Below are 70,015 nucleotides of genomic sequence, written 5' to 3'. Positions count from 1 at the left end.
GACCCAAGGAGGTAGGAGGGAGACTGACCACCTTTGGGGCCTTTCCCCTTAACCCTGGTCCTCTTTGGTAATGATTTACAAGAATCTGAGCCCCTTCCCAACTCACTCCCGGGAGAGGAGCCAGAACTGGGATTTCGCCAGAGCTCAGGCTATAAACACCCCAATCCCTTGGCTACACAGGGATCTGGAGAACGATAAGCCAGAGCCTTTGGGGTAGTGACGGCGGCCCCCACAGGCTGTTCCTGGTGGCATCTGGGACCATGGGTCGTGCAGGTCCTCTCCACTTGGAGCCAGGCTCTAGACCACGAGGAACATGCCCGCCGGGATGCCCCAGCCCAGACGGCAGGAAGACCCAGGGCAACCCCGCCGACTTTGCTGGGCAGCCAAGGTGGTGAATCCCGCAGGGCACTGAGCCCAGGTATGACATGAGGGAGCAGGCACAGAGGGGAAGACTCCGTGTCAGGGTCCTTGGCTTTGCGGCTCTGCGAACAGCCAGTCTGGCCCAGGTTCATGGAATTCCACATAATGAGTCTCTATCTATGTGGATGGAGAAAAGGGAGTTGGCACCAACCTGAGCCTCTACCCACTCAGGATTCAGGACAGCACATAGTGAAAGGGGGAAAAAATCTGCAGCCACTGTGGCCGAACATGCCCGATTCTGGGTCTTTGGGCTTCTGCCCCCTGCCATTCTTTTACCCACAAAAGGGCCTGCCCTGTCTCCCAAGCCTGAGACCTGCAAGCTTCTTTTGGTGTCAGGTAGGTGGTGAAGGGCCATTTTCTGGTTTTCTCTCCAGCCTGGTGAGTCCAGAGAGTTTGGCACCATATCTGCCCACAGGGTAAGACGCTGTTCTCTAGCTCTATAACCATATGTGCCTGGGAGGGGCACGTCTCCAAGGCCACCAATACCTATTTCATGCAGCTTCCAAAGGCCCAGTGGATCATAACCTGGACAGAACCACCAGGAACGCTGATGGAGAGTCTTGGAAAGTTTAGAGGAGGAAATGAGAGATGGGGAATTTTCCAGGCGCTTTCTCAAGCTCAGTTTTTCTCGAGCAAAGACAGACTCAGGAGGGCAGCACGCTGGCTTCATTTGCACACAAGGACAAAATCGGAGAGTTGAGGATGAGACTTCTGAGGCCACTGGGTACAACCTAGGGGGTGAGCTGGGAGGGAGGGAGTGGGGCCCACCAGCGTTGTCCATCCTGCCCGGCTGCCATCTGAGAAGGATGCTGAATGAGCAACGGGCAGGTGGTAGGTCTTCGCAGGGATGTGCCTCTTCTCCTCTCTGCCTCAGTCACTGGGGTGGGGGGGGGGTTTGGAAGTGGAAGGACATCCAACCTTCCAAGTTTATTCATCCTCAGCTCAAAACATGCAAGCGGTTTCTAAAGTGCTCGTCAGAGCGTTAGATAGAAAATAGGAGACTAATTATCATGGAACTCATACTGGCGATAGTGATTACTGCCACAGCCAGAATGAATGATTATGACGGCGACAGGTCCTGTCGGTGCTGTGTGACTCTGGTGGGTGGGACTGTAACTCTGGGCCTCACTGGCTCCCTGGAATATATGGGGGTACCCAGGCCATCCCTGAGGAACAGTCCAAGAGGTGTGGCCTGTGAGGAGTGTAACCACTGGGAGCCCCTCATTAGAGTCTTGCGCTCCAGCCTGGCACTGGCAGGCTCCTGGTCTCCCCAGGATACTCCCATTTCTCCCCCCACTTCCCCAGCCAGGGATCTCCCTCACGGAGTAGTGCTGGTCTTGACCTTGGCGAGGACTTTCTTCTCCTTAACCCGGCGGTTCTGAAACCAGATGGTGATCTGGCGCTCTGAGAGGCTGGTGGCCGCAGAGATCTTGCGCCTCTTGTCCTTGGTAATGAACTTGTTAGTGGAATACTCGCGCTCCAGCTCCCGCAGCTGCCCCTTGCTGTACGGAATTCGCTTCTTTCGGCCACGTCGGAAGGCGCAGCCTTCTGGAGGGTGCTGCGCGTTTGAATCTGTGCCACGGCGGAAGGAGGGAGAGAAAGCCACGCTCAGACCTCTGCCCACAAGACCCCTGCGCAGACCCAGGCCCTAAAAGCTAAATAATCTTCCAGGAGCACCCAGATCGCCCTTCAGACACAAGTGAGATCCCGCTCCCCCAAAGCACAGCGGGACACCAGGACTTCCGGCTGGTTTCTAATCACTGCCCAGGCTTGGAAAGCCCAGGCTCCTGCAGATCGCCCTCACCTATCACAGACTTCACGCATGCTGGTCTGCAAACACACCCATCACGCACAGCCAGACCTTTGCCCAGGGTCACAGACATCCACCCTCACATGCATTTTCACACTCTTGGTCACTCGTAGATTCTATGGGCAAATTATGTACAGAAGGGAACACATTTCTGTCCCCTCTCCCAACACACATACACACCGTGCATGCACACACACACACACCCCTAAGTTATGACTGCAGGAAATCTACATTTTCCTGTGGGAGCTGAAAATTCATCGGAGAGAAAACAGAACATCCATTATCTCTGGTCCTACCCACCCCACCCCCCATACTCACTACATTGAGAATTAAACCTGGGATCTTCGAGGTAGGAGCAGCCTGGGCCCCATCAACAGCAAAAAGAACCGAACACTCTGACATATTGAGAATCTGGTCCTAAAGCCTGATGAAGCTGAGATGAAGGGGCCTGGTGGCCTTCAGGCTGCAGAAAGCGCACAGCTCAAGCCCCTCTCCCCCCCCCCCAACCCTTTTGGGGCTTCCATCCATGCTCTTCACCTGCCTAAAACCCTTTTTCCGGGTCCTAATGGCCGACAGAGGACCACAAGCTCCTCCTCACCAGCCCCAAGTCTCCCTTCACTTCCACACAAGTGCTGGCCGGGCCTACGACCCACACTCAGCACCAACGGGACCCGAAGTAGTGGGGCAAGTTACCTGCAAATGCTGCCTTCCAGAAGGGCCCTGGCGGGTTCTGTTCTCCCTGGCAACACATCTGGCTGTTCCAGCCCCCGGTGAGGGCCCAGGGCTGGTAACTGTCCACAGGCAGCAGGGAGTCGTGGCGAGGCTCCCCGGGGGCGCCCAGAGTCTGCACCACCGACACATCCAGGTAACTGGCCATAGGCTGGTAGGGTCCCGGGTACCCCGGATAGAAGGCAAACTCGGTGGGGCGGCTGGGGTACTCCTCCACGGCCGTGGCAGTCTCGGCGGGGTAGGCAGCCAGGGTGGCCGCCTGGGCACAGGGTTTCAGCGAGCTCCGGGACACCCGGCAGGAGTAGTACCCGCCTCCAAAGTAGCCGTAAGGCACCGGGGCGGGGGCCGCCCCCTGGGGCACCCCAGGGCAAGGATGGCACTGCTTTGGCGGTTCCGCAGAGCCCGGCAGGTCCAGGGGGGCATAGCTGGCGGCGGGCATGAGCGCAGGCGCCGCGGCTGGGTGGCTGGCCAGTGGGGAGTGGGCGACTAGATTCCGACTCCCTCCGGCACCGGGCAAGCCATCTAGGTCTTTGGCCCCGTCCAAGGTGGCATAACTGCCGGGCTCCATGGGGCCGAGGGTCGGCTCATGGGGTGCTAGGGGTGGGGGAGACAGGGGGCACCCAGCTCACTCTCCCCACCCAGGCCCCGGGAATCCAAAGCGTTTTAAATCGCTCCCAGCTCGCTCGGCGCCTGCATTCGCTCAGCCCGGCCGTCTTGACGCAGCAGACGCAGGTGCCAGGGCCCGCGCGCTGATTGGCTGCGGCCCGGGGGCGAGAAGCTAGTAAAATCTTCATGGCAGAAATTGCGAAAATACTTTACCCTTGCTTCTCTCTCTCTCCCTCTGCCTCTCTTCCTCCTCCTTTCTCTCCCCCCTCCTCCCTCTCCCCTTCTGCCCCTCCCCCCTCCCTAAGTCCCTCTCTCCCTTTTCCCCTCTCCCTCGCTTTTATTGCATTTGAAAACAAGAAAGAACAGAGAGGAAGTGTCCTTTCGCTGCTTTCCAGTTTGGAGCTACCCAGCTCTGGCGTCCAGGGGGAGGGGAGAAGTGGGAGGCGGAGGGAGAGAAGGCAAGGAGCCGGCCCCACCTCCGCAGCCTCGTCTCCCTCCCTGGCTCTGTCTCCGGTGCTTTGGCAGGTTTAACGAGAGAATAAAAAGCTTTCCCTATAAAGTGTGCATCTCATGGGGTGGGGGGGTGCGGTAAGCGGAAGGGGAGTCGGGGTTGGGGCCGGGAGGCCGCTCTGTGCCTGAAAGGGGAACCTGGGAATATGCCTGAACCAGAAGAGGCTGGGAAATGGTGATTAGAGGGTATTTCTGGGAGCCCCTAGCTTTAGGTCCTAGGTGCAAGCATCCCAGTTCACCCAGGTGCCCCTCCTATTCCGGATGCGCGTAATAGGCTGCCCGGGGAAGTGCCTGGGAAGCCCATTCCCCCCTCCTCCCCTCCCCCGGGATCCTGGCTACCGCCGCTCCCGCTCCCGGAGTGGGGTGGGGCGGGAGAGGAAGGGGGACAAGAGCTCGGAAGAAGACCGGAGATCTGGAGCCTGGGACGTGCCACGTTCAGATCTGAAGGGGAAATGGAGTTTCTAGCCTTAGCCTGTGAAAGGGGGTCCGGCTTTCCGTTTAATGGTGGGGAAAGAGATACGGAGAGAGGGCGCACATGACTTGTATATTCAGAAAGACGCAGAGACCGAGGGACACAGCATCAAGAGGGAAAGAGAGACTTTGATTTCAGAGTGGGAAGGCTCTTATAAAATCCCGAAGTAGCAGCCAGAAAAGAGGATCTCTTTCCCCGCTCTTTTCTGGGATCTAAGGCATTTCTGGGAAGCCAGATCTAACTGGCTAAGCACATTAGTTGCAGGGGTGCTGGGCCCCAAGAAAGAAGGAAGCTACCCTGTGCAAAGATGTCCAGGCTCTCTGCCCTGCGGATCTTCTCTTAATTCCTAAGAGGCCCAGGTAACTCACTGTGGCCCTGGCACGTTCCCACCCAAGCTGAGTGTCCAGAAAGCCCAGGACCCCTATCTGCTTCCTCCAGGATTTACATTTCCTTAGAAGGAAAGCTGGATGAAGAGAAAGCCCCAAACAGTACAAGAATTGCTGGAGACCCCTCCATTGGGATCTATTGTAGAGTACAATTCAGAAAACTCAACCCAATTTGTTTCACAATTCTTCAGAGGTTTTTCTGTTTCTTTCCCTACCCTTCCCAAATCAAATCCTTCTGTGTCCACTTTTTCTAGAACCCCCAGGTTTTCTGGAGAAGGCAGGAACTTTGCCATTCCACTCCAGGGTCATGGTGATTGTATAGAACAAACCGCCATAACTCTAAGTGGGCTCAGCCATGCCCAACCTTACCAACCTGAACCTGAACTTGAGCCTTGTCTCAGGAAAGCAATCATGCAAACTGGAATTTCCCCCAAGCCGAGGTGGGGCTGTAGTGGAGATTATAGCTCGCCCTGAACGGACAGTGCTAATAATAGAAGACATCAAGCACAAAATCCTCACTAGGTTTCATTTTGCTTGAAAACAACATGAGAGAAAAGGGAGGAGATATCTCTTTGGATGCTTTCCAGTTTCTTCTTGTAGCCTCTTGCTTGTGTGATAAAGAAAGGCAGAACTATCCGGATTTGTACCTAAAGACCAAAATTTTTTTCAGTGTTTTTTTAATGTATGTTCTACGCCCAACATGGGGCTTGAACTCACAACTTGAGATCAAGACTCATGCACTCCACTGACTAAGCCAGCCAGGCATCTCTTTTCACTGGTTTTTTACTGTAGGTGACAGTATAGGCATAAGATCCCTAAATTTAGAAATAGATAATTCTAGTCATACCTTGTGATCCAGCAATTCCATTCCTGAACATAGTCCCAACAGAAACGAACGTTTGTGGGTACCTGGGTGGCTCAGTTGGTTCAGCAGCTGACTTTGGCTCAGGTCATAATCTCATAGTTCCTGAGTTTGAGCCCCACATAGGGGTCTGTGCTGACAGCTTGGAGCCTGGAGCCTGCTTCAGATTCTGTGTCTCCCTCTTGCTCTGCTCCTCCCCAACTAACACTCTGTCTCTCTCTCTCTCTCTCTCAAAAAAAAATTGAAAAATTTAAAGAAAAAAGAAACGAACGTTTATGTCCATCAAAAACATGTACCGGGGCACCTGGGTGGCTTAGTCGGTTGAGTGTCCGGCTTAGGCTCAAGTCATGATCTCATGGTTCATGAGTTCGAGCCCCATATCCAGCTCTGTGCTGACAGCTCAGAGTCCAGAGTCTGCTTCAGATTCTGTGTCTCGTTCTCTCCCTGCTCCTCCCCGACTTGTGCTCTGCCTCTCCCTGTCTCTCAAAAATAAATAAATGTAAAAAATTAAAAAAATAGAATGGGTAAATAAATTATGCTATAATTAAATAATGGAGTACTACACAGCAATAAAAAAAACATACTGCTACAACAACATAGATGAATCACACAGATACGTGAATGAAAGTAACCAGACACAAGCGAGTGAATTTTGTATGATCCAATTTCTGTGCAGTTCAAGAACAGGCAGAATTAATCTACAGTGATAGAGGTCAGAAGAGACGACCCCATGGAGGGTGGTCTGAGAGGAGACATGAGGAAGCTTTCTCAGGTGCTGGAAATGTTCTCGATCTCAATCTGCTTGCTAGTTACATGGCTGTGTTCACTCTGAAGATTCAAGCTGTATCCTTGATAGTCTGCGTTTTACTGTATGTCAGTTTTATCTCTGTTTTGGGGAGGGAAAATAAATAAAAAAGAATTTAAAGATTCCTAGCAACACTGCCTGCCATTGTGATTTGGGGGTATGTCATGTTCTGGTTCCTGGCCATGGAAATGCACGTAGATCTGCATTTCTCTGGAATGCAGAGATTATTAACCCAAACCTTGCTGGGGAGCTCTCCAGCTGTGCTACAGAGCCCCATGTACAACAGATACATTTCAGTACAAATACTCTATAGGATTTTTGTTTCTGTTTTTGTTATACTCTGCAATTTATTTAGTATCTACTAGACCCCAGGGAATTCTTCTGGATGTCATACTTATTAGCACATAACATGTGTTCCCATTTCTCATATATGTATACGGACATGGATCTGTGACCCGTCATAGGCGTTACCTGACGTCAGATAAGGTATGACTAATTCCCTCATCTGTAAAAATTATCTGTGTCCTTATGGGGACAAGAATTCCTACTTCACAGAAATGCTGTGAAGATTCAATGGGACGTTGCACTTGAGAGCATTTTATAAACTGAATAAATATGAGTTCTGTTGGTATTTTCTGGGTATCTGGTATTTTCTTATTTGAAAAGGGAAGCACAGTTGTCCTAAAGACTGCCTGCCGCTCCTCACTTGCCTCTCTCAGCTCTGTGTACGCCTGAGATTCTCACAGAGAGAAACTGAGGCTCAGAGCCTCCAAACCGTCCCTAGAGCCCCATGTGAGCTGGGTTGGGGTCTCAGGACAACCCAGGCCTCCTGACCTCCCAGCCTGCCCAGGCTGAGCCAACCCTTCACCGCCCCCACCCCACAGACTCCTTTGTGTCCTGCTGGGAGCCTCCATGCAGACCCTCCAGGCCCCCCGAGCAGTCCCCCATCCCCCAGCTCCCTTTACGGACGCAGTCAAACACGCTGAAAGCCTCGGCTGCTTCTTTACATACCGCCCAGACACCTCCAGGAAGGTCAAGGCCAAGTTGAAAGTTAAGAGTCTGTTTACCTCCGGGAGCCCATTCAGCGCGGCCCCACGGACCGCCTATGACCTTTACAGCCCGGCCTTTGAGCGCGGCCGCCGCGCCCCCAGGGGTTCCGGCCACGGGGACTTGGAACCTCCGTGTCAGCTCCCGCCCCCGCCCGGCCCGACCGCCGGCGAGGGGGAGGGGGCGACAGGCGTCCCCTCGGCCCACTTGGGGCATTTGTTAAATTATGTATGATTTTTTGTAAAGCAAGGTGAGCGCCGGTGTCTCGGTTCCACCCCCTGGAACAATGTGTAGATTCACGACGACCGAAGGCCTCGGGTCGGCCGCGAAGAACAACGCGAATTTATCTGTGGTGGCGACAGTTCTTTTGGAAAGGTCAGGGCTCCGCTGCCGCTACCCTGCTTGGAGTCGCCACCTTTCTGAAAAGGGCCTAATGGGGTGTGCTCTTTTCTACCGTCTTTTCTAACGTCCTTTCTTTCTGTGTTCTCCTTCGTCTGTCTTTAGTGTCTTGGTATCTTTCTTTTCTTTTTGTCTTTTCCTTTCCGCCTTTCTTTCCTCCAATTTTAATCACCTTTCTTTTTGTGCTTTCTTTCTCACATTCTTTCTTTTTGTCTCTATTGCTTACCTCTACCTCCCTCCCCCTCCCTGTGTTCCTTTATTTATCCTTCGGTCCCTTTCTCCCGATCTGTCCCTTACCCTATTTTTTTCTTCATTTGCTTTTTCCTTCTTTCTTTTTTCTTTCTTTCGTTTTCTCTTGTTTCTTTCCTTCCTCCTTTTCTGTCCTTCCTTCTCATTTTTCTTTTTTTTTTTCAATTTCTTTCTCTCTCATCTCTGATTTACTTTTCTCTGTCCCCTCCCCCGCCCCCAACACGCACACTGCTTGTTTCGTTTTCAGTCCTCTCAATTTTCCATTGTTCTTCTCCGAAGTCTGGAAGGGACCTGGGGAGCCGCAGCTCTCGGGGGCCAGAGCCTGCCCTTGGCAAGATCAGTCTGCAGGGCGGCCTGGCGCGGGGTCGCCTGCTGAGGAGCCCTGCCAGAGGTTGGGGATGAGAGGGGTCCTAGACCCTTCTCTGTGAACTGAAGTTCGAGTGAGCCTTTCCTGACCTTAGAGGAAAGTCTTTTGGACAAATTGATGGTCTGGTCCAGGAGCTACAAGAATCAGAGACTGGAGGCACAGTTCTTAAGAAGGAGGTCACTATCCCCTCCCCACCCAGAGAAGCCTGGAGACATCCGGGGGATTAGGACCCTCTCAGGACAAACTCAAAGGCTTTAGAAGCGAAGGCGGTAGGACAGAGCGATGAAATGAGCCGATCATGGCCTCCAGCACGGAATACTGATCTGAGCAGCAATCTAAAGATGGTCTGCTAGGAGGAGCGGCCACTGACCTTGATGGTGCCTGGAAATTAGAGAAGCACCTAGTGAAGCCCAAGAACCGTGAGTGGGGTCTGGAGCAGGGGGAGGGAGGGAGAAAGTAAGGATGGGGGTGGGGGCAAAACTGAGGGTCAATGAAAAGAGACCAAGAGCCTCTAGTCCTTTGGTCCTGCAGCTGTGTGCCAGAAGCCTGCCACGCGTGCTGTGTGCCCAGTGAGAAGGCCTGCCGGCCCCAAAGTCCCCAGCCCCCTCTTCCCATCCTGGGCTTTACTGGGGAGAACGACCTCAGTCACCCAGCCCAGCACCCAACCCAGAAGAGCCCAGTGTGGGTCTGGCCCCAACCGCTAGGAATTTGGGGTCTAGAGGGCGGGACGGCAGGGCTCAGGTCTTAACCAAGGTTTGGGTGGGGCGAAGTCATTTCTCCTCTCTGAGCCTCTGTGTTCCCCTCGGCCTGTCTAAGGAGGGAAGGGCTGGACAAGCTCGCTAAGCCCACGTCAGCATTCAGGACCAGGGGAGACAGAATTCCTGGAGGTTGAGGGCGTTAGTGGGGAGGAAAACCCTGGAGAGGGCCACAGAGAGGCCACTGGGCTGGCCACTGATTATTCTGAGATATCTAGGGTGGGGCAAAGTTATTAGGTCCTTGAGGGAGCCCTGCCCTGAGACCTGGCTCTGTGGGTCAATTATCACGGGCTGACTTCCCTCCTTTTCCTCGCTGAGCCCAGCGGCCGTTCCAATGGTCCAGAACCTGACCTTCTTGTGGTCCTACCTTCTTTTTCTCTCCCCTCACCTCTATAGCAAAAGATTTTCCCTTTGCTTTCCACTAAGTTATCTGTTCCAAGAAACGAAGTTGGGAGAGGAGAAAATGAGGCACTTCATACACACACACACACACACACTCCATCTGGTTCTCTGAACCTCAGCTCCAGCCTGAAATGAAGGCCAGATGGCTCCTGGTTACTCCCTAAGTGCTCTGACCTGCAGAAAAGCCCATCTTAGGCCACTAAGGTCGTGGGCCGGCCATTTACCCCAGACACCAACATGTTATGAATCTGGAAGAATCTGGCTGATTGTCGGTCACCTGCCTACATTGACCCTAAATGTCCAGAGCTGATATTGGGCCACTCAGAGGGAACCCCCCCCCATTAACACGAATCCCATTAACGTGGGATTGGAGCAGAGCTCTGGGTGCTGGATTTCTGGCTTAAACTAGTACTTCTTCCCCTCTAGCTTCCTTTGAGGGTTTTCTAAAAGCTCTGAGAGGGTAGATGAAATGCCTTTCACTTTAAATTGAAAAGTCTCGTGCCAAAAACATTGTTTTGTATTTGGTCTCCACAGAGTCTATAGCTCTGTCTACAATGAGAGGAGACTGGTAACTGCTATTGGCCTTGGATGCCAGAAATCTTTCCCCAGAGACACGAAGAACTTTGCTCTCCTCTTAGTTGCTAATATGGCTGGGGTAGGGCTTCGGAGCAGATTTTGATCTTGGAAGCTACTGTGTAAAAACTAACACCAGGGGCAAAGGGTCTAGGAGCTTAAGAGGATAGAAAAGCCCCCTCCTGTGGAATCCTTCATTAGGGCCATCTCTAATTGGGGAATGTTGTGGGGCTCCCCTTTCTCTCTTTTCCCTTTGAAGAATAGGATGTCCCAAATTCTATAGTTACTCTAACAGGTTAGTGGGCATTTCAGGTTGGGAGGATTCTTAGAGATTATTCAGTTTGAGCCAGCTATGTGCTAGGGTGGCTGGGCGGCAGATGCCGAGAGAAAGAAGCTGATTTGCTCAAACCAGAAAAAATTGACCTCAGAATGAAGGGCCAGTTCTGTGGTTCCAGGCAGCTTTGAGCTGCCATGTTGGGAGCAGGAGGCGAGACGAAGAACACGGAAGGTAGACAGCTATGGAAGCCAGATGCATTGTGGGAACTTCCAGTGCCACCCTTGACTGTCCCTCTCATGCCTGCCCCGGGGGAGTCCCAGAAGCCAGGCTGACCGAGATATGATTATATAAAGCTCTGCAAGTTTGGCCCCACATCTATTGGGCCTAGAGGGCCAAAGCTTGGCCACAAAGGCACTTCCTCTCAGGCTGAGGGACTCCTAGTCTGGCTGTTCCAGTCCCGTTGAGCAAGACCAAGTTTTTAGTTTCCTATTCCTAAGGTTTAGCTTGGAAAATTTACCTTAGAACGGAGCTCAGCCCTAGAGGCCCAGATGGAGGCCTGGGGAAGAGCCATGGTAAGCAGACCCCCACCCCATCTCTCCATCCCTACCAAGTCCTCAACAACCCCTGCGATCTGGCAAGGTCCATCCAGCTCAGATCTCTGTTTACGTGTGTGCTGGCTGATGCAGTCAAGGATTGGGGGGGAGGGGTGCTTGCCCTCCAACCTTGGATTGGAATTCCCCTGTACCAGCCTACCTTCAGGTTCTGTGTCATTCATTGTACCCCGCTCGCCCGTCTGCATGGTGTTTCCAGCCTCAGGAATCACCGATCCCAGGGGTGCTGGCCAACGCTTGAACCAGGGCTGGCAAAGATGCAGGGTAGACCAACTCTTCCTCCGGGGGCCTTTTGTGGTCTCAGATCCGTGCCAGGGGGCTAGACGGCTCCCTCCAGAAAGGAAATTTCATAAGAACCGAAGGCTCCTAGGAGCAACTCTCCATCAAGAGGAGGGGTGGCCTAAAGATTTTCTCTCTTTCGTCCAAGACCATTCTTCCCTTACTTCCGTGCGTGTTAAACACCAGGTCAGGCAGATTTTTCAGTGCTGTGGTGGAACACACCGCGCCCAGCGAGATTTCCCCAGCCGCTCTTGGATGGCAAAGTGTCCCCGCGGATGGATCATCCTGACCTCAGAGAACACTGCTGAAGAGTGTGGGAGCCTCCTCCTAGAGACCCAGAGACCTCTGTGCCATTAGATGCCCCCTCCTAATAGGGAGCCATTACCCTGAGGCAGAGGCCCTACCTCTAGGCGAAAGTTCCCGCTGTACCAAAACCTGCTTAGTGCGTTGTCCCAAGCGGTGCGCTAGAGCGTGCGACCGGGCTTTGGAAGGGCGTTCCCTGGACCCCACTTTGGCCAGCCAGACCCCTACAGACCCCTACATCCCCGTCCCTGTGCCCCTCAGGCTTCTCCGGGGGCCGCTTCCGAATTCTTGTTAGGATCCTAACCCTTGGTGTCCTTTGCCGGGGACTGTAAGCGCCTTGTATGTCACTTTCATTTACTCCTCCCCACAACAGAACTGAATAGAGGGCAATTGTTACTACTGGGAGGTTGTTTGTTTGTTTGTTTTTGTTTTTGTTTTATTGTAGATAAGAAAACTAAGGTTTAGGAGATTAATTGGTCCCGTTTCTAGAGGCTAATGAATGATGAAGGCTGGACTTTGTGGCCCCAAATCCAGGCTCTGCCCTTTTCACTTTCTCTTCCCTGTTCAAACACCAATCTGTTTCCAGGCTTTGAAATGGAAATACATCTCATTAAAAAGTACAAACTCACACTGAAAGTCGACATAGGATATTTGAGAAGTCATCAAAGAGAAAAGGGAAAAATAAAGGGCTTGGGAAGAATAAAATATAGACCCCTGCCCCTCTTGATTTTTAAAACTACAAAGATGGGGACTGAATTCAACTCCCCTGCCTCCACCCTACTCCACCCTACCTCTCCCCATTCTGTCTCTCTTCAGAGCTGAGTCTATATGAGCAACAACAGAGCCACGCTGGGAAATTTTCATCTATTCCCCAATGTCTGGAGCCCACACTCCTTAATGCCTGAGAGCCGGGCTGCCCATACCCACAGCACTGCGGAGACTATGCTGTGGTTGATCTGCTAAATCATTTTCCAATTCTGTCCTGTCCTGGGGGGAAATAGGGGTCTGGTAAGCCTGAAGACTGTAAACCTGATTCCACGGGCTCACGCCTTGAAATTGGGGGTGAAAGTTGGTGCGTGCATGTGTTTCTTTGGGATATGGACCCCCACTTTACTGATTAGTTTAGTGGCAAGTTTCATGTATCAGAAAAGTAAATATTAAAAAAACAAAAAGAAGTAAAATTTACATATGCAGGAAAGAATATAATGCTTTCTTTATACTTCTCATTCAGCCTCAACAATTATCAACTCCTGGCCAGCCTTATTTCAGGGTTTTTTTTTCTTGAAGTATTTTAAAGCAAATCCTAGATATCATTTTATCCCAAATTACTTCTGTTTGGATGTTTAACAGATAAGGATTTCTTCTTTTCTTTTTTTTCCTTTAACAAAACTTCCATTGATTCTCATAGCAAAATCACCAATAATCCCTTATACTATCCATGTTTCAATGTTCTCATCTGTCTCAGAATTCTCTTTACGATTAGTTTTTCAAAGACTGACCTAAACAAAATCCACACGTGTGGTTGCTACATCTCTCAACTTGCTTATAACTAATAGTAGTTTCCTCCTCTCCTTTTTCTCGTGCCATTTATTCATTTAAAACCTGGGTCAACCCAATTCTCAAAAGTATTGATCATCCTCAGAAAAAAATTACCGCCCTAGGGGTGCCTGGGTCGCTTGGTGGGTTAAGCATCCGATTCTTGATTTCCACCCAGCTCATGATGTCAGGGTCGTGCGGTCGAGGCCCGAGTCGGGCTCCGTGCTGAGCGTGCAGCCTGCTTAAGATTCTCTCTTTCTTCCTCTGTCCCTCTCCGGGCTTATGTTCTCTCTCTCTCTGTCTCTAAAAAATAAAATAAAAAATTTTTTAAGAAGATCACTGCTCTATGTTGAACTAAACAACTTATTCTTATAGGTTCCTGTCCCACTGTCCATGGCAGCTGGCTGGGGACAGAAGAGCTACACAGTTCTCTCTGCTCCTTCTCAAAGGGACAGGAGCCTGCCCAGCAGACGCTCCCCCCCCCCCGCCAACTTCCTGATGTGTTTTGGTTCCCCTCTGGCTCTTGGAACCCCCTCTTCCCTCTCCCACCCTCACACAGCCGAGAATAGGATCCTCTGATGGAACGTTGGGTTATCCAACTTTCAGAGAGGGTCCAAGACTGAATACATAGTCCCAGACCTACAGGCAAAACTGTTGCCGCGGCGCGCTACTGTCCACTTCCTCCCAGGGAAATGCCCCCAGAGAGCTCCACGCTTCCCAAGGGAACCGGAGTGCGTGTGTTTCTGAGGCGGAGTAGCCAGGCTAGCTTTGGCACCCCTTACTCCTTTCTGCCCCCTGGGGCATCCCTGACCAGGCCGGCTTGAACCTCTGTCCCTGCTCTGTCACACGTTGCCAGCCGTGTGCCCTTGGGCTAGCCGTCTCCTCTCTCAGACCCTCAGTCTCCTCATCGGCAAAATGGAAGCGATTTTCTCTGCCCAACCGTGCAAGGCAGCTAGGAGACAAAGAGGAAGGAAGCGACGACTGAAAGTAGACTATACATATGTAAATAAGGGGTTGTTTCTCTCCCAGTTCCCGGTGTCTGAGAAGGTGAAGATTTCTACTGCGAGAAGAGGAACCGGGCTCCAGCCTTGCTCTGGCCTCACGCCTGTGGAGAAGCACCTCCCCCACACCCACACCACACCACCTCTCCAACCGGGAAGAGACCTGCGCTTGGTGGCGTCCAGTCCGAGTGGCTGTGACCGCTAGGCCTGGAGAGGAGTGTCAGGATGCCCACCCCCCACGTACCGAGGGACTGCCGAGGAGCCTGGATTTTGTCTCAACGCTGTGCCCCTCCCTGCAGCTCATGCCCCTTCCCTCTTTCCAAGGCTCCCACCTCTGCTGCCTCCACCAGCCCCAAACCCCAGCCAGTTTCCGAGAGAGGAGAGTTCCAGAAGACACAGGCTGGGGTCCTGGCTACAGAAACTGAAGGAGGTGGGGGTGAGGAGGGCCACCCAGCTGCTCCCCTCTACCCTTCCAGGCTGAAGTCCCTCCCACCTCCTCTGGGACCCGGCGAGAGGGAGTCCCCGTGAGAGCTGGTGCAAAATGGAGCGCAGACCTCATTGAAGAGCACTCACATTTTTCATTTCCAAACTACACCTAGCTCATAAAAAGCCTGCGACTGTAATAAATTCTCCCCTGCAGGACATGGTTTTAATTAATTATTGGGTTATTCAAGATGACTCATGTGTGAAACACAATTTGCCCTCGTAAACTGAATCTCACATAATCCATCCTGAGTCACGCGGCTTGTGATTCTGAGACACACACACAAAACTTGTATTTATCCTTTGAAAGTCCGGGGGGGGGATGGATAGAAGTGTGACTTTAGCTTAAAGAGAGCTTACTCATGCCAGCAGCAGTGACGCCGAGAGAGAGAGCGAGAGAGAGAGAGAGAGAGAGAGAGAGAGAGAGAGAGAGAGAGAGAGAGAGAATGCCTGAGCGAGGGAGAATGAGCTTACACAGCTGGCTAGGAGTATTAAGAGATTGTATTTTGTTTTCTTGACAGCTTATTTGATAGGATTTCTTTCTTAGAAAGTCTCAGGTCGTGATCTCGTGGTTCGTGGGTCCGAGCCCTGCGTCGGGCTCTGTGCTGATGGCTCAGAACCTGGAGCCTGCTTCGGAATCTGTGTCTCCCTCTCTCTCTGCCCCTCCCCTGCTGGCACTCTATCTCTCTCTCAAGAATAAATAAACATTTCAGGAAAAAAAAATCTGGTGTTTTATACACACACACACACACACACACACACACGTTTATACTCCTTATTCACTTGTTTGGCAGTATCTGCAAGGAACATGTGTAGCCATCTCACTGCAGAAAAGAAATTTGTGTTGAATTCTGCTTCTGCTGAGCTGCCAGCGGTACGGCCTCCTCCTGCTGGGGATTCTGGGTCCTTATCATCCAAGATTTACGTTTGCCTTACGTCCTGAGGTCCCTGCTGTGCAACGTGGAGTCTCCGCCTGGGATTTAAACTCCTTTCCAACAAACTTAAATGCCCTTCGGTCCTCCGGGCCCCCCATCTACAAAACAAGCTCCTGACACCAGGAGGGCAGGACCCCCTATAGAGCCATTAGCATTGCAGGGATGGTTCCCGGAATCAGGGAATCTACATTTTAAAAACTTTTTCTTGACTTGCTGGGGTTGGAGAGCTCAAGCTGCTTCTTTAAAGAGAACCTAGGGATACCTGGGTGGCTCAGTCGGTGGAGCACTCGGCTTCCTCAGGTCAGGATCTCAACGGTTCATGAGTTCGAGCCCTACATCAGGCTCCTTGCTGTCTGCGCAGAGCCTGCTCCGGATCCTGTCTCCCTCTTTCTCTGCCCCTCTCCCACTCTCTTTCTCTCAAAAATAAATAAATATTAAAGAAGACCAAAAAAAAAATCTGGAAATACGGTGATGGGGGGGGTGGGCAATATAGGGACTCTTGGCAGTGACGCCTGTTGGCCAGACTCCTTCCCCCTGACGAAGGCAGCGCAGAATGGGGTGGGAGCATAAGGGAGGGGCAGGGATTCAAGCCAGCCGCTCAAAGTTCCACCAGAGGGGGTGGGAGACTCTGGTCTTGTGTCTGGGGGTCCTGCCCCAGAGGAGTCTGGGTCTTTGAGGGGGAAAAGGAAGGAGAGACTAGAAGAGACTTTCTCTAAGTCTGTGGCTTCCAAGTGGAGTGTGGCAGGCCCTGCCAGGGACCCTGTACCGAGCCAGCTCTGAGCTAAGAAAGGCCTCCTCCTGGTTTTTCTTCCTGGTTCTCTTTGCCCTTTCACTTCCTTTAATTTCCTTCCTTGATTTGGATGCCAGAACTTATTTATTTTTTAGTAAAAGGGAGGCCGAAAACCCCTCAGCTCCCTCTGGCCCCCAGAACTCCATCCTAGCCGGCCCCTACAGTTCCCCACATCCTTCCAAATGGCGGCAGAAGTCCGCATCTCAGCCGGAGTCTTGGCCTGGACATTTTTTTTCCATTCACAGCCTGGCCAACGAGACTACGAACTGAAACAAAACGAAAATCTGCTTGCATCTCTGGCTCGCTCGAGTTTTTAGTTTTAGGAGAAAAGAAACGTTGAGGTCATTTCAAAGTGTGTGGGGATTTAATAAACAGAGGGGGTGGGGTGGGTCCCGAGGAAGACAGGCCCCACCCACAAGTACCCCCGCTCCCCCACCCCCACCTGTGAAAAGACAGACTGACAGGACCACAGACAGCAGCTGCGTCCTCACACACAGATGCCCCCACAGAGCATCTGAAGGAGCCAATTAACCAGTAATCAGTTAATTCCTTCACCAGCCCCCAAGGAACTGAATCCAGAGGACCCCCCACACACACACCCAGAGAAACGGATGCAGTCTGTGACAGAGAGAGAGGGTGACAGATAGGAACATATATGGGGGGTGGGATGGGATGAACAGTGAAGTTGAAGAAATTAGGGAATTTCAGTGCACCCTGAGCAAAGGAAAGTCCTAGCAAGCCAGAAGGGAGGGCAGCAGGGGCTGGGATCGTCCACACCCGGGTGGACACAGGAAAAATGACCCAGCTCACCCCCCGCTAGGCTGGCTTTCTAGGATGCCAAAATAGCCAGCCAGCGCAGCCAATGCTGGGAGAAATAAGCCAGAGCCATTGTTTAGCTTTTCTTTGGCCAAACAGGAATTGATGGGCTGGAATCTTCCCTTTACCTGAGTTGTTAACTCCTGCAAGTAGCTGGTCTGGCCCGCTTTGCCCTTAACCACCAGCAGACCCACCGCCCCCACCCCTGCCTCTATGGCAGGGCGGGCCGGGGCGGGGGGCAAAATCTTTCACCTTTATTGATTGAATATTAGAGAGAAAGTGTTCTGGTTTGTTGCCCATAAACCAAACAATCTAGACTGATCCTGAGGTTTTGTCAACTCTAATCGTACATCCAGAAGCAAGACCAGAGACGACCCCCCCCCACAATTTTAGTGTCTCCCAAAGTTAATGCAGTTTTGTTTTTCTTTTGAGTATTAGCCTTCTTGTTGGTCCTCTCCTCTTGTTTAGTGTGACACGGACACATTTACACAAAGAAATCTGGAGCATTTGGGCAAATACTCTGATTCCAAGCCTTCCCCGCCTCCCAGTTTTCGCCATCCCAGTCCAGCACGGAAAGGGGGAGATGGAGCGGGGGACAGGGGAAGAAGATGCCAAGGGCCCTGCTCAGCTGCCGCCAATCTTCCTTCAGTTAGCAGTTTCTTTGGAGGGAACTGACCTCGGGAGGCAGGCTCCCCAGTAAGGGAGAGAAAGGGGAAAAGGGAGGAAATTTCTGGTTTGAGGGTAAATCCAGTTGGTTTATAATTCCCGTAATGTTTGGATCATTTCTTCCTCTGGTTTTTGAAACGACACTAGGAGCAGGCGAGGTTGGCTTGGTGGCTCTCAAGTCAGAGTCCTCCTCCCCGGGGCTCCTTGCGGGGGCTCCTGGGGGTGGGGTCCCCTAGTCCTCCAGTCCCCCTCTGCTAGCCCAGATGTCCCTCACCCCCAACTTGGCCCACCCTTCCCTGTCTGTTCGCCTTCACACCATACATCTTCCAGGCTCGCCAAGGATCCCACTGACCCAGAAACCATCCCCAAGATCTCCTACCCCAATTTCAGCAAATCTCTTGCATCTTCTGTGCCTCAGTTTCCCTCTATTTTTAGTGAGGGAGATCGGGAAGATAGCCGAGGCGGCGGTCTAGGCAGGAAAGAGGATTTGGGCAAAGTCGTAGGGAGGGGATTCGCCCCCAGGCCCAAGCACCGGGTGTCGGAGTGGTCTCTGGTCGCTGCAGGGACATCGAGAGCAAGAAAGGGCCCAGAGACGCCCCAACGGAAAAGCGTGGGAGCAGCGTACTCACAGGCGCCCCGCTTTCGCCCCCTATTTTTTTCGGGAGGCGGGGGGTGCCCAGCTCAGCGCAGGGCAGCGTGAGAACCTCAGGTCCGCCGGCTCCCTCACCAAAGCCTTGGAAAACCCGAACCCGGGGCCGACCTCCTTTCGAGTAAGGCGCGCGGGAACCGGCCCAACCCGGTGAGATTGCCCGAAGCGGGCCGCGTCGGGGAACGAAGGGCCCGGGGTGCGGGTCCTCACCTCTCGCCTGGGGAGGGGGAACGGGGGAGGGCGCAGAGGGCCGCGGAGTGGGGGGTGCATTTCCCTAGAGAAGCATTTCTTGGCGTCAGGGGTGGGTGCACGCTCTCCTCCTGCCCCGTCTCCTTTCTCAGAAGTCCTGGGGCCCCGACCCCCGCGGCCCAGTGGCCCAGTGGCCCAGTGGCCTCGGCTCCCTGCGGCCGTGGAGGGGGACAGAGGGGCGGGGATCTGCAGATCTCCGGGGAAGTCGGGGAGCCCCCCAACAGACACACAAAGTGCCTAGGTTTCCACTTAAAAAGGAACGGTTAGACTTTGGCTTCATTTTTTTGGTCTGAATGGCGCAAATTCTTCATGGCGCAAAAATGGCCTTTTCCTTCTTCATTTGGAGGGTCTCTGCTGTGTAGACCTGGCCTGGGAACTCAGAGTTAGTTCCTCAACACCCTCCACCCCCACCGAATTCGTCTTTTCTCCCGGACTTCGTCTTTTCTCCCGGACTGCCGATGAAGTACCTGCTTTCGCATCGTTCTCCTTGCACTGGACTCTGCAAACCTGCTTCAGAAACAACTGGCTTTGTTTTTATATTTTGTCATGAATTAAGTCAACGACCTGATTTTTATTAGTTTCAATGATCTGAGAAAAGTCTACTCTAGTGATTTTCAAGGTTGTGCCCACGAGACCTTCCAAACAGAAATGCAATTTGTTAATTTTTTGATTTTCAATTTTTTTCATAATAAGCTTCTATTGCCCATATAACTAAAAAGGAACACTATTAAAATAATAATTTCCAGATTTTCATCTATTTTTTTTTAAATAGATAATGGTGGCTGAAGGAAAAATTCAAAAGTGCCTAAAGGCCATTCATTGAAAAGAAAAGTGGTTCTTTGTCCCGCTTCTTACCTCAGAAGCAAGTGTGGAGTTTTCTGTACCCTTACAAATAGAGCCTTTAACATATAAATGGAAGCATACTATACACAAGGTTTTGTCTTTTATTTTTCAAATCATGTTGATAATGGTTCAGTATCTTTACTAAATGCCTCTTTTTTAATGTACTAATGCCTCCGTTTTATCGTATGGTTGTCCCATAACTAATTAACCAGGCAACTATTGATAGATATTTACATTATTTCCGATTTTCTCTTCCCCCTTTTTCCTGCTACTATATGCAATTTACACGGCTCTGCGTACACGTACAAGTGTATCTGTATGCTATATTCTTAGAAATGGGCCGTATCAAAAGCCTTGTGCAGTTTTAATGTGCCCAGAGTTTGAACTTATTTTCACGGTGTTAAAAGAAATTCGTCTGTCCCTTTCTAGAGAACTGTCTTTTCCTGTCCCCCTCCCCCCATTTTCTGTTGCTTTTTGTTGACCTAGAGTCTTACCAATTTGTTTTTATGACACTTTATTACGATATAAGATTCCGGCTTTGTTCTGTTGGTAGGATTATAAATGTGACAGAGGATTTAAAGTTTCTCCATCTATAAGGTATTGGGGGGTTCCCGACCTTTTTTTCCTGGAGATTTAGCCCAGAATGGAGGGAATGGGGTGTAGATTTTGAACTATTGTCCATTTGGATTTCCTCTTGCAGAATTCCATCTGAATTGGAAAATGGAGGGAGATTTGGGTTTTTTTTCTTAACCATCTCTTCTTGGACTCTCCTTAAGTTTAGAAGACACAGGGGTGCCTGACTGGCTCCAGTCGATAGGGGATGCGACTCTTCTCTCGGGTTGTGAGTTTGAGTCCACGTTGGGCTTAGAGCTTACTTAAAAAAAAAATGAGAAGACCCAGAAAAGTCCCAAGCTGGACTGTGATAGAAGCTTCAGAGCTGCTGAACTGAGACCTCAAGCCCAGGGCACCCCCCTACCTGTCCCCAGTCTCTCACCCCACACTAGAACATTGGAGTGGGGTCTAAGATATGGCACCTGGCACCTGGCAGATAGGCTTCTGGAAATTCCAACCTTCCGTGAGGGGTCAGGGTGAAGCCTTCTCAGCCTTCAGTTTTCTGGGGAACTGAGAAAAAACAGCGAGTACACCTGGACGCTCCCTTCCATGACCCAGGGATCACCACAAGCTTATTATGTCCTCAGAGGACACGTGGGACAGCAAAGACTGGCTGGGGACAGGAGTGTCAGTGGAGCTGAAGTTGGGGGAGTTGAGGGAGGCAAGCGAGGAGGAGTTGGAGGGATTGGAGGGGCTGTAGAGCTCACTCTTTTCAGCTACGGGGTCCCTGCAGTGAGGCCAGCCCCCCCACGCCTTGCCCCCACACCACTCCAGGCGGGGTCTCCCCTGTCCCAGGCTCGGTGGCAAATTCAGCCTCTTTCAGCCTCACCGGATTTGCCGTCAGTGTGCCTTGGAGCTGTCGCCAGCACTTTGCTAGGGGTTACTGCTCAGCCTCCCCTTCTTGGCACTTTCAGGAATTCTTTGGAAGACAGAATGGTTTGCATCCATTTTATGTACCTGAGATACCAGTCAAGACACTGGGCAAAAAACCTAGCAGATCTTTAGAGGAAAGGTCAACAGAGAATTCAGACCCTGCAAAGTTCCGGGGATGGGAGCCAGGCCCCGTGCAGCGAGGAGGAGAAGATTTTGCAAACATTTACTGAGCACTTACTGCACGTCAGGAACCTGCTAACAACTTTGGGGGTGGGGGTGGGGCGTGAGGTCTTCAATCCGGTCAGATGTGTCAGCGCCGTGTTTAAGGATCGAAAATGAGATCTACTTTCCCCCAAGGTGTTGTTATTAAGTTTGATGCCCTCAGAATTGTTGAAAGTGACATATAGATTGGGTACGTTAAATGTTAAAGGTTTTTAAGACCATTATTCAGGTAATAACTTATTTTCTATTTCGTTTCTTTTCTTTCTCTCTCTTTCTTTCTTCTTTTCTTCCCTTTTTTCCTTTCTTCTTCTCCTTTTTTTTTGTCAGAAGACCTGTCTTTATTTCCAGAGAAGTCTAAGGGCTTTTATGACCTAATTTCTGATTGAACGACATTTTGATTTTTGGTCCTATGACTGCATTATTTTAAGTTAGAAAATGATGGGGCACCTGAGTGGGTCAGTCGGTTAAGCGTCCGACTTCGGCTCAGGTCATGATCTTTTCACCATTGGAGAGTCTGAGCCTCGCCCCGGGCTCTGTGCTGACAGCTCAGATCCTGGAGCCTGCTGAGGATGCTGTGTCTCCCTCTCTTTCTGCTCCTCCCTCGCTCATGCTCTGTCTCCCTCTGTCTCTCAAAAATAAAGAAACGTTAAAAACTTTAAGTTAGAAAATGTTCCAATGTATCCAAGTAATTGCTTGAATCGGTATAAACCGTGTGGTTGGACTTAAGACCTCAGTTTCTGTCAAGAAAGGAAGGTGGCCCCTCCAGGAAAGAAGAGCTCTCATCCCCACCCCTGTGCCCTCCCCCTCGGATGCCAGTTCCCCACCTCCCCGCCCCCCACCGCTGCACCCAGCCACTTTGGCCAGAGCCTGTCTTCCAGGGGTCTTTTCCGGGAGCCTTCTCTTTCTTGGGAAAAGGAGTGAGGAGAAGAGATGAAGGCAGAATCCATGTTGTCAGTGGGGAGTGATCAGCTTTCTAAGCGAGGCCCCCTCCACACTGACAGATGGTCTGCGACCCTGGGGCCATGATCCACACTTTGTCGCACACCAGAGGAAAACCACCATCCCGATGCTTCCCAGCAACGGGTTGTTTGGGTGTAGATCCTGACTCGGATCTGTCTAATATCTCCCTATCGTGTGTGTGAGCGAAGTTTTAACAGGCAGAGGGAAACAAGCAGCAGAACATTATCCGGTTGTGGGGTCCGGGAGGACAAATCCAACCCTTCTCCCCTCCCCCCATAGGCAGAGTTGAGCTGAGAGGGGTTCTAAGTTTCAGTTTCTGAAATAGTTGTTGACATTCTCCAACATCAACTCCCCCTTTTTCTCTTGATTTTTACGGTTTTCTGGAAGTCTTCTAAGACAGGGACCAGAGAGGCAAGATGAGCTGGGGCAAATTGGAGGGCGAGGGAACACTATTTTACACCAACCGAGTGTCACAGAAAGTTGGCGCATGCTTGGTCCCAAAGCACAAGAATGGGGAAGGGGATGTGCAGGGGAGGCCGAATGTGTGAGGTGTAGGATTCCTGGACGAAATACAGGCACACACCAGGCGACCCCTCAGCCCGAGGTCGGAGAAAGGACAGGCAGAGAAGTCTAGAAAGGCAAAGAAGTTAACGATGTTTGGCCGTCTGGGGGCTTATCAGTGCGTCGGGGTCAGGCGGGGGCCGGGGCGACGGCGGGGGCTGCGCAGGCGAGGAGGGGCCGCCCAATGGACCCCACCTGGGACCGCGTGGCGGCTCCACCCCTGGGACTTGACCTTTCCCACCCTCCAGGTGGAAGGAAGCGGGGAGCTGGTGAAATATTAACCCCTTCTGGGCTCTGAAGTGGGGATAATGGTAGAGAAAGGGGGGGGACGCTGCCTCCCCCCACCCTCCCGCCCCGCCTGGCATCCTGGATTCAAATACAAGGCTTTGAACCCCCAACTTTCGGCGGGTGAGAAGGCGCAAGTTCTTGGGTTTCCTCTGCCCCCAGGCTCCTCTTCCCCAAGAATGAAGAGTCTTTCAGCCCGGGTCGGGGTGGGGGGTTGCTGGGCAGAGATCTCTAGCCCTTCCGCAGGGGACGCCTCGGCTAGGGTCATCAAAGTCTTTTAGTGAATTGGAGGTGAGGTGGAGCGCGTTATGGACACTCTTTCTCCGCAGCCTTCGATCTCAATGGGGACTGGGACTGGAGGGTGAGGGGCGCCCCCGCCCCCCGCGAGTGCCCCCGAGGGGTAGCGCGCGTCCGGGGCGGGGCGTAGCCGGCACAGTCGGGAGGAACAGCAGGTCACCGGAGGGATGCCCTTGGGCAGGGGAGTCGCGGAGGCATTTACGGGCCCGGCGGGGTGGCGTTTCCCAGCCTCGATCTCCCCCACCCGCCGCCCTGCTCGCGGTCGCCGGGGACCGCTGGGTGGGGACCGGGCCCGGGTGCCTCCCTGCGGTGAATCAGGCTTCTGACCTCAGCCCCAAGCCGGCCTCGCTCCGCAGGGTAAACATCTTCGGCCCTTTGGAAACTGGTGGGACCAGAAAGGCGAGGGGGTAGCAAGGAGAGGGAGGGGCGGTTAGGAGAGAGGCCTAGAGGCTGGGAGGTTCTCAAATCCTGTCCCCTGCAGGAGATCCAGCCCAACGGCCTTCCTGGGGAGTTGGCTGCGCTGCCTACTGGAGGCCGAAGAAGGCCCATCCTGTGGGGCGATGTTTCTCTCCTACTGGATGCCCTGTTCCCATTCACTCAGGATCACCCCAAGAATATCCCTCTGAAGGGAGACAGGGCATCTGTGAGCCGTTAAGGATGTAAGCAGGGCACAAATGGAAATCCTCACTCCTCAGGGAGGGACATGGTCACTAAACTTCAAGTACATGGTTGCACAGCTATCCTTTGTTGATGCTAAAATGGTATGGAAAGAGAGTGTGTAGGCTCCCGATTCAAAGCCAGCCTTAGGCCCGTACGGAGGAGCTGTGGACCAAACAGGGCCGCATAGGCCTGGATCTCAGGGCCCACCAGCCTCGGGCCCCAGCAAGTGTCTTCCTCGCCCTGAGCAGCGTCTCCTTGCCTGCCTGTAAAAGAGGGATGATACTAGCAGCTACAGAACTGATGCTGGAATCAAGTCAACACACGGAGCGTCATGCCTTGCATAGCATAGCCCAGCGCTGTGTGACCGCAGCAATGGTCTGATGGCCTCAGCTTCCTTTCCGACCTTGCCAAGCCCCAACGGCATGTGTCCTGGAGAAACCCTTGGCCACTCGCCCTCTGCTCAGTCCCAGCCGGATGACTAGAGGGACTGAGAAATGGATCAAAGGAAAAGTCATAATCTACTCCTTTGCCACAGCACCCCACCCAAGGGAGGCAGCTCAGTTCCCTTCCCTCTGTTACCCGGGCTGTAGCCCTCCACACCAAGAGGTAGATCTTGGCTACTATGGTCCAGAGACACTCCACAGCCTGTGTTTCCAGCACTGCATTGACTTTTAAAATGAAAATAATTCAGGAGAGGGCTTGCCTGAAAGCTCTTCAGGGCTTAGGACATCAGAAGACTTCTCTTGGAGCTGGTCTCCAAGCTGGCTATGGCCTGGAGGTGGTTGAACCCGTTCCTACTCTGTAAAACTGGGGTAACTGCCTTTCCCACCCTGTCTTCCTCCAGGGTCCTTATGGGAACAGTGACAGCATGGAGGTGACTACACACGGGAATGCTCTGTTCCCGTGTGTGGTATTACACTGATCTTTGCACTAGAAACTAATTGCAAGGGCGCAGGTCAAGTTCAAGTAACTGTGGACCTGGAAGGATCTCTCTGAGGTTTCCGGTGGTCTTGGAGGCATGGCGGAGTTCAGTCTTGCCTCCCACACATACTGTTTCTAACATTACTCGGCTTCCCAGGCCCTAGTTTTCTCATCTGTAAATGGGAATTGAACCCCCCCCCCATTAGGTGGTTTGGGGGATAATAAAGCTCCTACAGCACTTGACCTCGTGCCTGACACATAATAGCAGGGACGCGTATTCCTAAGTCGATAGCGGAGGAAGCTGACTGCACGCCGCCTGCGGGGGGCTTTACCCCTGCGGCTTTGGGGTATCCGAGCCGTGGCAGCTGGGGCGCACGCAGCCTGGAGAGCAGCGAGCGGAAGGCGCTCGGTACCTGGCGGTAGGCCCTGCCCTGAGCATTTCTGCTCGGGCGCAGCTCCCCCAACCTCCGCCTCACTTGTTCCTGCCGCAGCCGCTCCTTCCGGGACCCCGCTGGGGCGAAGGCCGGCTTCTCTGCGGGAGCCCGGGACGGACGGCCGAGCCGGGTCCCCGGTCCTGGTGGCCGAGCCGGGATGCGCTCGGTAGGCAGCGGCGTCGGGGCGGAGGGCGGGCAGGGAGCAACGGTCCACCCGGGAGTTGTCCCCGCCCGAGAGCGCGGGGCTAAGCGCCCAGAATCGGCTCAACTCCGCTTGGCGCACCGACGCGGCCCTGGCTCCTGGGCAGCGAGGTTTTTCTCTCCGTGCGTCCTAATCTCCAATTCTGTGCAGATTCAGCCGAAGCACCTTTTTGGCGCTCACCTTCCCTAACAGGAACCTCTAAACCAGCTACGCACAGGGCTCTCTCGCTCTCTCCGGGGGATCCTCAACCCTACCGTTCCTCTAAGTCCCCTCTCAGGAGATGGGGAATGGAGAACGTGCTCCAATCACGCCCTCCACCTCCACTTGCCCAGGCCCCTTCTGGCGGAGGACATTTCCCGGCAGGGTCCCCAGATGCAGGGCAAATGAAAATGCCGGGGAAAAGAGGACCCGTTGCAGGATTCGAGCCTAATGAAAGATTCCTTTTTCTTTCTCCTGTCTTTCCCTCCCCTCAAACAGGCACGTTGGAAAAATAATCTGGAGTTCCCAAAGAATCAGGAAATTTGCTGAGGCATGGAGACCCAGAAGGAAATAGGGAATCCATACAGCTGGCTTTCTCTCTCTCTCTCTCTCTCTCTCTCCATGGAAGCCCAATCCTTCCATCGGGTATGAATACAACTACTGTGCATCTTTCCGTGAAATATAAATTCCCCAACTAGGCTGCAAGGAATATGAATTTTCATATTTCATATTCCTGAGCCCTAAAACCACTGACAGGTCATAAGGGGGTCTATTCAAGCTACCTCCAAACACAGCCAAATTACAGGAGGAAACCAGAGATCTTGATTCAGATTGTTTATGTTCAAATAAAGAGGGGAAGGAGACACCTGGCTAGCTCAGTGGGCTGAGCATCTGACTTGGGCTCAGGTCATGATCTCGCAGTTCATGGGTTCAGGCCCCACGTAGGGCTCTGTGCTGTCTGGAGCCTGCTTCAGATTCTGGGTCTCCCTCTCTCTCTGCCCCTCCCCTGCTCACACTCTGTCTCTCTCTCTCCCTCTCAAAAATAAATAATCATTAAAAACGTTTTTTAAATGAAGAGGGGAAAAAGACTTTTGAAATATTCAAATAATTGGAAATATTCTTAAGTATATTTATTTCAATGGCCTCTGTTTGGCTGGTGGCTGTGGCAGACAGAATCAGGGATGTCAAATAGCTATTTTTCTGGTCTAAAAACAAAAATACCCTCCTCCCCTACATACACATGTCCTTTGAGCCTCTGCTTCTCAGCTATGAAATGGAAAGAACTCAAGTCCGTTTAGACTGTGGGAATTGACATCAAGGAGTTCAGGGCGGAGGGAATGAGAAATGCAGCAGACATGCTGTCAGAGCCCCAGAGACGAAGTCCTGGCTCTGTGTCTCTGATGGCCCCTGGCCTCAGTGTTCTCATCTGCAAGATGGGGATACTACTGATCTCACAGGACTGCGTGAAGAAGACACAAAGTAATACATGCCAAAATGCTTTATCCTCATCCAATTTTCCTTGGGCTCTCCCTGCATTGAGAGGGGATCGCAGCAAGGAAAACAAGGGTCTAGCTTGGGCCCTCCCCCAGAGATGGTATGAGCATCCCCAGGGCTCCTTGAAACCCTGACCCGTGGCCCTGCGGGCTCAGTCTCACTTTCTGCCAGATCCAAGGGGAAGCGAGAGTCCATTGCAGCAGGCACGCCTCGTCCCCTGTTTGCTTTGGCCAGGTTGTGATGGCTCTGCTGGGTTTGCCAACAGGATTTTGGTGTTTGCTCTCTGGCCCGGCATGACTACTGAGGCAGCTGGCATTCTGTTCCCAATTACCCTGCTGACCGATGCTGCTCACGGCACAGCCTGCCTGAGACTTCCTGCACGTCCACCCCCCATGTCACGTGGATGGGGGGCCTTTTCTTTCCTAAGACTCCTAGGCTTGGGAAAGCGGGATGGTGGAGAGCCAGCACAGCCTTTCCCCGCCTCCCTTTTTTTAAACAGACTTTAAAGTATATTTGAGAGAGCGGGAGAGAGAGCAAGCAAACAGGGGAGGGGCAGGGGGAGAGAGAGAGGGAGAGGGAGAGAAACCCAAGCTGTCTCTATGCTCCACACGGAACGCTCTGACGAGCCCCACAGTCTTTCCTTTAAAAATAGTTGTCCAGGGGGCGCCTGGGTGGCTCAGTTAGGAAGCAGCCAACTTTGGCTCAGGTCATGACCTCGCAGTTCATGGGTTCGAGCCCTGCTTTGGGCTCTGTGCTGACAGCTAGCTCAGAGCCTGGAGGCTGTTTCAGATTCTGTATCTCCCTGTCTCTCTGCCCCTCCCTTGCTCACGCTCTGTCTCTCAAAAATAAATAAAACGTTGAAAAAAAAAGTTGTCCTGGGCAGGGTATGTGTGCCTGGGTGGCTCAGTCAGTTAAGCATCTGACTCTTGATTTCTGCTCAGATCATGATCTCAGGGTTCATGAGTTCAAGCCCTGTATCAGGCTCTCACAAATCCTGCCTCGGATCCTCTGTCTCCCTTCCCTGCCCCTCTCTCTCTGCCCCTCCCCTGGTTGCTCACACACACACACACACACTCTCTCTCTAGCTCTCTCTCAAAAATAATAAAATAAGGGGTGCCTGGGTGGCTCAGTAGGTTAAGCATCCAATTCTTGATCTTGGCTCAAGTCAAGATCTAACGGTTTGTGAGTTAGAGTTCGAGCTTCGCATCTGGCTCTGTGCTGACAGGGTGGAGTCTGCTTGGAATTCTCTCCTCTCTCTGCCCCTACCCTACTCGTGCTCTTGCTGTCTCTCTCAAAATAGGTAAATAAGTAAACTAAAAAAAAATAATAAAACAAAACAAAATAAAATAAAATCTTTAAATGGCTGCCCAGGAAGTACATTCTCAAGGATGGAGAGGAATCAGGAACTAAGCCAGGAAAAGAAATCAGGTGCCCAGGGTAGCTCTGTCAGTTAAATGTCCAACTTCGGCTCAGGTCATGATCTCACAGTTCGGGGGTTCAAGCCCCGTGTTGGACTCTGTGCTAACAGCTCAGAGCCTGGAGCCTGCTTTGGACTCGGTGTTTCCCTCTCTGTCTTACCCTGCTCGCACTCTCTCTCTCTCCATCTCAAAAATAAATAAACATTAAAAAAAAATCAGAGAGCCGGAGAAACCAGGCACCCATTCTAGATTTTTAAAGGACTTACTTTGTTTCCCCCCACTCCTCTCCTAATGTTTTCTGGGGATAGTAGACAGTTCCAGAGTAAAGAGGAAGGGGCACCCTTGCTGGAGGTCACCCCGGACCAGAGTGTATGGTTCAGGAGAGTTGTGGCGGGGGGAAGTATGGTTAGCAAAGACCTGACGGGGAGAAAGAAACACGCTCAGAGCGATCCCAACCCTCCCGCCGCAAGGCACCTCTGGGAGCCCGGAGCCACCTCCCCAGCCCACAGTGTGCGCCCAGGGGTCACAAAACAGTCTGCACATAGCGCACTGCCTGCTTGGCTTTCCCAGGCTGCTGGTTAATAACGCAGAGTCATGGCTGAAGAATGCAAAATAATTGAAAACGAGGCTTAGTAAATTGCAGCTCCACGGTCTTCATTGCCTTCCTAACAATTTGCAAAACCCATTTCATTGCGTTTTTAGATTCCTTGAATTGAAATGCCGCTGTGTGCTGTAATTAAACTAAGTGACATGCCAGCTGTAAAGACAAGGGTTGTGAGTGATTACATTCAGCTCATGTAATTGTCCCCGTCTGGGTGGGGGAGGACGCTTGAGCCAGCTGCCAATGCGCCTGCCTCCCCCTCCCTGCCAGAGTGCATGGCAGACCCGAATCTGCAGTTGCCCTTTTAAGGCTGGGGGAGGGGGGTGGGTTTCACCTCCTGTTCGCCTTGTCGAGGTGGGCTATGGGTTGGTTGTCCGGTGTGGGGTGAACCAGATAAGTGGTTCCCAAACATGGCTATGCATTAGAGCCCTCTGAGGGAGTTTTCGAATCCAGGTCAACTGACTACTCTGGTTTTTGGGGGGTGGAAACACCCGTGTCTTTAAGCTGCCCCAGTAGTTTGGAGCCTGGAGAACCTGTCCAGTCCAAGATGGCTATTAAAAAAATTGTTTTAATGTTTATTTTTGAGAGAGAAAAAGAGACAGAGTGTGAGGAGGGGAGGGGCAGAGAGAGGAGACACAGAATGTGAAGCAGGCTCCAGGCTCTGAGCCATCAGCACAGAGCCTGACGCGGGGCTTGAACTCATGAACTGTGAAATCATGGCCTGAGCCAAAGCCAGACGCTTAACTGACTGAGCCACTCGGGGGCCCCCCGCCCCGCCCTGAATGGCTATTTTTTCTAACAACCTGGTCTTCAGGAAAGTCATTGTTGCACTTGGACGGTTCTCCTTCAGGGCTGCTCTGTAAATACATCTGGGGACCAGAATTCATCCACCTGCTTTGCCAAACAGGTGCTCTGACTTCCATTCCACCGAAGCTCCTCCCAATGTTCATCTTCTTTGAGGGGACTCCACTCTTTTGAAGCCTTCATTGATGTTCCCTTTTCCTTCCCCCATTTCGTTCACTCAGCCGCCATGTCCCAGCTCTATAATGTCTTTCTCGCCCGCCTCCTTTTCTTTCCCACAGTCCGCCATCCTAAGAGGACTTGCAAGGGCTTAAAACCTGGGCCACTTTAAGAGCCTCCTAACTGCTCTCCCACGGTCGGTCTCTCCTTTTACCCATCATCCATCCTACCATCGCCTACCAGGTTCGACTTTCTAACGTGATTATCTCCCGTTCAAAAGCCTCCAGTGGTTTTCCACTGAATGATGTAAACACTTCCCAGGACAACATTCTAGACCCTCAATATTCTCTCATTCAGCAAATATTTACTGAGTTTTTATTATGTCCTAGGCGCTAGACTAAAAGTAGGGTGTAGAAAGATGTAAAGACATGTTGCAGTCCTTTGGAGAGACAGCCATGCGCACAAGTTCACTATCACGAGGAGATGCTAGTGATGCAAACACAAGCACCTGGGTCTCCAATCCGGTCTCCTAAACTCTCTCTCCATGGTCACCTCCCACTTTCCCTTTCTGACCCATCCATCCAGATTGAACTAGACTTTACTTCTTGACCATGTTCGGGCTTGTTTTCATTTTCTTCCACGCTGCTGTGCCTCAGTACCACACCTTCTATCCACTTTTAAAAATCGTATTTATCTTTTCTTTTTTTTAAGTAGACTCTTCACCCAATGTAGGGCTTCAACTCACGACCCTGAGGTTGAGTCACATACTCTACCAACTGAGCCAGCCAGGCGCTCCCCAAATCATATCTTTTCCTGCCATTTCAAATATCACCTCCTCCGAAGAAGGGGACTAGATCCTTCCTGCTGGGTCGGGGGTCATTTCCTTTTCCTCTAATGGGCTTGTCTTACTCCACCGCACACTCCTCGGGGCAACGTCTGCCCTAAGCATTTCTTTTTTTTTTTTTTGGTCCGTGGGTGCATTCAGCAGACAGCTGCTGGGCAGAGCCCTGGGGCTGAACAGGCAGGGGTGGGTGGAGGCTGCCATTTTGCCTTCTCATTGGATAACCCAGAGCTGTTGAAGTCTCCAAGCAGGACTGGGTACATAACATGGTGGGTGCAAAATGAAAATATGGGACTCCTTGTTCAGAAACTATTCAGGGGCGCCTGGGTCACTCAGTAGGTTAAGCGTCTGACTCTTGATTTCAGCTAAAGTCATGATCTCATGGTTCGTGAGTTTGAACCCCGCATTAGGCTCTGCATCTGTCTCCCTCTCTCTCCGCCTCTCTGCTCACTCTCTCTCTCTCTCAAAACAAACATTTTTTTTAAAACTATTCAGACTTTCAAGAGGGTGAAAACAGAGCATCTAACCAAGGGCAAGGCCCTTCTAAACATGCAGCCATGTGAGACTACACGGATTCCTCGCCCATGAAGCTGAGTTTCTTTCTAGGATCAAAGGTGCTGGCACCAAATCATCCCCTAGAAAGACAAATTATTCTGACTTCACCTTATTAAAAGATTTCCGGGGCACCTGGTGGCTCAGTCGGTTGGGCTTCCGACTTCGGCTCAGGTCAGATCTCACATTCGTGGGTTCGAGCCCCGAGTCAGGCTCTGTGCTGACAGCTAGCTCAGAGCCTGGAGCCTGCATCTGGTTCTGTGTCTCCTTCTCTCTCCTTCCCTCCCCGTCTCATGCTCTGTCTCTCTGTATCAAAAATAAATAAAACATTAAAAAAAAAGTTAAAAGATTTCCTTTTTATCAGCTCAGGAACCTTGACTGCCTCTAGCTGGCGACTAGGGAGAAAAGGGGAGAGATGTGGAGGTTCTAGAAAGCCCCATTTCAGCAAGTCTTATATCTTCCGTGTGGGCCAGGCTCTGACCTATACAGCCCAAAAATGACAATGGAAAAATTGGCCTTGAGGCAGTCCATTCTGAGGCTCCTAAATGGTATTGGGAAGGGGCTGGCAAAGGGGGTTTAATTTTTCATTAAGTAATCTCTGTGCCCAGTGTGGGGCTCAAACTCACAACCCCGAGATCAAGAGTCACATGCTCTTCGGAGCCGCCATGCGCCCCAGGAGGGTTAATGTTTTACTAGTCTGCGTAGTTGAAATCAGGGCTCCCTTCCTCTGCCATCCAGGTAAATCTTGACTAACTTACTGAAAAGAACGCTCCACCAGGAGTCTCCGGAAACCAGGCCCAGGTGGGGATGAAGGAGTGTGCTTCACAGCCGGACACGTATGGCTTCTCCCTTCACCACTTTGGATAATTGAGTGAGGAATACTGGGTGCTTCAGGTTTCCCAGAATTCCCTGACATTCTTGAGGCCCGAAATTCATTCCAGTAAGAATCCACAAAGCAAAGCTGAATCAACATCATGAAGCAGGTTCTTGCCTTCAGACCTCACCCCTCTTCCACCACAGCCCCCATATCCCACCTCCAAAGCTCCTCATTCCTGGGCTCTAACTCAAGAAGAGCAAGTGGGTGGGACAAAGTCTCGGATCACATTCCTGGAGAGGGTAGAGAACGAACCTGCCAGAATGAAATGTTATGCCTGGCGTCTAGCCAGAACTGATGCTGGAAGGCATGCGGCAGCCAGAGTGCCCCCCCTAAAAGGGCCACCTTGGGCAGCAGCCTCCCAGCAAGGAGAAAAGGCCCTACCATTTACCCAAAGAAATTCTTCAAAGCCTCCTGATGGATTTTCAGCGCATTTGGAGCTTTCTTAACTGAGGAGCGCTCGGGAGAACGGTATCTCCCCCTTGCCCCTTCCCAACCCCTCTCTGGATCAGGCACACCATCCCGGCATTGACCATGGCAATTTGCTTTATTAATGTGCACTTGAGGGTAAGACGCATCATTTCTGCAGGCCGAGGGAAGAAACACCTGCACACGGGGCACGCTGCCTCCCTTCTTCCTCCATCGGCAGCATCGACGTGCACTGGGGAGGGAGGTGGCAGGACGTTGTCGGGGCACAGAGGCGGCGGGGGTGAGAGGAGGCCTGTCTTCACCTTGTAAAGTTACACCTGCCCCCCCAGTGCCCGTAGTCAGGGCTCAGGATTCTCCCTCCGGCCTGGCCCTTTTGTTTTTGGAGTTAAAAACCAATGGACACAGGCCTGTTGGTGGACTGAGGACTTTGGATTCCTGGAAACTTTGAGTCTTTCTCTGAAACGTTCCTCCCTTCTTACTGCTCTCTGTGGGGGGAGTGTTCTGGAAGACGATGCCATCTGAGAGACCCATAGGAATGCCACTCGAGGGGTGGCTGGGATGTGTCCTGGGGCAGCACCAATACCCCTCATAGGTCATGGTCCTTCGGCGCTCAAAGCTAGCTGGGCGGGCGCAAAAGGCAAGGCTGTTGGCCCAGTCGTGTTAGTGAGAGGTAGTGATAAGACCAGGATATCTAGATGAGGAAATAAAACTTTCAGTTGATTCTCTGGACACTGTAGATGCTTTAAGAGAAGATAAATCATTTCCTGGGGATACGAAATGGAAAGGAAAACAATGGCAGAGATCCAGTCTGAATCTGGAAAAAAAAAAGAGATATATTTTTTATTCCCTTTAAAATAGCCTCTAGAATATTCAAGTCAATTAACGCATCATCACCATTCCTATCTAGAAGTAGGTTGGGAGGCACTCAGGTGATTCATACCCATAGTCACCAGAAACTCATTTTACCCTCATCTTCATGCATCCTTCCAGCCCCAAACGTTTGATGTGGGTCGTTAAAGAGCAGCCAAGATGGCCGGCCCTAGATACGGTGCGGGGGTGGTTAGGCGCACAGGTGTGGAGCTCTGAGGGCCCTTGTGTAAGTTATTTAATCTCTCTAAACCTTGGCTTTCTCCTTTGAAAAACAAGAGAATAACAATGGTACTCACCACATAGAGTTGCTTCAACGACTGAAAAAATGTATGCAAAGCTTTGAGTACATCAAAAGCAAGTGTGCCTTGGTCCAGTCCCTGCTGGCCTCATCACCATCAGCACAATGTCATCATCATGCTCATCCTCATGATGCAACTCCCATTTATTTCGTAGGGTGCCAGGCACCCCACAGTTGCAAGCTTTTAATCATCTTAAAGTCTACAAAATGGACTTGTTATCCCCTAAAAGCTCAACTCTTGGCAGATCTGAAACCCTAGACTCAGTGATCGACCCACCATGAAAGTCCAGAGGAAGGATGACGAGATTATAGTGATTTAAGTAGAAACATGTCAGGGCTCCCTTCTTCACATGGCTCAGGATAGGCTCTAAGTCCACAGAAGAACGGTAAAGAGGAAGAAACACTGGGTTATTTGTCCAGAACCCATCACTTGTGTGTGGTTGGGCAAGCCATTCAATGTCCCCAAACCTTGACTGTCTTCATCTGCAAATTGAGGACAAAGTACCGATGTCTTCTTGCCAAACTCACTGAATTTGACCTGAGGATTCCATGAGGTATGATATATCAACTTGATGTGTGGAAGGTATTACACTGACCAAGAAAGCCCCATAACTTGGACCCCTGCTCTACTCTTTCCTTCTTTTATTCAACTGTGAAGCCCGATTCTTATACTGGATCCTCCTCCATTTGTAAATGAACTCATGGATAGCCCGGCATTCTCCCATATACAGTTAGACTTCATGAGTTTACCTTGTAAGTGTCAGTCCTTGGCAGTCTGATTAACTGGAGATTTTTAGAAGCCATCATTTGACGTAAGAGCAGAGGGCCAGCTCTGCGACCTGGTGACCCCATATGGCATTCTAAGAGGCTACCTCCACTACCTGCAGAAATGCCTTCACTGACGAGTCATTTATTAGAGCCCTTTGGTATGCCCCTAGCTCAAACTGAAGACTGTTACAAATGCCATTTGAAAAAAGATAGTATAGTTTGGGAATCAGGACCCTCTGACTCAAATCCTTGCTGTGCCACTTGAAAGCTGTGGGACCTTCCAAAGGTCTGGCCTTACGCTTTTTGAGACTCAGTTCTTTTCTTTTCTAAAGTGCACAATTGTGATTGAAATGAAATTAGATACAAAATATATTTAGAAGTGTGCCAGCACCGACATGGTTGGCTACTAAATGAAGGGTAACTATTACCACCATTACCATCCATGAAACAGTAAGTGCTTCCGACCACCGTCCTCTACGGTAGTAGAAGTCTGTAATGGAAGATTCCATATGACAAACTGCCCTTAGAAAGGGGGGCCAGGGAAAGAAATCTCTCCGAAAGAACTATCTATTTATCAGGAGAGAATATCAAAAATGTCTCTGCCAGCCAAACCCAGAGCTTCTCAGGGAGTCTGAACTCAAGCTGGAGTTTGCTAAAGAGTGACACAAAGAAGCGGCATCTGATGTCACAGGTTCAACCGAGAGAGCCGCTCTCCCGGTTCTCAGCTCTCTATGACCCAGACCTGATGCTGAGTAACCGGTCACCTAAATGCCACTATGTAGAGGGAAATGCCCAGAGCTTGGGGGGAGCGGGGGGGGGGGGATGAAGTAACCAATAGCCTAATCTTTGTGGAGCTTCCAGGCTGCACTTGGTGGGGTTGGGGGTGGGGTGGGGGGTAGGGGGTGGAGACAGCTCCTGCCCTCAGGAAGACGCCAGTCTGATGGTGGAGACATAGTCCATGTCCTTAGGGAGACTCTATTCTGATTGGAGAGACATGAAAGAACCAAACACCCAAACAGAATACTCTGTTTGGCCTTTTCTGCTAAGAAGTTCAAAGCCAAATTCAGTAGTCAATGCAGGAAGTACTTTTTCTCACCCTCTTACTATAATGATCTCGGGGAGCCTGGGTGGCTCAGTTGGTTGAGAGACTGACTTCGGCTCAGGTCATGATCTCACGGTTCATGGGTTCAAGCCTCGCGTCAGGCTCTGTGCTGACAGCTCAGAGCCTGGAGCCTGCTTCAGATTCTGTACCTCCCTCTCTCTCTGACCCTCCCCTGCTCATGCTGTCTCTCTCCGTCTCTCAAAAATAAATTAAAAAAAAATTAATGTAAGGATCTCCTTTCTCGGTGTGGCATCTATCATTATGACTTCATTCTATCAGGTGTATTGAATAAATTTTTCACTGTAATCTACCACATCATGCCCCTATTTTAACAATAGGAATATAGGGGCACCTGGGTGGCTCAGTCGTTTAAACATCTGACTTTTGATTTTGGCTCAGGTCACGGGCATTTCTGCCTGGGATTCTCTCTCTCTCAAAATAAATAAATAAATAAATAAACAAACATTGAAAATGATTTTTAAAAGCCAGGGATGCCCAGGTGGCTCAGTAAGTTAAGCATCCAACTTCTGCTTAGGTCACGATCTCACGGTCCGTGGGTTCAAGCCCCGTGTCAGGCTCTGTGCTGACAGCTCAGAGCCTGGAGCCTGCTTCAGATTCTGTTTCCCTCTCTTTGCTCCTCCTTCCCTTGCTTGAGCTCTGTCTGTCTCTCTCAAAACTAAATAAACATTAAAAAAAATTTTAAATAATATGAGCATAAGCAGCAGTAAATAAATAAACTTGTTTACTTAAAATTTTAGTACTGGAAAATCATGAACTGAAGATGGCAGGGGTGCGTTTGAGCTCCATACGGATGGGGGAGTTTTGTTCCAATAACAGGCCCACAGGTCAGGCCTGGGTCTAGACGTGGGACAGTCCTCACTCACTACCACACCTGGGAGATACGGGTTGCCAGGGCCTCATCCCAAGCCTCTTGTGTCAGAATTTTGAGGAGTGTGACCCAGAAAACTATAGGCTTAACTAGCCACCCCCACCCCGGATTGAATCCTCAGGGAAACACCAGGCCCAGTTTTTCTCTGAGGGGGGTGAGACACCCATCAGAATCATATACAAGAGCATCTTAAATGCAGATTCCTGGGCTCCCACTAGGACTTAATGAATCAGAATTTCTGGAAGACAGCCCTCAAATATGCATTTTTACAAGCACCCAAAGCATGTCTATAGGCTGATGTTTACTCTCCGGCTGGTCTGCAGTGTTAACCACTGCACAAGGGAGGGGGTCAAACTGCCCAGTCACAGTCCAATGGCAGGAGGGAGGGAACCGGTCAAAATGCCTATCCTTCTCCAGTAGCCAAGCCACACAAGCCCCTCCCCTTCCAAGCCCCTCCCCTTCCGGGGTGCCACACACTTGCTGAGTTTCTTCCGAGCTGGGGCCTCTCTTGGGCAGCAATGATGTTCCGACAGAGGGCCCCCTGCTATATCCTTCCACACAGTGGAAGCTCCTCAAAGGTCCTTGCCCCACTGTCCTGTAGTCCCATCCCTTCAGTACATGTCATTAACTGGGCCAGCTTTGCGGGCAAGTGACCCGGATTGAGGCCAGGTTGGCACGGAATGAAAGGTCTGGAAATCAACCACTCACGGATGACATGGTGCCACTTCTGGGACTGGCGTTAATGACTCTCAAGTTTAGCCGTAAGCAGAAGACAAGCAAGCAAAGTACTCCCAAAGCAGAGTGATCCATAGCAGAAAGACACATGGGGGTTTGGGGGTGGTGAAGAGGGGCACAATTTTGACTGAGGTTAGTGTTTTCTTTAAATTTTTACATGTTTATTGAGACAGAGAGAGAGCTGAGCACGAGGCGGGGGAGGGGAAGTGGGCACAGAGAGGGCGACACACAATCCGATACACGCTGTCAGCACAGAGCCTGATGCAGGACTCGAACTCCCGAGTTGCGAGATCATGAACTAGAGCCCCAATTGGCCGCTCAACCAATTGAGCCACCCAGGCGCCCCTGACCGAGGTTAGTCTGGATAGTTTACTCACCTGTGTGTCTTTGATCACTCCAGCCAACCACCTGCCCATCCGACGCTCCAGAAACACAGACACATGGCGCCGGCCAATAAAGCGAGCAGGAGAAGGGCATCCAGGCGGACCTACCTACTTCCGCTCACACCCTCTTGGACGGGTGGTCCGGCAATGACTGTACGCTTCCCGATCCTGTACACACCGTTCTCTCGTCGCACCCCTGTGGCTTTGGCCAGGCCTCGGAGCCAGCCGGGCTCGAGTGGCGACCACCAGCAGATCCTTCAGAGAGACGTCGCGGCTCGGAGGATCGCGCTCCAGGAGGGAGGACACCCGCAGCCGCCAGTTCCCGCCGGAGCTTCGGCCGCCCACGCAGCACTCCCGCGCCAGGGAGGGGTTTTCTGCAAAGGCGCAGTCATTGGCATCAGCAGCTTGTGCAGCTGGACTCGGCCCCCCTTCCTGGCGAGGGCCCCTGGCCCAAAACGGGCTGGAGTTCCAAATCGGAAGCAGACACGGCTGATTCCTTCTCTAAATAGTTTCTCTTCCTGTTGCCATACTGACTGCCCCTCGCCCAATACACAGGACTCAGCTGAATGGAGTTCATCTGAATGAGAACCAGGAAACTGTACTTGTCAAAAGCATTCTATTGGGGGGGGGGGGGCAAGAAAGCACCTGCATGGCTCAGTGGGTTGCGCATCCGACTTCAGCTCAGGTCATGAGCCTGCGGTCGTGAGTTCGAGCCCCTCATCAAGCTCGCAGGTTGCTTTCAGAGCCGACAGACCCCCCCCCCTTCCCCACACACATCCAATACGGATCCTGGGTTCACTGTCTCCCCCTCTCTCTGCCCCTCCCGCAGTTGCTCTCTCGCTCTCTCGCTCTCGCTCTCTCTCTCTCTCTCTCTCAAAAATAACTAAAACATGAAAAGAAAAGAGAAAAGGGGTGGCTCAGTGGCTCAGTTGGTTAAGTGTATGACTTTAGCTCAGGTCATGATCTCATGGTTAGTGAGTTCGAGTTCAAGCCCCGCATCTGGCTCTGTGCTGACAGCTCAGAGCCTAGAACCTGCTCTGGATTCTGTGTCTCCTCACTTTCTTCCCCTACGCCACTCGTGCCCTGTCTTTCCGTGTCTCTCAAAAATAAATAAATGTTAAAAAATTTTTAAAAGAAAAGAGAAAAATCTCAGGGCGCCTGAGTGGCTCAGTCGGTTAAGCATCAGACTCTTGATTTCGGCTTAGGTCATGATCTCAGGGGTCATGGGGAGCCAAGCCCCATGTGGGGCTCTTCACTGACAGTGCGGAGCCTACTTAACACTCTCTCTCTCCTTTCTCTCTTCCTCTCCCTTGCTGGCATGCTCCCTCCCTCTCTGTCTCTCTTTCAAAATAAACATCTTTTTAAAACATTCTTTTTTATTTTTTGGCCTGTTTTATATTTCCAGTAAGACTAGAGACTCTCTAAGAACACGGGTTATGTCTCCACCATGAGGCTGGGGTCTCCCTGAGGGCAGGGGCTGCATTCCCCACTGCCACCCCCAGACAGGGCACTTCTCAAAGATGAGGACTGGCTCGTTCGTGGATCGGTCCCCTAAGCCCTTGGCAGGTGGCGCAAGCCCGGTGGCACTTACTTGACTTGTTACTGGGCACCAGCTTTGGGTTGCAGTGAGCCGGGGTCAGGGAGCGCTTCTGCCGCAGGCGAGCGTTGGTGAAGAGCTCTGACTTCAGACGCTGCTTCCTCGTGTCACTCTTCAGCGAAGCCCAGCTTTGGTTCAGGTTTCCTAAGAAGCTCTGGGATTCTGTTGGCAGAGAACTCTTCGGTATACTCCCCTGCAGGAGGTGTCGAGAGACCCCGTGCTGCTCGAAGGAGACCCCCTTATGCGACTCGGGGCTACTGTGCTCCGAGCTGGTTTTCGGGGTCATGCTAGGCAGAGACTCGGGGGAGTCTGAGTCCCAGGTGGTGGAATCTGGGGAGGTTTCTATGGAGGTTACGGGCTGGAAGAGAAAACAGTCCAAAATGAGATAGTCAAAGCCTAGGGCTCCTTCCTATGCCTTCATGATTTAAACGAAGTAAGCCGGGGGGCCTGGGTGGCTCAGTCGGTTAAGCGTCCGACTTCGGCTCAGGTCATGATCTCACGGTTCATGGGTTCGAGCCTCGAGTCAGGCTCTGTGCTGACAGCTAGCTCAGAGCCTGGAGCCTGTCTTCAGATCCTGTGACTTCTTCTCTCTCTGACCCTCCCCTGCTCACACACACACTCTCTCTCTCTCTCTCTCAAAAAATAAATAAAAACATTAAAAAAATTATTAAACAAAGTAAGCTAAGCTCATTAGCAGCAAGAAAGATGCGGTTAGAATAGTTTCCTAAGCAGGAGTTGGTTAAACATTGGGGCAGAGGATGGTGGGATGTCCACAGACGCTCCTTTGGTTTTTTTTTTTTTTAATACGAGAGAGTTTAAACACGAGAGATTGGTCATCCGAAAAATGGGTATTATTTCATAGCTATCAGACTGGCAAAAGTTAGACAGGTCCTGGTGGGATGGGGTGGTACAAGGACATTCATGCACTGCTAAGAAGATAGACTGACAGACCATCTAGAATCAGTTAATAGGATTACAAATACACCATGACTCAGCATTTTTGCATCTTACTATACATGCCGAATGAGTTATTAGATAACTCCTTTTTTAAAAAATGCATACATCAGTGTTCCTAGCAGCATTGTTCACAATAGCCAAGAGGTAGATGTAACCTGTATGTCCACCAACAAATGAAAGAAGAAACAGAATGTGGTATATACAATGGAATACTGTTCGGCCTTACAAAGGCAAGAAATTCTGATATATATTACAACACGCGTGGACTTTGAAAATGTGATGCTAAGTAAAATAAGCCAGACACAACAGTATATGATTCTTCTTCTCTGCGGTACCGAGAGTGGTGATAGAGGCAGTAAAATAGGAATGAAATAAGGCAGAAGAAATATTTGAAGAAATAATAGGCATAAACTTCTTGAATCTGGTGACAAATGTCAATTTACAAAACCAATAAGCGCCTAAGAATCCAAGTAGAATGAATACAAATAAAATGACATCCAGATGGAGGACCTAGCTGGCTCAGTCAGAAGAGTCCGTGACTCTTGATCTCGAGGTTATGAGTTCAAACCCCACATTGGGAATGGAGATTACTTAAAAAAAATTAAAAAAGAAAATGATACTCATACACATTATAGCTAGATAGCTGAAATCTGGAGATAAAGAGAACAGCCAGAGAAAAATGACACATTATATACAGCGAACGATGTAATGAGTACAGTTGACTTCTCAAGTAAGAGAGGTAACAAGCCGTCGCATAGTGATAAAACAATCAATTTGCCAAAGACGTAACAATCCTAAATATGTATATACATAATGACAAAGCTTCAAAATGTATGAAGAAAAAGCATCCAGACGGGGCGCCTGGGTGGCTCAGTCGGTTAAGGATCTGACTTCGGCTCAGGTCATGATCTCACGGTTGGTGGGTCCGAGCCCCGTGTCGGGCTCTGTGCTGACTGCTCAGAGCCTGGAGCCTGTTTCAGATTCTGTATCTCCCTCTCTCTCTGTCCCTCCCCTGTTCATGCTCTGTCTTTCAAAAATAAATTTTTTTTAAATGTAAAAAAAGAAAAAAAGAAAGCATTTTGAATGAAATGAAAACAAAAAAACCAAAATAGCAAAATATATCAAAAGCAGTGCTTAGGGACAAATTTATAGCATTAAGTGTTCTATTAGAAAAAGTCTGGGAAGCCTGGCTGGCCCTGTCAGTGGAGTGTGTGTCTCTTGATCTCAGGGTCATAAGTTCAAGCCCCACACTGAGTGTGGAGCCTGCTTTAAAAAATAAAAAAGCCTTAATAATCAAAGCTTCTCTCTTAAAAAAAAACTAGAAAAAGGAAAACAAAAATAAGGCCAAAGAAAGCAGAAGGAAAATATTAATAAAGAGCAGAAATCAGTGAAATAAAAAATAGAAAAACCATATGATCTTATCAACTGATACCAAAAGAGCACTCGCCAAAATTCAGGATCCATATAGAACTTAAGTCTCAGGGGGCCCCTGGGTGGCTCAGTCAGTTGGGCATCCAGACTCTTGATTTCAGCTCAGGTCACAATCTTACGATTTGTGAGGTCAAGCCCCATGACAGGCTCTGTGCTGACAGTACAGAGCCTGCTTGGGATTCTCTCTTTCTCAAAATAAACAAATAAACATTTAAAAAAAAACCTCTCCCCAAACTAGGAATTGAGTGAACTTCTCCAACCTGATAAGGACATCTGCAAAAACCCTCCAGTTCACATCATACTTCATGATAAAAGACTGAACGTTTCCCCTTCTATGACTGGAAACAAGGCAAGGCTGTCTTCCAACATCGTACGAGAAATCCTGGACCATACACGGTAAGGAAGGAAAAAGGACTAAAAGACATAAAGATTTGAAAGAAGTAAAACTGCCTTTATTTGAAAGTGATATGATTGTTTGTGATGAAAATCCTGAAAAGTCAACAACAACAAAAACCTTATCAGGATTTATAAGGCACCGAAGCATTTCAATGACAAAGGAAAGTCTTTTCATTCATTCTTTTTTTTTAAGTTTATTTATTTATTTAAAAAATTTTTAACCTTCTATTTTATTTTTTGAGAAACAGAGACAGAGAGTGAGCAGGGAGGGGCAGAGAGAGAGGGAGACATGAATCCGAAGCAGGCTCCACGCTCCAAGCTGTCAGCAGAGAGCCTGGTGTGGGGCTTGAACCCGTGAACACAAGATCATGACTTGAGCTGAAGTGGGACACTGAACCAACTGAGACACCCAGGTGTTCCATATGGATTTACTTATTTTATTATTACTTATTAATGTTTATTTATTTTTGAGAGAGAGAGAGAGAGAGAAAAAATGTGAGCGGGGGAGGGGCAGAGAGAGAGGGAGACACAGAATCTGGAACAGGATCCAGGCAGCAAGCTGTCAGCACAGAGCCCAACGTGGAGCTCAAATCTACAAATGGTTAAATCATGACCTGAGCCGAAGTCAGATCTTAACCAACTGAGCCACCCAGGCACTCCCGTTTATTTATTTATTTTGAGAGACAGAGACAGAGAGAAAAACAGCAAGGGAGGGGCAGAGGAGTAGACAGAGGATCCAAAGTGGGCTCTGCACTGACAGCAGAGAGTCCAACGTGGGGCTCAAACTCATGAACCATAAGATCACGACCTGAGCTGAAGTCAGACACTTAACCGACTGAGACACCCAGGCGCCCCAAAGGAAAGCCTTTTCAACAAATAATGTTAGAGGTGTGCCTGGGTGGTTCAGTTAGTTATGCGGTTAAACCTCTGAATCTTGATTTTGGCTCAGGTCATGATCTCACGGTTCATGAGTTCAAGCCCCGCGTCAGGCGCTGTGCTGACAGCTCGGAGCCTGGAGCCTGCTTCGGATTCTGTGTCTCCCTCTCTCTCTGCCCCTCCCCTGCTCAGGCTCTGTCTCTCTCCTGCTCTCTCTTAAAAATAAATAAAGATTAAAAAAATTTTTAATTAAAAAAAGAAAGAATAGGCAGGTTTCCAGGATACACAAAGTACACCTACAACTCAATAATAAAAAGATAAATAATCTTCATTTTTTTTATGTTTTTTTTTTTAATTTATTTTTGATACAGAGAGACAGAGCATGAGAGGGGGAGGGGCAGAGAGAGAAGGAGACACAGAACAGGAAGCAGGCTCCAGGCTCTGAGCTAGCGGTCAGCACAGAGCCTGACGCGGGGCTCGAACCCACAAACGTGAGATCTGACCTGAGCTGAAGCCGGAGGCTTAACCGACTGGGCCACCCAGGTGCCCCAATCTTCATTTTTAAAAGAAAGGGAAGCAAAAACTTAACAGACTCTTCACAAAGAAAGATAATATGAATGACCAACAAGCACTCACAAAGTGCTCACCAGTTAATCACCAGGGAAATGCAGATGAAAACCACAAGGTGAAATCACAGATAGCTATGAGAGTCGCTAAAATTAAAAAAAACAGATAACCCCAAATGTGGAGAAAGGTGGAGCTCTCATCCATTGTCAGTGGAAATGTACTGAGGAGACCATCACTTAACGTAAAGATTTTGGAGTTTCTTATAAAGTTCTACATAGATCTACCCTTTGACCTAGCACACCTCTCCGAGGTAGTTACCCAAGGGAAGTGAAAACATATGTCCACAACGACTTGTACAGGAATGTTTATAGAAACTTTAATCACAGTAGCAATAAAAAAGTAAAAACTGGGAACAACTCAAATGTCCATCGACAGGAGATGATCCACAAACTGCAGTAGATTTTTGTACAATAGATTATCATTCAGCAATGAAGAACCAGCGAGTGATATGCCCAACAAGACGAATGGGTCTCAGATTTGACACTGAGCTAAAGAAGGCAGACACAAAAGAACATGTACTATTTTATTACATTGATACAAAATTCTAGAATAGGCAAAAGAGTCCAAGGTCAGAAAAGCCAGAGTCAGGATCCCTTGTCCTTGAATGAAGGACACAGGGGGCGGGGAGCAATTGCCAGGGAAAGGACAGGAGAGAATTTTCTGGAGATGTCAGAAGTTTCTACACTGTGACAGGGATATAAGTTACACAGAGGTGTTTACTTGTCCGAATCGTACAGTTAAGATTTGAGCATTTTAGGGCGCCCGGCTGGCTCAGTCAAAATAGCATGTGACTCTGGATTCAAGTTCAAACCTTATGTTGGGTGGAGAGATTACTTAAGGAAGTAAACTTTTAAAAAATTTTTGAGCATTTCAATGCATGCAAATTTAATCTTAAAAAACGAAAAGAAAAAAAACAGGGCTCAACAAGAAAAAGACTAGATCATAGAGTGAGATAAATAACCCAATCACATTTAAATAAAGTTTAAATGCATGCATTAAAAAAATCTCTAGCGGGGCACCTGGGTGGCCCAGTCGGTTAAGCATTGACTTCAGCTCAGGTCATGATCTTGCAGTCTGTGGGTTCGAGTCCCATTTCGGGCTCTATGCCGATGGCTCAGAGCCTGGATCCTGTTTCAGATTCTGTGCCTCCCTCTCTCTTTGCCCTTCCTTCGCTCATGCCCTGTCTTTATGTCTCTCAAAAATAAACATTAAAAAAAAGATCTCGCCTTTGCCAAGAAACATACTAACAAAAGATGGTAGATAGGAGAATGGTAGATGAGCACAGAGATAAAAGGGAAAAATAAATAAAGGAAAGACACAAAGGCTTTGCATGAACCAAGGATTTTTTTTATTAAATCAACCCTTTGCATAGGAAATCCACAAAAGAAAAAAAAAACCAGTATAATGTTACTGCCTTATTTTTTTGAAAATCTCTTTAGAGTTAAGCAGTACTACTTTGTCATAGATTAATGAGAAAAGAACAAAGACAGTCTTAAGAAGTTACAGTAATATTAAAATAACAGCTAACACTTCCTGAGTCCTGTGTGGCAGGCACTACTCTAAAAATTTTTTTCCTTTTTTTTTTAAAGTTTATTTATTTTGAGAGAGAAGGCATGTGAGTTGGGGAGGGACAGAGAGAGATGGAGAGAAAGCGAGAATCCCAAGCAGGGTCCGTGCTGTCAGCTCAGAGCCCAACGTGGGGCTGGATCCCACGAACCACGAGATCATGACCTGAGCCCAAGAGCCAGACACTTAACTGACTGAGCTACCCAGATGCCCCTAAACATTTTTGTCAGTTCTTTCATTTAGCCCTCAAAGTAATCCTCTGTAGTTCCTATTATTAAAATATCATTTTTTTAGATGAGGAATCTAAGGCTTAGGGAGAGAAGAGTAACTAGACACGAATCATAGAGGAGACTCCAAGATCCAAGTATCCAAACAGAAGCAATCAGATCCCAACATATAGTCTTTATTCTTTTTTATTGCAATAAAATAAACACATGCACACATGACGTAAGACTGACCAGCTTAACCTTTAAAAAAATTTTTTTTAATGTTTATTTTTGAGAGAGAGAGACAGACATACAGAGCTTCAGCAAGGGAGGGGCACAGAGAGAAAGGGAAGAGGGAGACACAGAATCTGAAGACAGGCTCCAGGCTCTGAGATGTCAGCACGGAGCCCGATGCGGGGCTTGAACTCTCGCACTGAGAGATCATGACCTGAGCCGAATGTGGATGCTTAACTGACTGAGCCACACAGGCATCCCCATCTTAACCTTTTTTATTTTAATTGGGGGTGGGGTGGGGAGAGAGAGAGAGAGTAAGTAAGTGGGGGAGAGGAGCAAAGGGAGAGAGAGAGAAAGAATCTTTTTTTTTTTAATTTTTTTAATGTTTTTATTTTTGAGAGAGAGACAGCATGAGCAGGGGAGGGTCAGAGAGAGAGGGAAACACAGGATCCGAAGACAGGCTCCAGGCTCTGAGCTAGCTGTCAGCACAGAGCCGGACGTGGGGCTTGAACCCACAAACTGTGAGATCATGACCTGAGCTGAAGCTGGACGCTCAACCAACTGAGCCATCCAGGCGCCCCGAGAGAAAGAATCTTAAACAGGCTCCACACTCAGCTCAGAGGCCAACAAGAGGCTCTGGGATCGTGACCTGAGCCAAAATCAAGAGTTGGACGCTCAAGAGACTGATTCACCCAGGCACCCTGATCTTAACCATTTTTAAGCATACAGTAAGTAGCATTAACTATATGCACATGGCTATGCAACAGACCTCTAAAATCTTTTTATTTTATTTATTTATTTTTATTTTTCTCTAAAATCTTTTTAACTTGCAAAATTGAAACTCTATCCCCATTAAATAACTCCACAACCCCTGGCAGCCACCATTCTACTTTGTGTTTCTCAGAGTTTGAAAACCCCATTGGGGCGCCCAGGTGGTCAGTCGGTTAAGCATCCAACTTCAGCTCAGGTCATGATCTCATGGCTCATGGGTTTGAGCCCTGCATAGGACTCTGTGCTGCCATCTCAGAGCCTGGAGCCTGTTTCAGATTCTGTGTCTCCCTCTCTCTCTGCTCGCTCCCTCTCTCTCTCTCTCAAAAATAAACATTTTAAAAATTAAAAAAAAAAAGCTTGAATACCTTGCAGACCTCACGTAAGTGGAATCTGGCAGCATCATCTTTTCATGACTGGCTTCTTTCAGTTTGGAGATGTGTTTATTTAAATCCCTTGCCCATTAAAATTTTTTTTTAATGTTAATTCATTTTTGAGAAAGAGAGAAAGCGAGAGTAGGGAGAGGTAGAGAGAGAGAGACACACACACAGGATCCAAAGCAGGCTCAAGGCTCTGAGCTGTCAGCACAGAGCCCAACGTGGGACTCGAACTCAAGAACCGTGAGATCATGACCTGAGCCAAAGCCGTACGCTTAACCGACTGAGCCACCCAGGTGCCCAATCCCTTGCCCATTTAAAAACCAGGTTATTTTTCTTGTTCTTGAGTTGTGAGAGTCCTTTATATATTCTGGATATAAACCCCTTATCAGATACATGGTTTGCAAGTTTTTCTCTCCCATTCCACAGGCTGCCTTTTCATTCTGTTGATTGTTCAGATTTGCTATAGTCCCATTTATCTATTTTTGCATTTTATTTATTTTTTAAGTAATCTTTACACCCAATGTGCATGGGGCTTGAACTCACGACCTCAAGATCCAGAGCCACATGCTCTTCCAACTGAGCCGGCCATGTGCCCCTGCTTTTGTCGCTTACCCTTTTAGTATCACATCTGCAAAATTCCACGTCATGGAGCTCCAAAGCCTCTTTCTTAAAGGTGTTTATTAAACTCTGATTGAAAACTATTAATAATTGATGAAATTAACTTAGTGGGTTGTAACTGGTATTTTGAAATGAACAGAACAGAACAAAAAATAGCAAGGACTCACTCTATGTAGTACGACTAAGCACTGCTTTATTTCTTTTAATTTTTTAAGAGTTTATTTTTAGGGGCACCTGGGTGGCTCAGTCAGTTAAGCATCTGACTTCGGCTCAGGTCGTGATCTCAAAGTTTGTGGGTTCGAGCCCCGTGTCGGGCTCTGTGCTGACAGTTCAGAGCCTGGAGCTTGCTTCAGACTCTGTGTCTCCCTCTGTCTGCCCCTCCCCTGTTCATGCTCTGTCTCTCAAAAATAAATACGTCTAAAAAAATTTTTTTAAGTTTAAGTGATCTCCACAACCGATGTGGGGCTCAAACTCACACCCCAAGATCAAAAGTCACTTGCTCCACGGACTTAGCCGGCAAGTGTTTAGCCCCTGAGCACTTTTTTAGAAACTTTTTTTCAGTGTGTGTATATGTTCGGATGAAATGAAACAGATTTCTGCTGCGGGCTGTGGTTAGGAACTTGAAAACCACGTGGACTACTCTCCTGCACTTGGACCGAGCCAGGCCCAACCATGCTAAAGATTTTCCAGTAGCTTCGGTACACTCGTGACCCAGCACTTGGTCTTGGTCACCAACTTTGATTAACATTTGAAAAGTCCCAAAAGGAAAGGAAGGGTCCATTCCAGACCCTAAGGGTAGGCTAATTCCGAAACTTGGGCTTCCCAGGTGCTGAAATCGAGGCTTCAGCGGCTTACTCATAGAGAGAGAGTGAGTCCGGGGTAGAGAAGGGACCAGAAGGCAAGACTCCTCCTCCCACCGACCCCGCTGAGCTCAGCCCTCTGGGGAGGTAGACCACTCTACTCACCACGGTGACGGTGACGGTGAATATGTTCACTGTGGAGGCAGAGTTGGCCTCCTTGACTCTGGAGAGGGGGTTACTGAGCTCCGGCCCCAGGCAGCCGAGAAGGCTCCAGGGCCTCAGGTCCGGCACAGCGGTGTGCAGCCTGGCAGATAGAGGCTTGCACGGTGCAGGGCTGCCCTCTTTCGTGGGGGCCTCCGGGTCCAGGCTGCTGTCGGCCTCATTTTCCTTTGCACCTCTGACGCTCATGAGCAAGTCAGGTGCGCAGGATGCTAATGTCAATGGCTGGAGGTTCTGGGAAGGAAGGAAACCAAACACAACCCGTGGGAACCCAGCTGTGTCCGCTTCCAGATTCATCTGCACCAAGGGTGCCGAGGAGGAGAGGAGGAGAAGGCAAGCCAACGGTATCAAAGTATCTTTAATCCATGGTTCTCATCCTGGGGCGCAGGGCCTCCTAGAGGGCTCTCGGATGGTTTCATGGGTCTTTGAGCCACTTAAAACTGCAGTTTTAGAACTGTACCTTTGTATACTTTACAGCAAGAGACACCAGAGCTTTTATCAGATTCTCAGAGGACCTATGACCCCAACAAAGTTAGCAAAAACAACAACAACAAAACCCCCAAAAATAGATCCTGCTCTAATCCTGTCCCTTCAGGCGAGTGCTGGAGAAAAAGGAGATGGACCAAAAAAGCTAACTGAGTCTTTCCACCGAGCCACAAGAGACAGTGAGGCAGAGAGGCGGAATCCAAAGATTCAGATCCTGACCCCACAATCCAAGGGCTGGGTCCCACTCACCAGTGAGCAGGCTGGCAGGACCCAGCTGCGGTCAGAGACCCCCTGTAGTGGTGAGGGTCCTGCCTTCCTGATGCTCTTCTCAGCGCTCCCCGCCTCAAGCTGTGCCCCTGGCCTTCTGGAGGGGGGCATCCCAACCCCAGTGGTCTCAGAGCCCATGGCCTCCATGCGGATCGTGCCCGGCCTCCCAGCTGCTCTTACTCCCAGGATGCCAGGCTTCTCGTGACTTCCCCGCCCCTGGGTCCCAGCCCTCCATGCAGCCCTATTCCTTCAGTGCGTCAGGGCTCTGAGCAGCGGTCGCCTTGGGAGCCCCCCACGAAGTGGCCCCAGCCGGGGAAGGGTGCTGGGCACACAGGCTCCCTTCCCCATTGGGTTTACTTGTTTGGAGGCCAGGGCGGCGGACTTGAGTTCTTGCTGTGGTTTCTGTCGCTGGATCCTCGTCCTCTTGCCTCTTGCTCGCTCGCCTGCTGACTCCCCCTGCGTCTCTGCCTTCTTTTCTTTCATTTGGAAGGATTTTTTCTCCTGTTTGAGTCTCAGCTCCTGGATCAGCTGCCTGTCCGTGGGGAACAGCAAGTGTTGTAGAGGTGAGGGGTGGGCTGCAAATGTGGGCATTCTCCCCAAGGGGTGGATGGGACTCGGCAAGGGAGGGCAGTGCTCCACATGTCCTGCCCCAGTGTCCGGCCTGCACATGTGCTACTGCAGGGCACAGAGCAGGAGGGGGAGGAGAAAGTCATTCCTTCCCCCAGACCATTCCCAGCCTGGGGAATTGCATCCAGGGAGAGCTCCGCAGGGTTCCACCACCTTATCTCCGTCCCCCCTTCCCAGCAGGCACCTGCCATGTGTGGCATTGGCATTTGTCCCCCCTTCCCAGCAGGCCCAATGCCATGCATGGCAGGTGCCGGGAACAGGGTCTGGGCAGGCAGCCAAAACCTAGGGGCCCCCACATTAGACCACTGCATATCCTGGGCCTCTCTGGCCAACGATGTAGTGGGACTAATATGGTCACATGGATCAGGAGACAGAGATTCCAATTTCTCTTTCGTCGTCCCCTCCTACGTGACCCCTTCTGTGCTCTGACCTCTTCTTCCATAAATCGAGGTGATGGGTAGGGATTAGACTGGACAGGATGAGTCCCTTCCAGCTCTTAGATTTCATACCTGTGGGAATTCAGGAGCTAGGTCCGAGGGACTGGGAATTCTGGATTGGGGTGAGGCTGCCCCTCTCAGGAGTGAGTTTCTAGAAACAGCCACATCTCTACTTAACGCCCCACATGAGGATATCTTAGGATTCCTGGTCCTTGTGAGACTAAAGCAAATATATCTCTGGCAACTTCCAGGTTGGGGACTGAAGCTCAAAGACCCTCCTTCTGGAGCACCTGGGTGGCTAAGGCGGTTAAGTGTCCATCTCTTGATCCCCGCTCAGGTCACGAGCTCGCCACCTGTGGGATGGAGCCCTGCATCGGGCTCTGTGCAGAGTGCGGAGCCTGCTTGGGATTCTCTCTGCCCCTTCCCCACTCACTCTCTCTCAAAAATAAATAAACTTTATAAATTAAAAAAAAAAGACCCTCCTCGCCATCCCAGGCCAGTCACCCTAAAGGTCAAGTATAATGTCCACCCCTGCCCCCCCCACCCTGTCCCAATACCCACCCACGTCACCCAGAGCCTTCCTACCGGGCATGTACCTCCCGAGCCCTGGAGGCAACTGTATTCTGGAAGAGAGAGTTGTTTCCCTGGAAAAACTTCTCGTACTTCTCCGAGTTCAGAATAGGATAAATCAGGCGGAAGCCTCCGCAGTTTTCCTTCTCGTACTGCTCAGTTTTCTCTAACCACACGGCCTGGAAACCCTTGACCTCCTTGATCCTGTTGGGGAACAGAATACAGGGCTACTGTAGATTTTCTAGAAGGGACGTGCCAAGCTGGATGTCATCTGGGGGCCAGGCGGAGGCCTTGGTGGCCAACCAGTATTTGCAAAATAAATGTGTGTGACTGTTGTCCTGAAAGGAGGGAGACAGCGTCATCACAAGGCACTAAACACTGGTTAGGACAGTCCTTCTGACAGCTCCCCAAGGTCTCTCCTCATACAAGATCCCATATCCCATTGGCTCAGTTCTGAGGAGGCAGACGGCGGCCACCTCCCCCTTCGCAGCCCCGATTACCCTCCTCTGGAGAATGGCAGCGTATGTTTTGCTAAACTCGAGGGCTTCTTGGATGAGCTTTTATGAGCTGTGATGATCTCATTCTCCCTCACAGCCCCTCGGGGAGGTGGAGGTCACGGAGGGAGGAATGATAAGCCCCTTTTACAGCAGGGAAACCGAGGGCACTGAGCTTATCCAGGGCCAAGCCATGATGAAGAGGATGATTCGGGGGAGGCCCACCCCCACCCCGGCTCCTCCCTAAGGGAGGCTGCCTCCTCCTTGAGCAGTTTAGAGAGAGCTGGAACAGTGGAAGGCAGCCTGGAATCCCAAGCGGCACACTCACTGGGGTCCGGCTCCAGTCCTGCCACTTCTGGGCAGGATGACCTTGTGTATGTCAGGTCCCCTTCCAGAAGCTTCATCTCCTTAGCTCCCACAACAGAACCATGCAACACCCCCCACTACCCACCTACCGCCCTCCTCACAGTGAAGACAGGGCACCTGCCAGAGTGTCCCGAGACGCACCGTGCTGTCAGAACACAGGTGCTGTCGCCTGTTTCAGAAGCCCCGCCCCCAAGGACCAGCTGGCTCTGCGCATGGGAGTAAAGGGGCTTCTGTGGCATCTGAAGAGCAATAGAGTCATCTCTTCCACCAAGTTCAGAGTCTTCTGACACTAGAATCACTCTGCAGAATGAAGGCCCCTGTTTAAAGGCAAATACTGCCATTCAGGGAGCAGGGGACGCTCGCTCCCACCAAGTAACCCGGGGTGGGTGGGACAGACTGATGGGTCTTTCTGTAAAAATAAAGGAATGGTTTTCATTTTTGGATTGAATCTTCACATTATATTTAATGAACTCATACCCGTGATATAGTTCAGTCTATAACTAAATCTCCTTTAAAATTTTTTTAAATTAATTAATTAATTTATTTTTGAGAGACAAAGAGAGACAGTGTGAGCAGGGGAGGGTCAGAGAGAGAGGGAGACACAGAAACTGAAGCAGGGTCCAGCTAGCTGTCAGCACAGAGCCTGACGTGGGGCTCGAACCCACAAACCATGAGATCATGGCCTGAGCGGAAGCCGGACGCCCAACCGACTGAGCCACCTAGGTGCCCCCAAATCTCCTTTTTTTTTAGGTACAAAAACATGCTCAGGGTAAAACTGTTCAAACGGCCACCTTCTGCAAATATCAGCTAATTTTCCAAATAGGACTATCATGTGTTAGAATTGACTTCCCTCCCCACCGACTCAGGGCAAGATTCTTTTTTTTTTTAATGCAATGGCCTGTTTTAATTGAAGTATCATTGACCTATATGATTCTGTTAGTTTCTCAGCTGTACAACACAATTCGATACTGGTGTATATTGTGAAACGATCCCCACAAGTCTACTTAACATGTCACCATACATAGTTAACAAGAATGTTTTTCTTGTGAGGAGAGCATTTAATAAGATCTGCTCTCTTGGCAACCTTCCTTTTTTAACTTTTTAAAAAATGTTTGTTTATTTTTGAGAGAGAGAGAGAGAGTGCGAGCAGGGGAGGGGCAGAGAGAGAGGGAGACACAGAATCGGAAGCAGGCTCCAGGCTCTAGCTGTCAGCACAGAGCCCGACACAGGGCTTGAACTCAGGAGCCAATGGGAGATCGTGACCTGAGCCAAAGTCAGATGCTTAACCGACTGAGCCACCCAGGCGCTCCGCTTAGCAACTTTCAGATATACCATACGGTCTTACTAACTATAGTCACCATGCCCTACATTTTATCTCCATGACTTATTTATTTTATAAATGGAAGTTTGTAGCTTTCAACCCCCTTACTCATTTTGCCCTCCCCTCCCCACCAGGCAAGACTCTTCACTGTCTCTAACACACACTGTGATGCCGGGCACAGTGATGAACCTTTTATACACGTTATCTCACTTAATTCTGCCTTATGTATCACTGGCTCCATCTCACAGAAAAAACACTGAGGCTCAGAGGAGTGACATGAAGGCCACAAAACCAGGAGGCTGTGAAGGACCAGGACAAGCCAATCTGCCCGGGAGCAGGGAAGTCCGAGGGAATGGGGTCTCCAGGGGGCAGGGACACCTCTGTACCTGGTCTGCCGAGAACGACATTGCTGCAGGAATCGCCCCCGTTGCCTCTCCTCTTCTAAGACTTTCTTTTTGTCGCAGCTTCCCAGGTTGATCAGGACCAAAGTGTCATAGAGCAGACGGTCTTTCACATCTTTGTCCAGCCAGGAGTCAGTGGAGAAGCTGGGAGAGTGGTTGACCTGGGAGGGCAGTGGAGGGGCTGGGCTGTCCAGAGTGCAAGGAGGGAGCAGAATGCCACCCCCAGGGGGCTGCGCGAGCCCAGCTTGGTTCCCAGGTGAGGGGAACAGACAGGGAGAGGAGGTCCGCATTGAAGCCAGAGTGAGAAGCACATCATCCTCTGGTTTAACCGGCTTCTCTGCCAGCCCTTTCCTCTTTTTTTAAATAATTTTTTTTAAAGGTTTATTTATTTATTCTGAGAGGGGGAAGGGAGGGACAGACAGGGAAGGAGGGAGAATCCCAAGCAGGCTTGGCACTGACAGCGTGGAGCCGGATGCAGGGTTCCATCCCACGGACCACGAGATCACAACCCGAGCCGAAGCCTGACGCTGAACTGACTGAGCCACCCAGGTGCCCCATCAGCCCTTTCCTCTTGAGAAGCCTCAGGGGTGGCCTGTCTTGGGTGTCCCCTCCCCCTGGGGTGCGCACTCTCTCATGCACATGCCATTCCACAGAGTGGATGGAAGGGGGGCAGTCCAAAGGGCCGGGCTGGGAGGTGGGGAAGCAGCCGGAGTGATGTGTTCAGGACCCTGAGCAGGACTGAGGGTAAGAGAGCTGAGAGAAGGGAGAGGACTCCTTCCTGCTCACGGAAAAGTCCGTATTGTTTAGATGCCCCAGGTAATGTTTAAAGATTTCTAGCAGTTTCTGAAGGTCTGTGCCTGGTGGCCAATTCCACTCCAACAGCCATATTCTCCTTCTTACCTATACCTGGGAACAAGGGCTCGGAATGGAGGAAAGACAAGGTCCCAGGAATGTGACCCATGATTCTGGCTCTCCCCTCCGCAGGCTGGCTCCGACTCTGTGCCAGCTGGCCCCAGCACCTCTGACTTGGCACCTCACTCCCCCACCTCCTGAACGGCCCTTTGTCACCACTGCTGAGCACCTTGCCATGGGCCTGGGGGAGATAGGAAACCTGTGGAGTGGCTCTCCACCCATTCCCTCGGCCATGGACACGGTGCTTGGAGCGGAGTGACCCAAGCCCCTGCCAGCCAGGCCTGGTAGCTCCTGTCTGATCTTGAGTACCACCACCCAATTTTGATGACCACCACCCCCTTTCTGGGAGATGGTTCTATTACAAAAGACAAAGCTGTCTTTAGAGGCTTTCTGCGCCTGGGATCAAAGTTTCCATCCAGGTTGGGGAGGACTTCCAGAAGGCGCAAGGAATTCTCTAATCCCTGGCCGTCTATCTCCCTCTGCTGGCCACTTCTCAGCTAAGGGAGGAGTCCCAGGCAGCAACAAGCCCCTGGCCTGGCTGGGAGGTCGATTCAAAGGATCCCGGAAAGCCAGGGATGAAGGCATGAGCCTGACCCTGGCCGACCCCAGTGAGAGCGGCCAGTTTTCAGCCCTCGCCCCAAGCCCTCTACCTCCAGCAGCCAGGGCTTGAGTTTGTGGTCCAGCAAAATGTCAAAGCCCAGGATTTCAAAGCAGGCGCTGTTGAGAGTGTGGTTCGGGAAGCAGGTGTGGTAGTTATGCTTGATGATGGGGTGGGCGGAGATGATCGTCTTGATGATGACATCCTCGATGTCTCTCCACATCTGCTCCGTGTCGTAGCCATGGTTCTCCATGTACGCATGGAAGGTGGAGAGCTTCCTGGAAGGCAAGCACAGGCCGGGAGGCGAGGCAGCCTACCACTGGCCACCTAAGCCCATCTCATGCTGGGACCCAGAAACTGCTGGAGAAGTCAAGTCCCTGGAGTTAACGGGGATGGACAGCCAGGACGCAGGACGACAACACGGCTGTGTCAGCTCAGAAGGGGACCGCAGGAGCCACAGTCCTCAAGCCTCTACAGCCCTGAAGGGGGTGGAGATATAATGACATAAAAGACCTGGTTTGGGCACATCCACTGCAACTCAGAAAACGCCTGGGAGGCTGGGGCAAGGACTAGGTATTCTGGGTGGAAAGCTGAATGGGTGAATTTAAAAACAAACAAACAAAAATAAACCCAACATCCTACACTATGGTTTTGCTTTGATGGCAAATGGTTTCTCGGCCTTTGGTGTTCATTAGAAACACACAGGGAGCCTTTTAAAAACACCAATATCCGGGTCTCACCCCAGCCATCCAAGAGGATTCTGGGGACACTGAATTCACAGGAACTCTGGGGCGCCTGGCTGGCTCAGTCAGTTATGCATCTGACTTCAGCTCAGGTCATGATCTCACAGTCCGTGGGTTCGGGCCCCGTGTTGGGCCCTTTGCTGGCAGCTCAGAGCCTGGAGTTTGCTTTGGATCCTGTGTCTCCCTCTCTCTCTGCCCCTCCCCCACTGGCTCTCTGTCTCTGTCTCAAAATAAAATAGATATAAAAAATTAAGATAAATAAATAAATTCACAGGAACTTTGTTTTAGGGGAAAAGGCGTCCCCAGGGCATTGTCACAGATAGGGTTACCAACTGTCCCAGGCAAAGCAGGACGGTCCTGATTTTACAACTGAAAGTCTCACATCCCAGGAACCCCTCAGTCACAGGCTGCCCACCCTCCCCCACAGATCAGAGGATGCCTACCCCATGTGGGAGGCTCATCTGAAAACCTCTGGCGGGGTGCTCCGGTCAGCTCTGAGCTGGACGGTACAGAGAGAAGACAAGTCTGACAGGTCTAATAGGCAGTGGTGAGGACACACAACCACCTGCTCAGATGCACGCACGTGTGCATGCAGAGCTGAAGAGGGAATGTGGGAAGAAGGGACACAGGGAGACTAACACGAGAGACATGGGCTCACAAGGCAGGGCAAAGAGCTCATGGGACCCCAGCCAATGGAGCCAAGAAAGGAGAAAGCAGAGAGAGCCAGCCAATGCGTGCACACTGGCGAAGGGTCTGCTGTGATGCGAAACTCACGAAGTGAAAGGACCCCAAGAAACTGATCCCACGGTCATGGGGAGCTAAAGACCATTTGGGGAGTCAATGCACATATGAAATAACCAAGGATGCATTTATATAAAGACAGATGAGCAAAGGCCACTCACCACAGAGGCCCGCCTCCCGTACCCACCATTGTCAGGGTATAAAGTGGTTCACATAAATGAATTTTCCAGATCGCTTGAAGCCAGTCCATTCAAGTGCACAAAAAATGTATTTAATTTGCCTAATTGGGAAATAAATTTTCCCAAAGTAGATTATACACTTTCCTGCCTTCTTATAACAGACATTGCAAATCATCCCATAACCTCTTCTTGATGACTCGGGCACATCACAATGAATATACATTATCGTGTAATTTCATAACGCCCAGTGGTTAGCCAATTCAATTTAACACACCAGCTATGTGCCAGGCACCTCGAAAGATGAAGAGGGCCTGGTATCTGCCTCCAAGCTCTGCTAGACTTCCCATTGTTCTGTCTTCCCCTCCGCTGTCCTGCTGAGCGTGCCCCTGGTAGGGGACTTATGGGGGGTGCACTTGGCCTCAAGCTGGGGACGGGGGACCTGGGGGCAGGTAAGGCAGTCAGTTTAAGAGGCGGATCACCTCAGGAGGTGGGGACGAGGAAGAAGAGCAAAGGAAAAAGGAGGGAGAGAAGGAAAGAAGGACTCTGCCCGGCGACATGGGAGGCGCCCAGGAGGCCAAGGGGCAACTCTAACCCTCAAGGAACCTATGTACAAGTGAGAACACAAGACAAGCATGTACACTAAACCAAGAGCATCACGGGCCAAGGCTGACATTGAGCAGAGAGTGGTGGGGGTCCAGAAATGGGAAGGTGGGTGGCTTGACTCAGATTCCACAGTCCATCCTTAGAGATGGGACCTAATCCCCTCTTCTGATTTAAGGAGGAGCCAGAGGCCCACAGAGACGCCGGCTTTCGAGGTGCTTATATGGCTGGACCAGAACCTAGAACCAGATCAGAGAAGGCAGCATGGAGGCTTAGTCAGCCAGAAGGGCCTTCGAGGATGTTCTCCCACGGTTCTGGTTTGAGCCGAGGAAAATGAAGAAGTGGGAACAAGCAAGGTCTATCTATGGAATGTGAGCAAATGAGCATCCTGGTAAAAACCCCATGGAGTGAACAGTGCAGACTATGGTCTTGTGATTAAGGGTGGACTCGGGAGTTTTGTTCTGGCTCTATCACTTCCTCGCCATGTGACCCTGGGCAAGTTACTTGACTTTCTACACCTGTTTCCTAAAGTGCAAAATCGTGGGGATGATCATAATAATTCCTACCTTAGAGGGTTCCTGAGAGGATTAATGGCCTGGGGTGTGTATATTCCTTAGAGCAGTGCCTGGCAAATGGCAATCCCCCAACAAACAGAACGCTGACCCCGAGTGTCACAGTAATAACCTTCGAAAGTGGCGTCTGGTCAGATTACAGTAGATTGAGCAGAAGGGTTTGAACTTGATGCTCTGGGCACCTCAGAACCACACTGGTGTGTAAGTACTGAGTGGAGAGGTGCCCCCGTTATCCACAGGGGACACATTCCAAGGCCACCAAGGGATGCCTGAAGCCACGGACAGCACCAAACCCTACATGTACTGTTTTCCCCTATATATACACATTGATGATAAAGCCTAATTTATAAATTAGACACAATAAGAGATGAACAGCAATAAGAAGAAATAAAAGAACAATTATAACAATCTCCCATAATACAAGTTATGTGAAGGTGGTCTCTTGTACATGCTCTCAAAACATCTTTTGTGCTCACCTTCTTTAATGTTTTAATCTTTACTTACTTTTGAGAGAGACAAACAGACAGAGTGTGAGAGGGGGAGGAACAGAGAGAGAGGGAGACACAGAATCGGAAGCAGGCTCCAGGCTCTGAGCTGTCAGCACAGAGACCGATGCGGGGCTCGAACCCACGGACCGTGAGATCATGACCCAAGCCGAAGCCGGACGCCCCTGTGCTCACCCTTCTTATGAAGATGATGTGAGATAAGATGTCTACCCTGACGAGACACAGGTGAACGACGTGGCCATTGTGACGTAACATTAGGCTATACTGACCTTCTGTCGCTCCCTCAGAAAGAGGTCATCTGCTCCCAGGCCGCAGTTAACCGCCGGTAACCGAAACCTCAGAAAGCGAAACCGCAGCTAAGGGGACTACTATATACAGAATACAGAAGACCAGCATCTGCCTTTGTGGGGGTGACTGTTTCTGAAGTCTATTCATACACCTCATCTCAGTAGGTCCTTACCAGCACGTTTGAGGCTGGCCAGCCAGTATCCCTAGTTCACTCTGTCATTTTATTATTTATTTATTTATTTTAATGTTTATTTTTTATTAAAAATTTTTTTTACATTTATTTATTTTTAAGAGACAGAGAGAGACAGAGCATGAACAGGGGAGGGGCAGAGAGAGGAAGAGACACAGGACCCAAAGCAGGCTCCAGGCTCTGAGCTAGCGGTCAGCACAGAGCCCGATGCGGGGCTCGAACCCACAAACCATGAGATCATGACCTGAGCCGAAGTCGGACACTCAACCGATTAAGCCACCCCGGTGCCCCAATGTTTATTTATTTTTGAGACAGAAAGAGACAGAGTGCAAGCTGGGGAGGGGCAGAGAGAAAGGGAGACACAGAATTGGAGGCAGGCTCCAGGCTCTGAGGTGTCTGCTCAGAGCCTGATGTGGGGCTTGAACCCATGAACCGGGAGATCACGACCTGAGACGAGATCGAACGCTCAACCAACTAAGCCACCCAGGCGCCCCTATTATGATGTCATTTTAGAGATGAGAAAATGGAGGTACAGAGAGATTAAAGCCTGGATTTAGGGTGAAGAGCCAGGAGGCCGAGCAGCCCATCAGGTCTGAGGTCTGGGTCTGGTGGAAAGGAAGGGACACAGGGGCATCTATTGGAAGGAGGAATCTTTGGGATTCAACGACACCAAACTCCCTAATCCCGCAGGTCAGGAGGCAGACATAGGGCAGCTGGGCAGGGGATGCAGTCTGGAACGCTGGGGTGGGAGCGAGGGGTACAGAAACACTAAGTCGTAGGCAACAGAAGTCCACATGCACTGGGGAGGGATGAGCCTGGAGCTCAGGGAGAGAGAGCAGGGTGGAGGCCAGGGGAGCAGAGCAGAGGGGTGAGGCCTGTCTGGGGGGAAGAGAGGTGAGGAAACAGCAGAAGAGAGAGGAAGGGGGTGCAGGGTGGCCGAAGTACACTGCACACTCTCACCTTAGTCCCGGCACCCGCTAACACCCCTCCGTCGTGGCCTGAGGGCCCAAAGCCTATTGCCTCCTCATAAGAGCAGGGAAATGAGGGCCCTTAGGGAAAGTCACAGCAACCACAAGCCCTGTCCCCGAAGCTGTCACAGATCTGCTTGGGTCACGGTGGTGGCCTAGGGGAGCTGGGCAGGGCACCACAGGGCAGGGCATCACTGCTCACATCAGAGAGAAGCTCAGACAGACAAAGAGAGCTGCCCAAGCTTCCTGAGCTGGCGGGACTCAGAGCGGGACTGAAAGCCAGGCCTCCTGGGCACCGTCCCTCAACCTGCAATGGCGCCGGAGGCTGAGCGGGTGCCCACGGTCTAGGTGGGGAGCAGAGCGGGGGTGGAAGGGCTTCAGGTGAGGCTTGCACTGGTGCCCTCGGAAACAGGGGAGGCTTCCCCTCCAAGCAGGCTTCAGCTGGTGATTTTCCATTTGCTTTTGGAAACTCGGCCACCACAGTGGGTCGTGAAATCTCACACCCTTTGAAGCCTCGGGCAAGAGACGGGGGGGCCTTGGAATCTGGCAGACCCACCTTCTCATCTTGCTCTAGCATGGACAGCTGTGGGGCCTTGGGCAGCTTAACCTCTCCCAGACCTCAGTTTCCTTGTCTGTAAAATGGACACAGTACCTAGCTCATCGTTCGCCACCTACAAAGGGCAGATTTGAATACTTCTGTCTTAGTGCTCTGAAGATGCATGGGGGAAAAATGTTCCCGAAGGCTCCCCCAACCCCTGGCATGGGCCCCACCACAGGAAGCCTGCATAGGCACCGCTTTCCCTTCCCCTTGTGCCTGGCACGCTCATCCGCTTCAGCTCCCCCTGACTCCCACAACTCCAATGAGACGGACTAGAGGATCACATGACTGTAGTAACTGTCGGAAGACACTCCGACATTCCTCGAGTTTCCCCACTCCTGGGCCCGGGGGAGTCTTGGGGTCTGTAGCCAGCCACAGTCATGCTACATGTGCCACACACATCGCGACTTATCATTTGAGAGTCTCTGTTGGAGAGACACCCGAGGAAGCCACAGGCCAAAGGAACATCTGCCTGACACGGCATTCTCCCATGGCAGCCTAGCAATCAATAAGTATCTATTGGTTTGGAAATCTCAGAAGGGCCCAATGTAACAAGCATAATGTTTTGCCGAGAGTGTGCACATGCGTGTGTGCGTGTGCATGTGCGTGTGTGTGTGTGTCCTGCTGGGGAAACAGTACACATTTATCTCTCCTCCTCCCAACCTCCTAGGGTTTACGAGGTAGCCTGCTTTTAATGATTAACAGCCAGAGGGCAGAGACAAGGGAGGCCAAGAAATAGTTTCTGAGACCATGTGACCCAAGATGGAAACACCAGGGGGACAGACAGGGTTTGGGTAGAATCGCAGATGGTGGCTCTGAGCCTGGCAGGGCAAGGAGAGAAAAGTGAAGGGGCTTCCTTACCTCTTGCTACCGGCCTGAGTGTCTCGAATAAAATTGGAGCTGTGCTTGTTGATGGAATAATTAGTCAGGTGCATGCAGATGTCCTCCTGGGGAGAGAGGCACACGTCTGTGGGGTCTCCGGCTTCCCCTCCCTGCCCTCCCAGGGCCCCTGAGGCTTAAAGGGATGGAAGACACAGGGGAGGTCTTGCTTAAAGGGGCAAAACAGAAGAAGTCAGGTGGTATTTCACAGCCTGGGGCAGAAGAGAGTCCAACCCCTCCTGTGATTGGGTGGCTCTCTGCCTGAGGGACATTTCAGGAGTCCTGGGAGGTGGGGAGGGAGGCTCCCCGTGCCCTGCTCTCTCTCCAAGCCCCACAGATCTGGAACACTAGCTTCGCGGCAGGGCAGCTCTGGTCGCGGGTCCCAGCCTCTTCTCTTCCTAGTTCTATGACAAGTTCCTTCTACCTGGAGTTTTCATTTCCATGTTTGTAAAATGGAGTTGATAATCCCTATTTCTGAGGGCCAAATGAAGGGACGTACACAACCCAGTACATAGTACGTGTTCAGTGAACAACAGCCACATCCACAGCGTCTTGAGAAGGTGGATTTCACTGGGGCTTTTCATCCCCCTGAGGAGGAGGGGGAGGGGGCACATCTCCTGAACTCACCAGGTTGTCTGTGCAAGGGTGGGAGTAAGAGGTGGTGGCGAAGCGCACTAGCCCTTCCTTGTATGCAAAAATCCTGAGAGGGTCACAGGACGTCATCAGCACGTAAATCCGTAGGTCAAACTTGAATCCATCAATGATAAAGGGCTGTGAGGAGAACCCAGAAGTCAGAGGCTTCAGAGGAGTCAGACCTGAAGACCAGCGCCTCCTCTTGGTTTTGCCGGGTACTGCGGAGTGCGGGCTCGGCCCTGGTTGGGGAGGAGGTCGGGGGACTAGACCTGTGGAAGTCACTAAACCACACTATGCCTCCGTTTCCTACAGTGCAAGTCACCACCTCCCAGGGATCTGGCAACCAAGCGAAGTGCCCTTATCAAGTCCTGTGATGAGGGACATGTTGTCACCATCTTCCTGCAGGCCTGGCCAGTCCTTTCGGATCCGCGCATGCTCCTAGAGGGCTCCCTCCCTGCGGCGGGCTATACCACTGTGACCTCTGACCTCCAGCCATGAGTAAAGCTGATCACCGTGATCTTTCCAGGACTCTTCCCCTCTCCCAAACGAAGCGGGGCACCCACAGACCAAAGGTACCTTTGGACAGTCATCTGGTAGAGGACACAGGCCAGCCTAGTAAGGCCAGAGCCACTACGAGGGCACAAGGGTGAGAGATGCTATAGCTCAGGTAGAACCGCGCTGACAACGTCTAGGGCAGAGGACAGGAGTCAGCTCTGCCCCCACCGCCAGCTCCAGTTCCCTCATTTCCCACAGTCCAGTGGAGCTAAAGCCTGAGGTTGCTGCAGCAAGAAATAAATAATCCCAAGGAAGAAGTACCTTTGAAATATAGAGTTGACAGATCATATCCTCGCCTGGGTTGATATCTTTCACCGTCCGGGTGATGAATATACCTCTCCCTTGGCAGCCCGAATCCGGCTTACAAATGTAGGTCTTATTTTTTCTTGACCTGCTGTAGTTCTGCAAATCTCCCCAGCTACCAGAGCGGCAGGAAGGGAATGAAATACGCCTTTAGCTGGGAAGCTGTGGAAAGGAAGCCTAGCTTTTTACAAAAACAAAACCAAAAACAAACAAACAAAAACACGAAAGCTCTCTAATGTGAAGAAGCCTTGGAGCCGACAGACACAGGCTAGGAGATCTGGCAAAAGGAGAGACAGCCATGCACACGCGCACACAGTGGAGAGAGGGTGGGCTTTGGAGGGAACTCAGGCCGGGATTTAAACCCAGGCGGCACCACTCACAGGCTGTGCAACCCTTTGCAAGGACTTGAACTTTTTAAGCCTCAATTCCATCATCTACACCATGGGGGTGATGACACCTGTCTTACACGGCGGTTGATTACATGCCCCATGAAGGGGGCTGTGCTGGGAGTATTTTGGCCTCCTGGGTCTGCAGGTCGGAGATGTGGAGTTCCGCCCCGACCAGCGTTGTGACCTTTGGACCAACCAGTCTCCTCCCCTACTCTAGGCTTCAGCTCTGCACTGGTCACATCAAGGCGCAAATCCTATTTTTCACTCTGAAGAAAGAATATCCAGAAAAAAGAAACCAATCTGATGCATTATAAATGCATCAGTCCTGCTATCCTTCTTGTTTTGCATTTTAACTCATTTGCATTGTGATCACTGGAGAAGTCACTTCACTGCCATGTTCCTCAATGGCCATGAAATCGGGACGTGCCCGGTGGCTTAAATGCCAACACATTCCCTTCTGAGTTGCTACTAAGTCCTGAAAGTTGTTCCAGACAAGATAAGGAAGTCTGGGAATCCTAGAGCTCCTGGTTTGGGAAAACACTGGGAGGGCGCCTGGGTGGCTCAGTGGGTTAAGCGCAGGTCATGATCTCATGGTTCATGAGTTCGAGCCCTGCATCAGGCTCTCCTCCGTTCTCCGCACAAAGCCCCCTTGGAATCCTCTGTCTCCTTCTCTGTCTCTGCGCCCCCCTCCCCCGCTCATGCTCTCTCTCTCTCTCTCTCTCTCTCTCTCTCTCTCTCTCAAAAATAAACATCAAAAAACGAAAAAGCTCTCTCTCTCTCTCAAAAATAAACATCAAAAAACAAAAAAAGGATGCATGGCACAGAGTAGGATTCTCGCTATGTGAATATAATTCCAATGGCAACGCTTCTCTGCCTGCCTCCACCTCATTCCAAAGACCAGACTGTACCCAGGTCACATTCCTGTCATCTCACATTTCTTCCATTTCTTGGTGGTGGGGCTCAGAGCACCGTGTGTACCAAGAATAGATGCCCAGTTTCAAGATGGACAAAGTGAGATGGGAGATGGGGACAGGCTGGCTGCCATCCATGGTCCTGCGTGGGACAGAGGTCAGGCATCCCTCCCTGCTCCCAACCTGGGCACTAACCATTATCTCACTCCCTCCGGAAGTGCTCATGGGCCTTACAAATTCAGAAACTGCACAGTTAAAAGGTTGGCACAAGTTCAAAATCAACAGGTTTCAAGGTCAGAACAAATTCTCATCCCAACTACAGGCCCAGGCTCCAAGGCAGCCAGCCCCTAGATGTCATGTAATTTTTTATAGCAGAGTCTTATGTTTTCTCAACCTTGGGCACACCCTTTATCCCTTCTCTTCCTGAAAAGGAGCGGGAGAAGGAGGACCCTTTGGGAAGGAAAAATAGTGCCGGGGAATCAGGTGCAAGATGGAAATGTAAATTGTGGGTGGGGAGTGGAGAAGGGCACGCAGGTAGGCACTCACTCGGCCGGAAGACACCAGGTCCTAGGGAAGAAGTGGAAATCCTTCGGGAACATCTTTGTCATGCGGCTCATATTTCTGGCCAGCAAGTCCTTTCGGCAGATTTCACTCATCCCAGGGAAGTGGTTTATTTTCTGTGAAGGAAACCAAAATTCATGAATAACGGGGGGCCACGGGAGAACCCATGAGATCCCCTTGGTGGACATCCCTAACAGTGGGAGCCCGATGGCGAGAGTCCACACTTGTACTGAGGCCCAACTCTGCTCCAGATACCTGGTAACTTCTCATTTCCATCACCCTCTCCAGCGACACCGAGTAGTCCGTCCAGTAGAGAGTCCAGTCATTGGTTTCCCCTCCCTCTCGAAGGCCATACTGCTGGGCGGCCCTACGCACTGGCCATGGAGTTGGAGAAAGAAAGGCCTGTTAGCCCCGGAAGTGGGGAAGGAGCATGGGGTGGGCTTTCCTCCAAACACTAAGCACTGAGTGTTCAGGGAATGTAAACGAATCCTTAACATTAGCCAGAGCCAAGCTTAATTAAGAAGGTAACAGAAAAAAGTATACAATGCATTTCAAAACCACATATATGCCAGGGCCCCTGGGTGGCTCAGTCGCTTGAGCGTCCGACTTCAGCTAGGGTCACAGTCTCACAGTTCATGAGTTCAAACCCCACACCTCTTTGGATCCTCTGTCCCCCCCCTCTCTCTGCCCTTCCCCTGCTGATGCGCGTTCTCTCAAAAATAAATAAAACATAAAAAAAAACCCAAACATATATGCTATGGCATCCTTCTCTCCCTGTCCCTGTTAGCATTTGTAAGTGGCAGCTCACTCCAAGACAAACACAAATGCCTGCAAGTGACCAGGAAAGTTGGGACCCATCTGAAACATTCAAACTCGGGGGCCACCTGGGGGACTCAGTCGGTTAAGCATCCAGCTTCGGCTCAGGTCATGACCTCACGGTTTGTGGGTTCGAGCCCCGCATCGGGCTCTGTGCTGACAGCTAGCTCAGAGCCTGGAGCCTCTCTTCGGATTCTGTGTCTCCCTCTCTCTCTGACCCTCCCCTACTTGTGCTGTCTCTCTCCATCTCTCAAAAATAAATACATTAATTATAAAAACATAAAAAAGTAAAAAAACATTCAAATTCATAATTATATCATGACAATGATGCTGCTCTGTCGTACAATGTGGGTCCGTAGGTCATCTTCAGCCTGTGGGCTGCCCGTCTCTAGCTTGTACCCTAACAAGGATCAGCAGCTGCCTTCTCTACAGATTCCCAAATAACCCTACACAAGAACTATAGAGAACAGTGTCTATAGTTCTCTATAGTTTGACCACTGTGGTCAAAACCCATATTTTCTTGGAGTGAGATTCCCCTCCTCAAATAAGTTAGTTGAGCTGGGTGAAGGAGACTGGAGGATTTGGAGACATTCCCCCCCCGCCCCCGGCAAGAATATACAAGGGTGACCCTTCCCAACCCTTTGGGGGTAATTCCCTGGCTCCCCATTGTGGGTCCCTTGAGTGCCGGCGCTCACCGCTCTCATATCGGCAGGTGGAGAGATTGATCACCAATCATCTGGAAAAGAGAAGAAGGAAACAGCAAGACAGAGACAGACGCCCTTTCCAGAACAAGCGGCCGCACCCAGAAGCATCCTGCCCCAGGCTGGCCTGCATGAAGCCTGCTCCACTGCATCAAGCCCGGTGTGACTACCTCCCCTACTCAAGACACAGATGCGAAGGATTGCAGAGAGGCCGCAAACCCGGGCTCTAGCAGCCCACGAGGTAGAAATTCTGTATCGTGGTTGTAACAAACTCTGTTTTGGCTTCATATGAAAATCACCTCCTCAATCCTTTGACTCCAGTGGCCCCTCAGGAACAGGAAGTAAAAATCTTTTGGGCCAAATTACTTCGTGATCTCCTTCCTCTTGTCCTCCACTAACAGAAGTTGTGAATTAGAAAGTGGACAAGCTGTCAGACATGAGTGAGTCTGAGGAATGATTCATTTCCCCGCAAAGGGGCAAGGTGTTAAATAGGAACGAGACTGCAGAAGCCACAGTCGGAGCCTTAGAAATCGGCAGCAGTTTTGTCTTTTTAAAAATGTACTCGGGCGCCTGGGTGGCTCAGTTGGTTAAGCATCCGACTTCAGCTCAGGTCATGATCTCACGGTTTGTGGGTTCGAGCCCTGCATCAGGCTCTGTGCAGACAGCTAGCTCAGAGCCTGGAGCCTGCTTCCTATTCTGTGTTTCCCTCTCTCTCTGTCTCCCCCCTACTTGCGCTCTGTCTCTCTCTCTCTCTCTCTCCAAAATAAATAAACATTAAAAAAAATTTAAATGTATTAAGTTCCCAAGACAATAGGCACTTCTTTAAAACAGGGAAATCGTCTCTCTCTGCACAATTAAAAAAAAAAAAAGCATGCTAACCAACAAATGGAATAAAGATTAGGGCAAAGCATGGTTGAGATTACAAACACCATTATTTGATTCTATGAAACAGGTCATCAAGTGGATCCTTTTCATATGAACCAAAAGGGGTGATTTTGACGCTCTCGGCATCTCTTTTACCCTCTCACTAGCAGCCAAGGCCCCCCTCCCTCCCGGTCCCTTTCTGCTACCAACAACATGGAACCCCATTCCCCATCTTTTGGTCCTAACCTCTTTTTCTTCCTCTTCTTCTTGCCTTGCTGCTGGGCATTCTGAAGCCCCTCTTGTACCCCAGTATTCTCGCTCATGAAAGCCAGGGCGACGACTTCTTTCGAATCTTCTAGGGAGCTGTCCTCCTGCTCTTCTGAGTCTGCCCCTTCCTTGCCTTCCAAAGACAGGCACTGATGCTTCTCCCCAGTCTGGGAGGAGGCTTTGGGGAAATCCCGGTCCACCCTGGAGAGAGGGCAGAAAGAGCGCAGTTACTTGAATCCACCTGCAGGGGGACCCCCTCCCTTGCTCATGTGGGCGGTAGACCCACTCTGAGACCAAGGGACAGACTGCAATGTATAAAATGCCACCCCACCTCCACGGTTGGTGCAAGCTCGGGGAGAGAGCTGATGCCACCTTCTGCCACTGGCCTTCTGCCACTGACTCTGGCCTTGGGGACTCGCTCAGCCAACCCTGGCTTTGGTTTGGCCCTCCTGGGATGTTCAAGAGCAGGCTGAGATGCTATGAGATGCTATGCGTGACACCACCTGGTAAACAATCTTATGAAAGTGAGCGAGTGCCTGGAGACAGCCTCGGAACCAAGCCCTGAGTCCTCCTAGCTGAGGGAGTGAGTCCCGGTGGGTTCGGATGAGGCACTCGGAGCTGGTGTGTTAACTCTTTCCACACTGCGCCGTGCCTCCCACGCCCAGCCTGCTGCCCTGACGGCGAATGCAGAGGCAGCTCGCGGGGCACAGGGTCAATTTGTAGCTGACTCTACACAATCAAGGTCAGGGTCAGAGGGAGACCTTCAGAGATTCCCAACCACAGAAAAGGCTCCTGCACCATGAGACTCAACATAAAAACAAGACCCAAAGGTAAAATACCACTAAGGAAGTATAGCAAGGTCCTTGTCCCTCCCCCATCCCCATTGATGAGGTCTTTGTTGTTTGCTTGAAATTTCAAATATCAGTATTTTTTAATGATTTTTTAATGCCCTTGTTTCAATCATCCTTAGGAATGTGCTTTGCCTTGGGGTGACCCAGAATAGCCGAGATCTAATTAACTGATTCATTGCCTTCACATCCAAGGCTTCGAAGACCCGAACGCCAATCTTCTGGTGCTCCTCCCCTCTTTACCTCCAAACAAATCCCTGTGACCTCCTCACCATTGCAACCCCTCTTCTTTGATGCCCTTCCTGCCTACTACTACTATGTTCTTCCCTCATAAACACTTTGGTTTTTTAAAAAATGTATTAATATCTTTATTATAACTTACACATTATTAGTAATGACATAACATAACATTAAAGGAAGTTTAGAAAAGGACTTGGTGGGAAATCACCTGTGGCTTTTCCAACCTGGTATGGCAACTTGGCCTCTTTTGCATATTCCCTTTTATTATTCTTCCGTACGCTGTAACCATAATATAGAAACAATTTTCTGCTTCCCCCCCTCCACTTAAGATAGTATCAAAAACAGTTTACACGTTTCTAGGGTTTAATGGCTGTATAATAATCCCCCAGCGAAGGAACGTGCCTAAAGCTAACCAACCATTGCCCTACGGTTGGCAATGGAAGATGTTTCCAATTTTGCTATTGTGCATTTTCATGTATAGAAGGTCTTTTACTTCTTTAGGATTATTTCCTTAAGATATATATCTGGAACCAGGATTACTAGATCAATATAAAAATTAGCTTCTAGTTTTATCTATCTATCTATCTATCTATCTATCTATCTATCTATCTATCTATCTTGCCATGTTGTTTCCCAGAGGGACTCCCAACAATTTTGACTACCACCAGCAATATACAATAACAGCAATCTCACTAGACACACGATCTTGTGGGAATCACTTTCCCTCCATACTCACACTTGCTCATTCTAAACAACTTGTTGTGCCTATCACTATGTTTTTAACATTATTGCATCCTTCCATGTCTCTCTGCCCCTTTCCCACACCAGAATTGAGGAGCAGAGGGCTCTAACTTGGAGGCTACTTATGAATAACTTGATAATAAAGCTGCTCTCCTCAGTGGCTCAGTCGGTTGAGTGTCCGACTTTGACTCAGGTCATGATCTCGCGGTTCATGGGTTGGAGGCCCGCGTCGGGCTCTGTGCTGACAGCTCAGAGCCTGGAGCCTGCTTCAGATTCTGTGTCTCCCTCTCTCTCTCTCTCTGCCCTTCCCTCGCTCACACTCTGTCTCTCAATAAATAAATAAGCATTAAAAATATTTAAAAAAAATTAAAAGACCACCCTTATATGTGTGCACTTATTTAGTTGTTTCAAAGAATTATCACATACACCGTCACACTGAAAGCTCACAACGATTGCCAAGAGGAAGGACAGAATTATCAAGTTAGTCAAAGATCACCACTGGTCTCTCTCTTGCCGAAGAGAGGCTAAGACTTCTTCCCAAGCCCAATTATGGGGATACCTGAAAAGGGGAGACAGAGCTGTGCTCAGCACAACCAACCAATGAAACCTGGACCTCGTGAGTCCGTTTTCCCCAGGGACAGGCACATTCTTGGCAAAGTTCGAGAGGACTGAGGTCCATGAAATTTTGACCTTGGGCTCCTCCCTTGATTTCAGGTAA

The 70,015-nt window shown here is 50.4% G+C and overlaps 2 protein-coding genes across 3 annotated transcripts; both read right to left on the bottom strand.

Annotated features, from left to right (window-relative positions):
* Positions 1–1,738: 1,738 nt before the first annotated feature.
* Positions 1,739–3,591, bottom strand: HOXB13 (homeobox B13). Its single transcript, XM_029929329.1, has 2 exons — positions 2,924–3,591; positions 1,739–1,992 (listed from the first exon to the last, which is right to left on the bottom strand). The coding sequence occupies exons 1-2, from the start codon at positions 3,525–3,527 to the stop codon at positions 1,739–1,741; spliced, it is 858 nt and encodes a 285-aa protein (XP_029785189.1). The 5' UTR covers positions 3,528–3,591.
* Positions 3,592–33,104: 29,513 nt separating this feature from the next.
* On the bottom strand, positions 33,105–65,173 carry LOC115282211 (tubulin polyglutamylase TTLL6-like). 2 transcript variants are annotated; one of them, XM_029928114.1, is made up of 13 exons: positions 65,076–65,173; positions 64,806–64,936; positions 62,918–63,074; positions 62,096–62,239; positions 61,451–61,536; positions 55,257–55,482; positions 53,680–53,855; positions 51,128–51,316; positions 49,836–50,010; positions 48,672–48,959; positions 39,642–40,005; positions 38,159–38,424; positions 33,105–33,819 (listed from the first exon to the last, which is right to left on the bottom strand). In XM_029928114.1, exons 1-12 carry the CDS (start codon positions 65,094–65,096, stop codon positions 38,159–38,161), a joined length of 2,223 nt encoding a protein of 740 aa, XP_029783974.1. In that variant the 5' UTR covers positions 65,097–65,173; the 3' UTR covers positions 33,105–33,819. The 2 variants fall into 2 exon arrangements, with proteins under 2 accessions (XP_029783974.1, XP_029783973.1); XM_029928113.1 differs by having other exon boundaries at positions 33,105–33,769; positions 65,076–65,150.
* Between the last annotated feature and the right edge of the window lie 4,842 nt (positions 65,174–70,015).

This window comes from Suricata suricatta, chromosome 17, assembly GCF_006229205.1.
Source record: "Suricata suricatta isolate VVHF042 chromosome 17, meerkat_22Aug2017_6uvM2_HiC, whole genome shotgun sequence".
NCBI lineage: Eukaryota > Metazoa > Chordata > Mammalia > Carnivora > Herpestidae > Suricata > Suricata suricatta.
Note: the sequence above shows the minus strand (reverse complement) of the source record. Positions and strands in the feature narration are given on the sequence as shown.

Coding starts and splice junctions, on each gene's coding strand:
- HOXB13 (XM_029929329.1), bottom strand. CDS start 3,527: ATGGAGCCCGGCAGTTATGCCACCTTGGACGGGGCCAAAGACCTAGAT. Junction 1,993..2,923: donor CTGGAAGGCAGCATTTGCAG/GTAACTTGCCCC, acceptor GCCGTGGCACAG/ATTCAAACGCGCAGCACCCT.
- LOC115282211 (XM_029928114.1), bottom strand. CDS start 65,096: ATGGAAATGAGAAGTTACCAG. Junction 55,483..61,450: donor ACTCAGGCCGGTAGCAAGAG/GTAAGGAAGCCC, acceptor CTTGCCTTCCAG/GAAGCTCTCCACCTTCCATG. Junction 48,960..49,835: donor CCGCCCTGGCCTCCAAACAA/GTAAACCCAATG, acceptor CTTCCTTCCCAG/AACCTCCAGCCATTGACATT.